The sequence below is a fragment of the Urtica dioica genome, chromosome 4, assembly GCF_054948205.1.
Source record: "Urtica dioica subsp. dioica isolate 48M chromosome 4, U.dioica_male_clone48M_v1_H2, whole genome shotgun sequence".
Lineage (NCBI taxonomy): Eukaryota > Viridiplantae > Streptophyta > Magnoliopsida > Rosales > Urticaceae > Urtica > Urtica dioica.
The window spans coordinates 16,515,878-16,585,487 of NC_142759.1; the positions used below are offsets into that span (position 1 = coordinate 16,515,878).

At 38.6% G+C, this 69,610-nt stretch overlaps 8 protein-coding genes, 1 long non-coding RNA gene and 1 other non-coding gene across 19 annotated transcripts; 8 read left to right on the forward strand and 2 right to left on the reverse strand.

Annotated features, from left to right (window-relative positions):
• Positions 1-8,969: 8,969 nt before the first annotated feature.
• Positions 8,970-9,410, forward strand: LOC149400871 (uncharacterized). The gene has a single exon (XM_089610535.1). The coding sequence runs from the start codon at positions 8,970-8,972 to the stop codon at positions 9,408-9,410; it is 441 nt and encodes a 146-aa protein (XP_089466661.1).
• A 1,436-nt stretch (positions 9,411-10,846) lies between these two features.
• LOC149400872 (F-box protein At5g49610-like) lies at positions 10,847-13,448 on the forward strand. Of its 8 annotated transcripts, none has more exons than XM_089612950.1 (4): positions 10,882-10,941; positions 11,460-11,510; positions 11,608-12,145; positions 12,631-13,448. In XM_089612950.1, the coding sequence occupies exons 3-4, from the start codon at positions 11,622-11,624 to the stop codon at positions 13,250-13,252; spliced, it is 1,146 nt and encodes a 381-aa protein (XP_089469076.1). In that variant the 5' UTR covers positions 10,882-10,941; positions 11,460-11,510; positions 11,608-11,621; the 3' UTR covers positions 13,253-13,448. The 8 variants fall into 8 exon arrangements, with proteins under 8 accessions (XP_089469079.1, XP_089469082.1, XP_089469076.1 ...); XM_089612951.1 differs by lacking the exon at positions 10,882-10,941 and adding an exon at positions 11,061-11,141; XM_089612953.1 differs by lacking the exon at positions 11,460-11,510 and having other exon boundaries at positions 10,847-10,928.
• Positions 13,449-15,549: 2,101 nt separating this feature from the next.
• Positions 15,550-15,630, forward strand: TRNAL-AAG (transfer RNA leucine (anticodon AAG)). The gene has a single exon. It is a non-coding gene; the product is annotated as a tRNA-Leu (tRNA).
• A 42-nt stretch (positions 15,631-15,672) lies between these two features.
• On the forward strand, positions 15,673-18,251 carry UBC37 (ubiquitin-conjugating enzyme 37). The gene is made up of 5 exons (XM_089612399.1): positions 15,673-15,861; positions 15,928-16,103; positions 16,754-16,852; positions 16,950-17,084; positions 17,204-18,251. Exons 1-5 carry the CDS (start codon positions 15,723-15,725, stop codon positions 18,068-18,070), a joined length of 1,416 nt encoding a protein of 471 aa, XP_089468525.1. The 5' UTR covers positions 15,673-15,722; the 3' UTR covers positions 18,071-18,251.
• Positions 18,252-18,512: 261 nt separating this feature from the next.
• LOC149400875 (uncharacterized) lies at positions 18,513-19,197 on the forward strand. Its single transcript, XR_016296321.1, has 2 exons — positions 18,513-18,663; positions 18,815-19,197. It is a non-coding gene; the product is annotated as an uncharacterized LOC149400875 (long non-coding RNA).
• Positions 19,198-23,818: 4,621 nt separating this feature from the next.
• Positions 23,819-24,349, reverse strand: LOC149400876 (uncharacterized). Its single transcript, XM_089610536.1, has 2 exons — positions 24,004-24,349; positions 23,819-23,898 (listed from the first exon to the last, which is right to left on the reverse strand). Exons 1-2 carry the CDS (start codon positions 24,347-24,349, stop codon positions 23,819-23,821), a joined length of 426 nt encoding a protein of 141 aa, XP_089466662.1.
• A 13,608-nt stretch (positions 24,350-37,957) lies between these two features.
• On the forward strand, positions 37,958-39,247 carry LOC149400877 (uncharacterized). Of its 2 annotated transcripts, XM_089613426.1 has the most exons (3): positions 37,958-38,133; positions 38,247-38,697; positions 39,000-39,247. In XM_089613426.1, exons 2-3 carry the CDS (start codon positions 38,265-38,267, stop codon positions 39,032-39,034), a joined length of 468 nt encoding a protein of 155 aa, XP_089469552.1. In that variant the 5' UTR covers positions 37,958-38,133; positions 38,247-38,264; the 3' UTR covers positions 39,035-39,247. The 2 variants fall into 2 exon arrangements, with proteins under 2 accessions (XP_089469552.1, XP_089469551.1); XM_089613425.1 differs by having other exon boundaries at positions 37,958-38,697.
• Positions 39,248-49,641: 10,394 nt separating this feature from the next.
• On the forward strand, positions 49,642-53,211 carry LOC149400878 (Regulator of Vps4 activity in the MVB pathway protein). The gene is made up of 6 exons (XM_089611733.1): positions 49,642-49,935; positions 50,019-50,151; positions 50,351-50,454; positions 51,034-51,178; positions 51,261-51,401; positions 51,573-53,211. The coding sequence occupies exons 1-6, from the start codon at positions 49,892-49,894 to the stop codon at positions 52,866-52,868; spliced, it is 1,863 nt and encodes a 620-aa protein (XP_089467859.1). The 5' UTR covers positions 49,642-49,891; the 3' UTR covers positions 52,869-53,211.
• A 382-nt stretch (positions 53,212-53,593) lies between these two features.
• On the forward strand, positions 53,594-54,674 carry LOC149400879 (uncharacterized). Its single transcript, XM_089611734.1, has one exon. It carries the CDS (start codon positions 53,715-53,717, stop codon positions 54,423-54,425), a length of 711 nt encoding a protein of 236 aa, XP_089467860.1. The 5' UTR covers positions 53,594-53,714; the 3' UTR covers positions 54,426-54,674.
• Positions 54,675-56,806: 2,132 nt separating this feature from the next.
• LOC149400880 (ras-related protein RHN1-like) lies at positions 56,807-59,447 on the reverse strand. 2 transcript variants are annotated; one of them, XM_089612171.1, is made up of 8 exons: positions 59,208-59,447; positions 59,041-59,118; positions 58,779-58,946; positions 58,256-58,304; positions 58,082-58,155; positions 57,911-58,004; positions 57,407-57,545; positions 56,807-56,933 (listed from the first exon to the last, which is right to left on the reverse strand). In XM_089612171.1, the coding sequence occupies exons 1-7, from the start codon at positions 59,244-59,246 to the stop codon at positions 57,442-57,444; spliced, it is 606 nt and encodes a 201-aa protein (XP_089468297.1). In that variant the 5' UTR covers positions 59,247-59,447; the 3' UTR covers positions 56,807-56,933; positions 57,407-57,441. The 2 variants fall into 2 exon arrangements, with proteins under 2 accessions (XP_089468297.1, XP_089468296.1); XM_089612170.1 differs by lacking the exon at positions 56,807-56,933 and having other exon boundaries at positions 57,317-57,545.
• Positions 59,448-69,610: the final 10,163 nt, after the last annotated feature.

Below are 69,610 nucleotides of genomic sequence, written 5' to 3' on the forward strand. Positions count from 1 at the left end.
AAATAAGTTTCTAACTATTTATCAAAATAAAAGAAGTGCTAAAATCTAACTTTAAAATATTTGTTAAAAACTGTCTTCGTACCGTTTTTAAAATAATCAGAAAATATTATGTATTTGATAAAAATATTTTTCGATTAAAGGTTTAGATAGAAAACATTTAAACCTAGCTTTTCCAAAAAGAATCAACGCAAAACCAAATTTGTTGAATCCAAAGTAAGCGTTTAAAGTCTGAAAATCGGGAATAGGTCTCAGGTTTGTGCACTGATTTCAAAATAATCATAAAAGATTCTGTATTTCATAAAAATATTTTTCGATTAAAGATTTAGATAGAAGAAACATAAACCTAACCTTTCCAAAAAGAATCAACGCAAAAACATACTTTTTGAAACTAGGGCAAGCGTTTTAAGAAACCGTTTTCAAGGAATCCGAACCGGATAGAAAAGAAAGCATACCTAATGAGAGCTACGAATTTTCAAACAAAGAGAGGAATATGGGAGGGAGAGTAGAGAAGAAGCGTTAAAAAAATAGGATGCTTATATATGGTTTAATTAAACCCTAAAAGCTCAAACCCTAAAAGCCCAAACCCTAATCCTACTTCTAAAATTAATATATTAAAAATAATTATTATTATACATAACGCATACACACGCTGCTGGCTGATTGTACATGTTATGTTATAATATATAAGACCACCTAATATGCATATATTACTATATATATATATATATATATATATATATATTACTTACTTACTTACCTATAACCTTTAATTTATAACTATAATATATATATATATATATATTTGTGTAACAATATATGTAAAATATATATATTTATACACACATGATTTATTTATAATATATATAACTTATATATATAATATCCATATTTTGTAATCTAAAAAGTATATTAATTTAAAAAAAAAAACCCCTAAAGCATACATAAAAAAAACTTCAAAAACTACCACATAAATAAAAAAAAAATCATTCAATACTACTTTACTAAAAAAACGTCACTCGAACACAAATATTTTAGCCTTTGAATTAAGCTTGAAAATTTAGGATTTCACACTCCTCCCGGGATTTAAATCAGTCCACGCTGTTCTCTCCACGAATGGTACGCCGCACTTACAAATCCCAATCGCCCAATAATTTCTGTTTGTCGTCGCTGAATTGGAACCAGTATTCATGCGCGAAGACGACGACGAACGTTGAGATGCCATTTCGTGATCTACGCTGATGACAAACCAGATGTCGACGAAGAAGAAGACATCAATTTAGGGATTTCATTATTTGGGGATTTCTTATTACAATCAATTGTATTACATTCTCTTTAATAAATAAAAAAACCTGGTTTTAAAACGTCTTTCGCATCTCCTCCTTCCACGTGTCTTTCCATTTCAACTTAACGTCCCGAGTACCCGCAGTGCAAACGTTTGTTAACATGAGGTATTTTCACCGTAAAAAAAAGATTAGGTACTTAAGTGTATCAAAACAAAAACATTAAGTATTTTCGCCGTCATTTCCTCTTTTCATAACTATTAGGTCTGGAAAATGAAATTTCTCAACTAATATTTGAAAAAGAGAGTCAACGATTAAGGAAAAGAACCCCGGAAATAGAATTTTAGTTATCAATTAAAATAAATTATGAGATTTATTCAAAAGAAAAACGAATAAACATTTAATAAGGACAATGACCCCGTTTGGCATAGGTTTGTTTTTTTAAAAAAGTGTTTTTTTCAAGAACTGTCAGGTGTTTGGTAAACTGTTTATAAAACAGTTGTTGCTGATAACGCAAGTTGATTTAGCGTTTGGTAAAATAAATATATTATAGTAAAAAGACTAAAAAAGACATGTTCTTAAAAATAAATAATAACTATTAATATGTTTATTTATATGCATATATATGAAAAATATTTTTTTTCTAAAATAAAATCATAGAGAAAAAAAGATAACGTAACAAGACAAACTACTATTGGACTCCAACGGCCAACGACATTCCAATAAAATGCACAAATCATTTTTGAACAAGTTTCACTCTTAGATAGAAATACTTTATACGAGGATAATACGGTAATTTGTATAGCAAACTTAAAAACACTTTTTTCCAAAAGCTAAGAATCCTAGCTTTTCCATCTTACGTACAAAATCTAAAATCGCTTTTGAAGTTTTTTGTAAAAACAGTTTTGCCAAACACCGGATAAGCAGTTTAGTTTTTTTCTAAAAACAAAAACAGGGCATTTTAATCTCAATCAAACACAGTCAATATCGGTACAAAAAATTGTGATTCAATAGCCACGTCATCAAATTGGCTATTTCTCAAAATAATTGTAAATGTTTATTAATCTCAATGTTTGAATTTGGCTAGTCGTCGAATTATTTTTTTTCTTCAGTAAATAAAAAGTAATGAATTGTCTAAATTAATTGCTTATTCTTTAATTCCAGATTATATTGAAATGAATGCATATACGCATATGGTGTGTTTCCTAGTATAGTCTAATTGGTAATTTTACACGACATCCAAAGTGAAGATCGTGGGTTCAATCAACACTCACAGTAAAGTTGCCTTAAAAAAAAAAAAAAAAAAAAAAAAAAAAAAAAAAAAAAAAAACTGATCAAATTGTGCATAGATATAAAAGAAAAAAAATGCTTAAAAAAGAAAAAGCAAGACTTCGGCTGTTCGGCAGTATTTGTTGCCTCAAATACATTAAAAATTGTAGGTATAAATGATACAATATTGAATTCATTACTAAAGCCATTTATCACATAATAATGGTGATTACAAAATCCAAAACTGCTGTAATTTGCACATAATACTCGTTAACATGTATTAAATTCCAACGGTTATTTTTTTATTTTTAAATAAAATATTAATTTCGGTTGGGTTAACTGATATTTACTCTATTAAAATTAATCGTACAGTTAATTTTAACAAAAAATTTGGTTAAAATTAATCGTATGATTAATTTTAACCGAGTAATTTTAAATAAAAATAAAAATAAATTATTTATTTAGTCGAAATTTCACCATTACTCACCTCTTACCTCAACCTTTGATAACCAAACACGTGTCACTGTCAAATAAAATGTCCTACACTCTTTCATAGTAAGAGCGTCTCCAGTGGAGCGATATGCGTTCTCTAATTTGACGCAAGCGCTCCACTCGAGCGTTATCTCCAACGCTATTATATCGTGGGATGTTATCTTCCAACAGTGCACTGTTAAGTGCAATATATATATATATATATATATATATATATATATATATATATATATATTTATAGTTTTTTATGTTTTAAAATTTGCCCAAATTTTAAATAATTATTTAATATTTACCCCTAAAATTAATTAATTATAAAAAATTTATTATTGTGTATAATTTAAAAGACAACAATATTTTAAAATACAACAATGATATTTGCACATTGCAAGAAAATTATAATATTAATACGGTCATAATAAACTACTACCAAACACAATTACATTAGCAATTTGGAAGAAAACCAACAAGAAAACTCAAAAGACATTAAAAATACAATACAACAAAATAAAATTACAATAGATAAACTAATATTCTGGAAGATTGGTGCCGGATCCTCCGAGACCGGTAAAATATTGAGAATATGAATCAGAAGTCGGAGGTGGTGCATGGGATTGTTGTTGTTCAAGCCTATTTTGCATAATTTTCGCTTGTTCAGCTTGAACATATACACGAAACTGTGGATCTGGCATTGAACGTAAATCCCGGAACAATGTTTTATTTTCTTCCTTGATTTCTTTCAATTCCAAGTGGTGCTGCCTGATTGCACTTGTCTTCTTCAATTGATCAAGAAGTTCTTTATTTCCTTCATCAATACCACTAATTATTGCATCATCCATTTTTTTTTAAATTTGGCTTTCTTCACCCCAATCGGCCGCTCAGGAGGAGATGGAGGTCTAGCAGATTCAGGAGTTGGATTTTCTGACTCTTGTGGGAAAAATGAACCTCGGGATATTTGTCTTGCACTTGAGGCTCTATCTTGGAATTTTTCAAAATTCTTAATAATGTTCCACATGATCAAACTTCCAACTTTTCTTGAATTTTTCATCTTGTGAAAACAATACTTTAGCTTGATCCATCTGAAAGTTGATAAAATAGTGGTTAAGTAAAAATTTAATCGTGAAAAAAAAAAACTATAATACTCACAATATCTTCAGTTGAAGCATCGCTTGGGTGTCTATTCACAAGAAGAGTGGTAGTTTTAACTTATACCATTTGATGTAATAAAGTCTCACGAATACTCTTGCTTGTAACTGCTGAATAAATTAATAAAGAGTTGAAACTTTCATTCATTCTTCCATGTTTGTTTGAAGGTTTATGATAAACCTTAGTCTTTATTCTTTAAACAAACCTAACAACAACTGAAGAGTCAAATATAGATTTGCATGAACAAACTCTTCATGGTTTGCTTAAAACAGTATATTCACAATCTAATGATCAAAGAGCTATTGATCCCAGTATGATTGTTATGAGAACCTATGATGTCTGGTTATGAGACATAGAGAGTTGGAGACTCTATAGTTCTTCCTAGGTATCTTCAGAAGATACTAAATAGAGCAGTGCACTTCTAGAGACAATATAAGAACAAACCATTTAACATCTTCTGTCTCAAAGTCACTATGTATGAATTGCATCATGCTTACCTCAATCCTGATGAAGTACTAAGTTATGAAGATGTCATGAACAACTTTGTGAAGATCTCATAGATTGAACTAGACGAATTTTACGAAAATTGTCTAAATGGTAATTTTGTCCATAAGGACATAAGATGGTATAAATGTCAAAATAAGATTTTAGACATTGTCATATGATGATAATGTAAATTGATCCACACGACCAACATTGGGTTTTGGGCCTTAAAGATTGAATTTCATTTTATGGAATTTAATGTGAAAATTCTACATGGACTTTTCTTGTATTGTCATGAATAAATAAAGAAACATCTAGAAGCTTGTTCTAGAGGAAAAAATTTCGTGGCCTACATCAATAGAAAAGAGGAAATTATTTTGTGCGTTGATGTATGAAGATACTTGCCAAAAGGAAAATATGAAACAAATTTATAGCACCAAGCTATAGTAGTGGACGGCCAACATAGAGAAAAGGGAAACAAATTTTCAACCTTGGTATTATTATGATAGGAATGGGAAATAAAGATTGTGCTCATGAATATGTGATATTCAATAGAAAAGAGAAAACTACCTCTTCCAGGCAATCCCTTCTCCTATAAATACCACACCTTATTCACAATGTTGAATACAAGTTTTTTGATATTGAAAGCTTCTCTCTCTAGCTTGGCCGATCCCCCCCCCCCCCCCCCCCCCCCCCCCCCCCCCCCCCCTTTCTCTCTCTCTCTCTCTCTCTCTCTCTCTCTCTCTCTCTCTCTCTCTCCTTCTTCTTCTTGCTTTTTTGTTTTGGCACCTAGGTCCTCATTAGACCTAACATTTTGTATTAGCTCTTTGGCTCTAAGACTAGTTCTTGAGTCATTGTGTTTAATAGTGCCCACACATTAAATCTTTTCTAAACTCGAAGACTCTAATGGTAGAAACTATCGTGGTTACCACTAGGACAAAATACGTTATCCGGTGCGACGGATGTCGCACCCAATGCCTCCAATGTCGCACCTAAAGGTCTATTAGGTGCGACATTAGGTGCGACAATGTCGCACCTGATAACCCGTCGCAGAAGGTATTCGGTGCGACATGTCGCACCTAATAGGTACCCCATTACGTGCGACACTTCCAGGTGCGACTTATCGCACCTAATGCCCAAGTTATTTTCCTGCCAAATTTTATAGAATTGGCGGGTAAATGCATATCGGGTGCGACATGTCGCACCTGAACGTTTTCGCGCCATGGTATTCGGTGCGACAATGTCGCACCGAATATGTTTGTTTAATTAAAAAAAAATACAAAATTAAAAAAATTAAATTAACAAAATAAAAATGAATTACATAATTCTAAATGAATTAAAAATAAAAATTCAAATAATATTAATTAAACAAAATTCTAAAGGAATTAGAAATAATATTCTGAAAATAGAATTCTTAATTAAAAATACAAATTCTTTCCAAAAAACGAAAAAAAATGAATTCCTATTTTTTTTCTTATAAAACTTATCGATAGTAGAATTTCCTCTACCGAATAAGTTGCCAGAACTTCGAGAACCGCTTCCGCGTCCTCGTCCACCGCTGCCTGACGCGCTGCCGCTCGTTCCGCCGCTTCCGTAAGGACGGTCTCGCAAGTAATCCATAGAACCCGGCGTGGAACCTGGCGTCTGCTGATCCGTCCCACCTGGTTGCGATGCAGGCGGAGGTTGAGAAATACGTTTTATTCTACCGAAAATTCGGCAGAGTTTCCCCTAAAATATTGACTAACCAAAATCTGCAATTAAAAAAAACACATATATAACCAACCAAGACTATCTTATTAACATACTAAATACTAAATACTAAATACCAACCAATCTAAACATATTATTAAATTAATTCAAATTAACATTACTAAAATCAACATAACATTTGTTAATTCAATCCAAACATATCACTTACTAAATCACAAACCTAAGCATTTTATTATACAATCTAAACATGTTATTAAATTAGTTCAAATTAACATTACTAAAATCAACATAACATTTGTTAATTCAATCAAATATATCATTTACTAAATCGCAAACCTAAGCATTTGACTATACAATCTAAACATGTTATTAAATTAATTCAAATTAACATTACTAAAATTAACATAACATTTACAATATATCATTACTAACCAACTAAAATGTGTAAATTAACATTTCAAATTATAATTTACATATAAAACTAACCTAACTAAACTAAACTAGCTATCTAATTAACTTTCTAATTAATTAGACCACATATAAGAATATAAATAAATGAACTAACCTCTTGAAGAGTCGACGAGCAAAGACGGTGGCTTGAGGCTGTGAGCGACGGAGCAACGGACAAAAGCTCGGGGTTGTGTTGAGACGTCCTCGGACGAAGGGACTGTCTCGCAGCGAGAGCCTGTTTTGGGCAGCGAGGCTCGCAGAGACAACGAGAGTGAGATTGAGAGGTACACTGAGAGAGAGAGAAAGAGAGAGAGAGAGAGAGAGATTACCGGCCGGAGCTGGGTCGTGGAGACTGTGACTCGGTCTCGATCTTCAGCCGGAACGCGTGAATGGTGAAGGGTGACGACGACTCGGCTCGTCTCCGGTGAAGCGAGAGAGAGAGAGAGTTAGAGAGAGAAGAGAGAGTTAGAGAGTGAGAGAGTGAGTTGGTCGGGCCTGGTCGGGTGGGTCGGGCCTGGTCGGAGAGAGACAGAGTGAGATTGACGGAAAGAGAGTGAGACAGAGAGAGAGAGAGAGTGTGAGGCGTACCTGGAGGACGGCGCCGGGGAATGGAGGCGGGGCTGGTCGCGCCGGAGACGAGCGTCGGGCTGGAGGCGGGGCTGGTCGCCCGGGGACGAGCGTCGGGCTGGAGGCGGGGCTGGTCGCGCCGGGGACGAGCGTCGGGCGCTGGAGGCGGGGCTAGTCGCGCCGGCGACGAGCGTCGGGCTGGAGGCGGGGCTGGTGGCGCCGGGGACGAGCGTCGGAGAGAGAGAGAGAGAGAGTTAGAGAGAGAAGAGAGAGTTAGAGAGTGAGAGAGTTGGTTTGGGCGAAGAAGAAGAAGCTCGGGTATTTAAAATACCCTAAACCTATTAGGTGCGACACAGTCGCACCTAATAGTCATAAGTGTCGCACCTAATATGACTATTAGGTGCGACACTGTCGCACCCAATGTGAAATTCCAGAACCCAAAATATTCGGGGGGAATTTCTGACCGTTTTAAATTTTTAAACCCATTAGGTGCGACACAAGTCGCACCCAATGGTATTAGGTGCGACATCTGTCACACCCAATAGTATCCGGTGCGACAATTGCATATCAGGTGCGACAAAGTCGCACCGGATAGCCATAATCATCAGCGAAATTTTTAGGCGCTTGGAAGACTATCGGGTGCGACATGTCGCACCTAATATGTTCTTAGGTGCGACATGTCGCACCTAATACCCTTCCGCACCCAATATGTTAATTTGTAGTAGTGTACTCGGATTCAAGAAGACGCAAGGAGACAAGCTAAATGGGAGACGAGCGATTCAACCTTTCCAAAGGCTTCTCAACGCTCAAGCTTCTAACGAGGTTAGTACCGAGTGAAAACTCTTTATAGTTTTTAAATTTTAAATTATATGCTCATGCACTTTGTCTAGGTAGTAACATCGTTTTACATGTTTTAAAGAATTTTTTATATTCCGCCGCTTGCTAGAAACGATAAATTATTCTTAATCATAGATATATTCCAACAGCATGCATCTTCCTTGTAGCTTTCTCAATCACTTGAATATGGCACTGAATTGATCGCGTTGAACGCATCTCTGAATCCGGACTTTTTCCGTTGTTGTAAGCTTCCGCAACACGAGTCCAAAACTGATCAGATGATTAGGTCTTGCGAAATCTCCATGTAAACCCGACAAGGAGTTTGTCTTCATCTTGAGAGTAATTAGAAGCTCTAGACATTTTTTTAGTAAGGTGAGTGATGTGGTGAAATTACAACTTGTGAAGACAATATTTATAGCAAGATTCTCACGTTTTTCAACCCGTTCTGACGCGATTTGAAAACTCGCTTACAAGATTCTCACATTTTTCAACCCGTTCTGACGCGACTTGACAACTCACTTACAAGATTTTCACGTTTTTCAATCCGTTCTGACGCGATTTGACAACTCACTTATAAGATTTTCACGTTTTTCAACCCATTTTGACGCGATTTGACAATTCACTTACACGATTCCCTCTATCATTAACTTTTTCTCTATAACATACCAATTCTATCATGAGTTTTAATACACACACTATTCTGAATATAATAAACATTATCTCATTTTATCTCCCAAAATGAATAATAATAATAATTCGTTATCATCGTCTTCAGGCTCGGATGACGATTTCATTATTAGTTTGGATGAAGAGCTCATCCGTCAACATTCCAACCAAGTAGACGTTGGAGCGAGAGGCTCAGTTCCAGGACGTGCTTTCATCAACCGTGATCGAGTGAGTGCAGACCCTCGACTATTCAATGATTACTTTTCAGAAACCCCAATGTATGATGAAGCCATGTTCTGTAGGAGATATCGGATGTCTCGCTCATTATTCCTCTGCATAAAGGATGTTGTTCAAGGTCATGACAACTACTTCGAGCAACGAGTGGATCGCGACGGCAAACTTGGTTTGTCACCCCTTCAAAAGATAACTGCTGCATTTTGGATGTTGGCATATAGTGTTCCGGCAGATGCCACAGACGATTACGTCAAAATAGGAGAGTCAACGGCTATTTAGCTATATTATGGGCTATTCAGATATATCATATTGCATCTTTACATTTTCAATAAGAACTGTTACTTCTTTATTTATATTAAGATATATCATAGGGATTTGAGGAATAGAAAGAATTTTTATAAACATAATGAGAATTATAAGGTAAATTTTATTTTCTAGATTTAAAAATTAGCAAAATGTTTTGGCTGGCAGTATATTTATGTTCAAAATATCTTAAATTGAATTTTTGACTCATTTTCGGACATATATATTTTTCTACACAAATTTCACACTTCTCTGTCTCTCGAACTCTCTATTTTAACACTTTTGAATATCTCCGATGATTTTCGACGATCTCCGATAATTTTTTATGAAACCCGCGCAAAACTTATTTAACTTTTTGTTTTTTTTCATTTTTTACTATATCATTGAAGAAAATGATGAATTTCACTGCTAACCATCGAGTAAAAAAACTGAAAAAGCATCATCGACTCTTTTATAAAACTGAAAAAAGCAACAACGACTCCTTTTGTAGTTGATGTTGCTCTTATCCAGTTTTTTGCGACGTTTTGTGATGGATAGTAACGATTTTCTATGGTTAGGGATGAAATTAATTATTTTCTTAAATGATATAGTAAAAAATAATAAAATTAATGATTTTTTAAAATTAATTTTGCATGTGTTTTTCGAAAATCATAAGAAATCTTCAAAAGTGTAAAATATAGAATTGGAAAAATAAACAAGTTTGATTTTTTTTTTTGTTTTTTGAGAAATTTGTGTAGAGGAGTGTTTTTTTTTTTTTTTTTTTTTTTTTTGTTAGAAAATAGGCTAAAATTACAATTTGAGATGTTTTGAACTTAAAAAAGTTCATCCAAGATATTTTGCTAATTTTAAGGTTTAGAAAATGAAATTTTTCAAAACGAAAAGTCAGTAATTCCTCAAAAGTATTTTCCGTGCGTTTTTTTTAGTATACGAGTGAATAATTTTTTTATAAGCAAACAATAACAAAATTGTGTGTGCTTTCAAATAGTATATTTATAATAACAAATATGCATACTTTTTTTTTTTTTTTTTTTTTGAGGAACAAATATGCATACTTAAAAGGACATAAATGCAACATGATAACAAGATCAAGGATTAAAATGTCTAAAAGTAAAAGTTCCGGACTCATGTGTCTCACAGTCTCGCTTATGCCACCATCACTATCATTATCAGATTCAAATTCAATTAGACAAAGGGCAAAAAAGTAAATCCAAGGGCTTAATCACTAGTCACTACACTACCGTCGTTTGGTAGTAATAATTGGATAATATTTTACGCAAAAAAAAAATTCAGAAAACCCATTTTAGAAGAGTAAAAAAAAAAGCTGGTTTCATCCACGTGTCCTCTTAACAGTGGTAATATTTTGAGTGTGCGGTAGTGCAAAAAAATTATTTTTGTAAAAATTGAACAAATGACCTGCTAATAAAGTAAAACCCTTCAATTTCCCTTCCGTCTTAGCTCAGCTCCCATTATTCATCTTTGCCCGAAAGAGAGTTTGTAAGAACCAAAAGTAACTCTCTTTTTCTTTTTTCTTCTTTCAGGATCAGAGAGTGATCAACCTTTTTTTTTTTTTTTTTTTGTTGAATACGAATATACGCAGTGGTATATTTCTCTGCTGTTTTTGAGAGTCCATATTCAAATCTTTGGAAGAATTCTGTGCCGTTTCTCACGCCTAGCTTAGAGTTTGTTCTAGCTGGTGAAACTTAAAATGTATTTATGTGTTTTGTTTGTTCTTCTTCTTCTTTCAAGGTCTTCTTGGATTGGAAACTTGTTTTATTTCTTTGTAATAGCAAAAAAAAAAAAACCAACAGAACTTGTTTTAGGTTCAGAAATGCTTTTTTTTTTCGTCTTTTTTTTTTTTTCAGTCGATCAGCCGAAAGAAATAAGAAAAGAAGGAGTCTACTTCCGTTTTAAAACAATTTCCTAAATTTTTCTTCTTCTGTTATTAATCCAGGTTTTAATTTTTTATATTTATCCTTGAATGCAAAATGTGTTGTCTGATGGGTGTCAGCTTTTTATCTTTTACAGAGGAAGAACACCGAATCGTATTATGATCATTAAACATATTAAAAAAGAAGGGTTCGTCTACTCTAATAATGGTTACCCTTTAGTTGCTTGGCGTTCAAGGCATTTGTTCATTACTTACTAACACCTCTCTTTTACATTCATTCTATAGTCAGAAAGGAAACGATGTGCAATAAAAGAGCAATGACGAAGGTATTGGAGGAAGACGTGGTGCTGGACATCCTGTCGCGTCTCCCGGCGGAGAGCCTGTTGGAGCTTCGGCGCGTGTGCAAGGCGTGGGACCGGGCGATCTCGGAGCCGGGGTTCGTGCGCTCGCAGGCGCTGCGCGCGGGCCCCGCGGGCCCCGCGTCGGGGTTCGTGATCCAGGGGAAGGTGCGGGGGGCGGCGGAGACGGACGTGAAGAGGACGTCGTACGTGCGGGTGGGGGAGGCGGCGCGGGTCAACGGGAGGGCGCTGGAGTTCCTGCCGGACGACGCGGTGGCGGTGGCCGGGAGCGGGGGCCTGCTGTGCTGCCGCAGCTGCTTCCCGGTGCCGCTGCGGGAGCCGGAGGTGTTCGTGTGCAGCCCCGCCACCGGGGACTGGCTTTCTCTCCCCGCGCCCGTCCCCGCCGTCTCCCACGCCCACCGCTTCGCCCTCGCCCTCCACTTCGACTCCCCCCCGGCCCCGGCATTCACCATCGTCCGAGCCAGGTATCTTAATATTGTCATATTTACAGTTTCACATTTCTATCTAGCCGACGTTTCGTGAATCTTAGGTAAATAGCAACGTCCATGTATTTACACGCGTAAATTAACGTAAATATCCCACCATTTTATTTCAATAATAGGACAAGCCAAAAATGTTATGTCATGTTTGTAGCTATTTACCTAAAATTTACAAAACATTGACTATAGTCAACTAAAACGTTTGAGATTGCTATATGGCTAACGTTTTGTAAATCTTAGGTAAATAATAGCTACAAACATGACATGACATTCCTGGTTCGTCCTATTATTGAAATAAAATAGTGGGATATTTACCTTAGTTTACGCATATAAATACATGGACGTGGTTATTTACCTAAGATTTACGAAACGTTGGTAACTTAATTTTTTGCTTAATAGAACACCCGTTTTAAATGATGTATGTATAATTGAAAATGGGAAAAAGAAACCTGTGCAAACGATGGTGGCAGGAACGAGGGGGAGGAGCGGTTCGAGTTCGACGTGTACTCGTCTCGGACAGAGACGTGGAGGGCCACGGGCGAGGTGTGCCGCACGCACCACAGCCTGTCGCTGGACAGAGGAGTGGTGCACATCAACGGGACGGCCCACTGGCTCCTCGACTCGGGGGACACCATCCTCGCCTTCACGCTCGGGAGCGAGCTCTCGGTGTTGGCTCCCGTCCCGGAGTTCGACGCGTGCCCCGAGAGGGCATGCATCGGGGAATCCAACGGGAAGCTCCACTACGCCACGCTGTCCGGCCAAGGGGTCGCGGTCTGGCGCCTCGAGGACCTCTTCGGGCCCCAGTGGGAGCTCGAGCACTACGCCTCGTTGGAGTCCCTCGAGATTGACCATCCCCGCGACTTTCTCAGCCTACGCAAGCTCGTGGCTCGGGCCGAGCCCGATTCCCCGTGGGCCGTTCCGCTGGCGTTTCACGGCGGATTCTTGTTGATGGCCGTCGGTGTCTACTTCTTTCTCTACTGCTTCGCCACCGGGAAGCTCACCAAGGTCAGCGACACCGACACGCTTGGCCCGTACTCCAAGTGCTTCCCCACGGTTCTTCCCTACTCCCCGAGTTTGGTTAGACTTGTGTAATTACATTACTACAACTTTTTTTTTTTCCATAGTGATTTATTGCTTTTAGTTAAAGAGTGATGAATTTTCTCCAAGTATTACTAGTTTATGTTTGGTAAAGCATATTGTTATTGCTGGATGATGGGTTGCTAAGGTGGTAAAATATCTGACATGATTGATTGTGGAAGTATACGTGCAAAAAAAAGTTTGTTCCCTATTGTTTGTGTAGTATATTTAAGAAAAATAAATAAATTATCAGTCGAAGTATATAAATACAGTTATGTGGTATAGTGCTTAGGATGTGTGATATAAAAAAAGTAAAATTTCAACCGTAGTTCTTAAACTTTGAGTTGATATTAAGTTCTAAGCTAATCATAACTGTGAGAGATGAGAAGAAAAAAAATGGTGGGTCTCTTGGGTTCGACAAGGTAAGAAAGAGAGACTGAGAGATATGTAAAAAAAGTCAAAAGGGAAATGAACTAAAAGAAAATTAGAAAAGTGAAAAAAAAAAATGAATGAGAGTAAAATAGACTTTGCCCATTAGTAATAGATGTGACAATTTTTATGTTTTGGTTGATTTTTGGTAATTACACACCAAATGATATTATTGGTGTCAACATCTCTAATACCATGCATGATTATGAATTAGAATAATATGAGAATAATGACAACGAGCGATTCAAGTTCGATGTGTACATGTTGGGGATCGGTATGAAGAGGTGTTAGTTAGAGCACCTCCAACAAAGATGTTGGAGGCTGATGTGGCAATTAAATAAGAGAAATTATCCCATTTGCCATTAATTTCATAACATTTTCTCATTTTCCACCAAAAGACTAATTTTTCCCAAAATGCCACCATCCATGTCAACAATGTTGACATTTATTTTTGCTCTTCACTATGAGATGTCAACATTGTTGACATCTCGGTGACATTTTGGGCCAAATTAGTTTTTTTGGTGGAAAATGAGAAAATGTTATAAAATTGGTGGCAAATTGAGCAATTTCTCATTAAATAAAGTGAACCTTTAGTTGCTCACAGCAATGGAACAAAGTTAGGTAACACCATCTTTTGGGCATCGGTGCCCCTACTTGGCACTGATGCTCAGTGCCTCTTTTATATAAAAAATAATCTAAATATTAAATAATAATGTCTAAATAAAATAATAAAATATTAAAGTGGGTAATGGTAAATTACTTTTAAAGTTGTCAACTATTGGTGTGACTTTTAATAAATAAATTGTTATTAGTGATGTGAAATGATTTTTAATAAAAATTAAATTTTTAAAGTGATCTGTTAAAATGGGCACCTCTTAGCATTGAAGTTGATCTTTAGTATCCGAGCTAACTTAAAATGAATGAACCCGTGTGAATAAATTTTTATGATTGAAATTCCAGGAACATCATCTAGGGTTGAGCCATGGGATTTGACGGCGGACTTAAAAAGCCACCTACAGACGCTTTACGCCCAATCATTCCGGATAACGCTTGCATCCTCTGTATTACCGCGGCTGCTGGCACAGAGTTAGCCGATGCTTATTCCCCAGATACCGTCATTGCAATCATTTGATAACCAGAGTCATTCTTTGCTAAATGATCATTGTGAGTCAGACTCAATAAAATTTGATCAATCCTTTTTTCTGTCGTTAAGTAAATATCTAGTTATTTGATGATGCAGATCAATTTAAACATGGGTTTGATTCACACTCCATGTTCTGATAAATATTTACCATCCGAAAAGAGGCTTGTTTGTTCATGATATCAGGTCGTATTTCTCTTCATTGAGTTTTTATTCGTCTTTTTTATCATGATTAAGTGATAAAGAATTGTCCCATTGAGAGTTCGAAATAAAAAAAAATATTGGTTCATAATCATAGGTGATATTGTTTTGTTAGATGTAATATCTATATATTACAATTCTCTGATTATAGTGCACATAAGTTATTATTCCTGGATAGTATCGACTAGGTGGGAATATAAATTATTTATTAATGAATGGTATTATTATTTCTCATAAACTCCTTGATTCTTTGTGCATACTAAAGGTGTAATTTGTGATATATAATAGCTTATATTAGAACTTTTTATTCGGCAAAACTATTTCTTCAAGTACCGAGTTCACATTTATTTTAAAAATTTGTTAAAATTCAATACTTCAGCGTTTTTATCTACATGCTAAACTCCTCCCAAGTTAAAAAAAAAAAAAACATAATATTTGTTATGTATATATGTATATGCCAATGATTCTTGTCGAAAAACTAGCTGAATACCAGTTAAAATTAAAAATACATATCAATTATAAACTTGTAATTTGACATCAAGTTGATATGGCCGAGTTGGTCTAAGGCGCCAGATTAAGGTTCTGGTCCGAAAGGGCGTGGGTTCAAATCCCACTGTCAACATAATTTTTTTTTTTTTTTTCCATGTCGTCTTTATCCTTTTTTTCTTTCGCGCTTCTTTTGAGTTTCAATTCCGATTTTCAATCCCAGCACATATGGCAGCGCAAGCGGCGAGGCTAAGCCTTCGAATGCAAAAGGAGTTGAAGCTTCTCATCGCCGACCCTCCCCACGGCGCGTGCTTCCCACGCCTCTCCTCCGACTACGACCAAGTCTCCTTGTCCTCCATCCACGCGCGTAAGCAAGTTCTCTCTCTCTCTCTGGTTCAGAATTCCATTTAATTGAATTGAATATCGGTTTCAGAGATGAAAGGTCCAGAGGGAAGCGTGTACGAAGATGGCGTGTTCGAGGTCGAGATCCGAATACCGGAGAGGTATCCATTTCAGCCTCCAATCGTCACATTTTCAACACCCATTTACCACCCCAACATCGACACCGGTGGTCGGATCTGCCTCGACATCCTCAATCTCCCCCCAAAGGCAAACCAATCTCTCCTACTCAGATATGCTGTGATTTCTGTGACCGACATTTGTGATTATCCCTTTCTCGATTCGGCCGCTATATTGATTAGGTCACGACTGTCTTTTTAGGTTTTCCTTGCGCCTAAGAACTGTCGAGTTTCTTATAAAACTGAAGTTTGTTGTTAGATTAGGAGGCTAATGATGTGTGCTTTCGTGAATTTCCCCTGCTCGATTTCGCCGCTATACTGATTAGATTACGACTGTGTTATTAGGTATTTTTAACCCCTATGCAATTGATGAGTTTCTTATTAAACTGAGATTTGTTGTTCAATTAAGAGGCTAACGCTCTGTGCTTTCTTGACATTTGGGAATATCCCTTTCTCGATTTCACCGCTATACTGATTAGGCTGATGAGTTTCTTATCAAACTGATGATTGTTGTACGATTAAGAGGCTAACGCTGTGTGCTTTCGTGAATATCCCTTGCTCAATGTCGGCGCTATACTGATTAAGTCATGACTGTGTTTGAGGTGTTCTTTATGCCATGTATTTTTGGGGTTTTATTTTTAATTAAAACTGAGGCTTGTTGTTTAATTAGGTTGTGAAAATAATTTTCATTAGTTTTTCTTGAGTGGATTTGAAGAGGCTAAAGTAGTGTGTTTTGGACAGGGCGCGTGGCAACCATCGCTGAACATTTCGACAGTGATGACGAGCATAGGGTTGTTGCTGAGTGAACCCAATCCCGACGATGGACTAATGTGCGAGGCGGTGAGTGACCATGAATTTTGGTTGCAGATGGTTCCAGTTATCGTCTTGTTTGTGTAGTCGAATTTGTTTTGAGTTGGGTGGTTTGTGAAATTTGCAGAGTAGAGAATATAAGTATAACAAACAAGCTTTCGACCAGAAGGCTCGGTCTATGACTGAGAAATATGCCCGTCCCGGGGCTTCTGGGGACGGTAGCGCAAGTGGGTCATCTCAATGCAACTCGATGCCGAGCATTGTAAGACTTATCAAGAAGTTTTTTTTGTTGATTTTTTCTTTGGCTGAGAGACTTTTTAAGTATTTATAGTTTGGGGTTCGACGATAATCTCAACTCTATTTGTTTACTTGTTATTTTAGATGAAAACTAAACCAACAGAACCTATCGGGAAGTTGACCGTAGAGTCTTCGCGACCATCTTCGGAACTGGTTGATATTAGGGAGAATGGGGCTTATAACAGCCATGAGGTGTCGGATCTGACTCGGGAAAACTTGAAATCAAACAGGCGAAACTTAGCACTCGAAGCCCCTCAATCACGTAAGAGGAATGAAGACAAGAAGGGTATTCTGGATTCAGATTGCCCCGAAAAAAATATTGGTCTCTGCCAAGAAAACAGCTCTGTAGTCGATGGCTGCGTGAACTTAAAGCATAAGAAAATGCGTTGGACTTTGCCAAAGCATCCATTGGGATCTTCAGAAAGATCCGATGTCACAGAGAATAAAACTCTAGCAAAGCCTCGATTATTTCCCTCTGAGACAGATGCTTCGGCGTTTCTAGATCGAAGCTTTATAAATCCACAACCGCAGAAGAAAAACACGGATGGCATTGAAAATGCCTCTTTGGGTACATTCCGTGAAAACGTATCTTTGGGTGGAAAGAAGCTTTCTTTAGGTCTCAAAGGCTTATCAGGGCGGACAAAGAATAAGGAGAACGTAGAGCCGGTCCTCAAGAGCCAAAGTTCGTCCATGAAGAGTCTCTCCAACCCGTCCAAGTCTATTCCCAGGCAACATGAAAACGCCCTTGTCAAGAAATTGGATTCTGATCAAGATAGAATTGAAACAGTTGATGGTAGGATAGGGAAACAGGTAGAAGAAGAATCAATAATACCGGAATCAGTGATTGTGTTGGATAGCGAAGATAGCGAGGAAGAGGATAAGAGCGTGTCATTAAGGTCCAAACCAATGCTAGCACGGAAGCCGCTCGGGAAGTGGAAGCTTAGAGCATGAAGATTGCTGTGCTACAATTTGAATAAGACACCATTCTGAATTCTGAATTTGCTATGTGTAACTTTTTTGTGTAGGATAAATGAAATGTGTCAAAAGTTTTGCGTGATCTCATCTCTCATTTTTTTTTTCTATCGATCGGAATAATAATCTAAGAGATCGTTATCGCCGCCACGGGAATGACCAATCAATGATGGATAATTTTAGGTAGCACGACCCGACTAACGAATTCTCTTTAAACTTGGTAAACAAAGAGATACAGAATATAATTAAGAAAAAAAAATATAAACATTGACTTATCTGCATATTGATGATTGGACACGGTGCAATGAAAATAATAATAATCATAATAATAATGGACAGAACAACGGAAAATTTTTAAGATTAGTTGACATGAATTTGGTATACCTGTTGTTCTTCCAGGTTATACACAAGGGCAGACGGGTAGGTTTGAATTTCAGTTGAAGATTGAAAGTTGCAAAATAACCTTCGATATCAAATTCAATAATGTTGAAATATATAGTAATCCAATCATTCTCTATAGTCATTGTTGTTCCAATCTCTCTCCCCCTTTCATCAGTAATCGCAGACCAATGGTAAGAACAATGAACTACAATTTTTTTTTTCCAGAACTCATACTAATTTTTTTCCCTAGAGGTGTTGCGTGAAACAATAATAATATATATTTTTACATACATATGTAATTTATGTTATGTAGTGCTTATTAGGTTTTTCTTTTTTTGGCAGTCGCTTACACCTTTGATGTTTAGGTCACTAGCGAGGCTATTGACATCTCTAGTGGATGACCCAGCATCTTCAGTCTCAACGTTGCTGTTTTACAGTGAGCTTTTACCCCAAAATACTGTTTTGGAAAGAATGGTCAGACACGAAATGCTTGACCAAGATAATTTTTTTTTCCATTTTCTCATCAATTTCTTGAGATGTTTTTGGTAGGGATACAAATTTAATTCCATGCCCATTCATATTCTTTGATCAGTCTTTAATTGCCATTTTTTAATAACTTGTAATCATATGCATGATGAATGATATGGTTACATTTTTGTTCTGTTTGCTGTAATAACTTATTTGTTGTGACCCATATACTGATTGAACCTACTGAATTAAATTCATTAATTTAGTGAATTTATACACAATAGGTAGCAGTTATTTATATTATTATATTGGTTACTTAATGTGAATTAGATCTCAATTTTGTTGCAGATATTGTAATTTAATTTGGAGACGACAACATTCTCTCAGCTTGTTTTTTTGTTTATATTACATTTTTACCTCTAATACATAAATTTTATATATCAGAGGTAAAAATACTGTATAAACGGCCATACGCAAGGATGTTTGCATTGATGGCTCTCTAGTATTCACTAAAAAGACTGATTATCAATTTGTAATAATCATAACATGCTTTATTACAATACTTCAAGGGCTAAAAAAACTACTTTAGTAAACTTAAACCGCCTTAATTCTAAAAAATTCAAGTTCCTTGTTATAATCCTTTGGGTAAAACTCATCCCAAAAAACTAGCTATTAGAAAGCTATACTTCATATACTTTAGTACGCTGTATCTTGAAGTATTGGTGCATTGTACTTCATGGGTGCAATTGCTAGCTATCAAAGCTATATTGCTTTCGAACAATATTATAGAATCGATGAGCAACTACACCACACTTCACATCCAGTGTACCCAGGGCCGGTTTAACACATGCAAAAGCCTAAAGCAAAATTTAGAATAAGGCCTATTTTAACATTTTTTTTAACAACATACAAAATTAATTCAAACGTGATAATAAATAAAAATGACTTACCAAACACTCATAATTATGTTTTAAATATGTTTATCGATTGTTTTCCTTTTGACCAACTTCAATTCCAAATCAAACCAATTATTTATATTAATGATGCTGTAATCACTTGATATTGAATACATTTTCTTCTCTCTTTTTTTTAATCATACCTAGTTTGATATTTTTAATTTATTAGACATAATTATTCTTTATTTGTATTTTAAAATTAAACTAGACCAAGAAAAATTGGCAATACACAATAATCTTAAACAATCAAAAACACCCACACAATAAAAAAAAATCAAGAAAGATAGAACCTTGAAATTTATAAGGGAGGATCATAAAATGAACATTTGATTTCTATTTTGCTTCTAAAAAATTGAGCAGCACAAGATGATTAGCTATTGTGTAAGCCTAAATTAAGGAGAAAGAAACGTTTGGAATGACTAATTGTGGTCATCCAGACTACATGTTTTCAAATTTCTACACTTTCGTAGTTTCATTAAAAAAAAAAAAAAAAAAGCAAATAAAATGCTTTAATGGGCAAAACAAATGTTTTAGTTGCCTAAAAAGTGAGACGGGACTGAGCGTACTAGAATCACATCGCTAGATTGTGAAATGTTGGTGCAGTTGCTCATCGGAAAACAATATTGATTTAAGGAAATTTATAATAGTATATGGAATTTCCTTCTTTGTGTTTCTGTTATTCCGGTTAGGATTCTAGTTCAATAGTTCAATTTTCAGTTTTTTTTTTTTGTTTTTTTTCGTGCACCTTTTTTTTTTTTTTACTCTTCTGATTATTTAGTTTTTCGTTAAAATTAAATTAATATAGCAAATTTGTCTATATATTTACTGATTTTTATTTAATATTTTCTACTTAGTTATTAGACATATATTCTCATCTTCTTTTAGAATATTTGGATTGAATACGAACATTGGATGAAATCCGGAAATGAAGAGGTTTCATATAGTTGTAACTTTTAAGTTATCATACAACAATTAAATGCCAGATAAGCGATTCCAAGGAGGAAGAAGAAGAAAAAGAAGAAAGTCATTAACACGCAAGTACATTAAAGAGGAGATTTTTCACGTAGTACACGTACATCGAAAGATACACGTGCAAAAACAACACACGGGCTTTGAATGTACAGCTAAATATCATGAAAACGAAATAGCAATGCAAAGTAGAGTAGATGACTACGCTAAATTGATTGAAAACTAATAATGATAATTGAGAACGTGTGATACAATCATACAACTACAAGCACCTTGATTGTTTGAAGAAATAACATACGGTATCTTCTTTCAAGCTTAATTCTCCAAATACTACTCTATTTATTTTTATTTCATAAATATCTATTTGTATGTACATTAATTTGCAATTTATTTGATTATGTTTAAAGCTTCATTAGAATAATGATAAAATTATCCAAAAATATTGTTGGAATAATAGAGAGTTTTGATAATAAAATGTATTTATTATCTAATGGGCTGCTGACTTTAAGTAAAGATTTGAGTGGGGTACACTCAACGGAATTTGATAATTCCTTCGTATTCTTCCTTGTGGAACGGGGTATAATATCGATTATAAGTTTCCCAAAATCGGAGCTATAATGAATGAGAAATTTATGCTCAAAATATGTTTAAAGAACATATTTGTTATGTGTAAATGAAGTGAAGTTCAAGAGTCTCACATGGGTTGGGTAAGTGTGTTGTGTAGTGTAATATACTATCATCTTTCTTTAGTGGATAAGCAAGTACAAGAGATGAGAGTGTGAGTGGGTTAACTCTTAACCCCTCGCGCGCACACACGCACACGGACGCCCCGCTGAGCTGGGCCGGGCTCGGGCTCGGGTTCGGGAATGTCTCGGGCTTGGACTTGGGCTTTGGGCCAATTCTATCTTTTTATTGAAATTTTCACTTCATAAATTTGTTAATTGCACAAATAACTTGTGTTGTTATGGTGGGAATCAACTTTGTACTGTGCATTAATGTTGGACGGTTTTCAAGCATTGATGCTGAGCATTTTTTGAGCTGAGCAAACGTTTGTAACCGTGTCATTAGTGAGAGTTAATAGTGTTTAATTGCTATAATGGCTGGACGATTTTGTGAGGCTCGAGATTGTAACATCTGAGACCTTGGCCTATAAATAGAGGCCTGCTCTACCTGTCGTTCGAAACATACCAATACACACAGTTCTTTCTACTCTTTCATTTCTCTCCAAAATTGCTTTATTTTTCTTTGTAGTCGGTGTTCGGTTCTGCTACATGTTCTAGTTCGGCGGAGGAGTTCGTTTGGTGCAAAGCTCTTCTTGTTTCCGCCGTTGTATCTTGAGAGGTAAATTTCTCGTCGATTCCGGCACCATTGGGAGGACAATATTACTTTTAAGGAAACATTCGAACGGTCCTCGGCGCGCCTTTGGTGTTTTCTGTTGTATTTTCTTTGCTTCTTTTCGTTCATAATATAGTTGATGTTAATTTTATTTTTTCTACTATCAAATTGTCTTTTGTTTCCTGTAAAAAGAAATATTATTTACGTAATATTTTCTAACAAATATATTTATGAAAGATTTGAAAATAGGAGGCATTATTAAAATCACCATCTTTAAAAAGAGATATTTGTATAAACATAAATTCTAATTTTATTTTTTAAATAATATGAAAGATATATTTTGCAATTCACTATCTTCTTTTTAAACTTAATCCACCATATATCTCATTTTTTTTTTAAATAATATGAATTCTCTTTTCTACAGTGTTTTCTTTTTGTTTATAATATTAGCAGAATTCTTTTGGTGCTGTTAACGGTTGTATTTAGTTTTTTTTTTTTTTTTTTCATTTAAATATAGTCAAAATCGTATAAAAATAAAGTGAGATATTCATGTTCAAAATATAAAATATAATATATTATAGGAATGACATGAGCATAATCATGTGGAATATTTGTCGAGTTCTTCTATGATACATTTTCAATTTCGTATATCATGTATATCTATATATCCTCAAATTTGAATCACTTGTTGAAATATCTCGTGCATACATGTTTATTAAAAAAAAAATCAGTGCATTTGACTTAAATTTACCAGCTATTTGAATCATTAATGATTGATATAACCGTTATAATGTCAAATAATAATATTTCACAAACTCCAAGATATATGATGAATATCTTTTGGTATTTGTAAACGGAGCCAGGAATGTAAAATAAAGAGCGTTAAAGTGTTAGAAAAAGTGTAAAGGAGGCGAATTTGCAAATATTTAAAGTAAAATAAAAAGAAATTTTTTTAAAATGGATAAAAAATGTAAAAAAAAAATAATGTTTGAGAGGGGGGACTTCAAACCTTAGGCTCAAGCTGGCTACGTTCAAATTGTAGTACCCCTTTTTCCTCTTTCTCTAAAGCTATCCTCTTTACACTTAGAAAAAAGAAAAAGAAAAAAGAAAAAAAGAAAAACACAATGTTATCAATAAAAGTAACAAGGTCCGAATAATTTATTTCAAGATAAAACATAAACCCGGAAAAATAAGAGGATAAAGGATAACTGGTTAGGGTTCATTCTATGCACTCCTTTTTGCACTAGGGTCAGAACAAATTGAAAAGAAGAACATGTACTAGAATACATGAATAAAAAATATTGGGATACTGGTATTTTATTTTAATTTTATTTTTTTTACTGTTTAGAACTGGAACTAGATTGTAGATTAGGTTTAGGTTAGCTTAATACCTAAACAAAACCATTTTATACTTATGTGGACGAGATCTATTGGCTCCTAATCAAATTAACATGGGTTTCTCAGTTTGTGTTCCCTCAAATATGAAAAAGACAAAAAATTAAATAAATGCACTCCCATCAATAATTGGTTGCATTGGCATATACCGACAGTTATGCAGTCCGAACTATTACGCTATTTTTTTTTTTTTTTTTTTTTTTTGAGGGAAAAGCTGATTTCATTAGCCAACTGAGGAGTTAATATCCTTTAGAATACAAGGTTCCAGCCACGCAGGGCTTGCCAGCCACCACACATCAAACTCTAAGCGTTTAAGACGAGTCTTAGCAATACAATTTGCAGCCTCATTACATGCTCGAGGCGCCCAAAAACTGGTGGTAGTTTGAGTATCTAAACAGTTCAAAATACCATGGATCAAAGGACCTTGGAGGCATCGGGTGTTCCGGTTGTGGATGAGCTGCGTAGCCCGCTGGCAGTCGGACTCCACCACCGCAACATTCCACCCGTAAGCTTGGAAAAAACGCAGTCCCTCCGCTAAAGCCCGGCACTCCGCCGTGAGCGCCGAGTCCACATCTGTCAAAAGGGTGGCCATCACCCCCACCACCGCGCCTCGATGGTCACGAACCAGCCCGCCTGCCGCCGCTCTACCGGTAGCTGCATCCCATGCAGCGTCAACGTTCAACTTCAGGGATCCAACCTCCGGCCGAGCCCACGCTTCCCGGCACGGTTCCCGCCGCGAGGCTCCCACCTCCATCTTCCCCGAATGGGTTTTGAAGCTCGTAAGCCAGCTAGCAACATCGGTCACCCACGCCTCCGGAGGTCGGACTTGGTCCTCAAAAAGACGCTGGTTCCGGTCAGACCAAGCAGCCTAGACCAGCCCGCAGAAAAATTCCAAGTCCGGCCCCGACAATCGCTCCACCGCCCGCCTACAAATTTCCTGGAAAGGTAACGGTCCGGTCTTCTCGGCCCACCTTTGCAGCGACGACGCTCTCCAAATAGCTTGAGCACGATCACAACTCCATACGGCATGGAGGGCGTTCTCCGGAAGCTCACCACAAAAATTACAGAAGGGAAGACAATGCACGCCACGCCTCCGAAGGTTCCCATATGTCGGGAGAGAGTCGAACCAAGCACACCACAAGAGGTGTTTGATCTTCGGGGGGATCGTCAACCCCCATAGTCTCTTCCACCATAAGGAATCAGACGACGATGAGGAGGATGGTTCCTGAAATTCCCCGACCCTCGCGAGCCGATAACCGGAGCGGACCGAGTAGGCTCCATTTTCTTCGTAGTGCCACACTAGGCGATCCCGAGCCATGGCTTCACATAACGGAATCTTCATCACCGCCTCGACATCGTAGGGGACCAAGACCGCTTCTAAGAGCCCACGGTTCCAACCGCCACCTTCCATGAAATCGGCCACCCGCCACGGGAAATCATCCTCCGGCTCCGTCGAGATAGGCGTAAACGCCCCCTCTCTCGGTAACCAAGGATTCGCAAAAGCACGCACATTACCTTCTCCTATTTGCCACCGGATCCCCTTTCGCACAAGCTCCAAGCCCCAACAAAGGCTCTTACAAAGGTACGAGTAATGATCCTTGCTCTCAAGGTTGAGAGCCGACGTGAACGGAAAATACTTCGCCTTGAGCACCCGGGCCATCAAACAATCCGGGTGTTGGATCATCCGCCAAACTTGGCGACCAATAGAGCTCGGTTGAAGTCGCCTAAATCTTTGAAGCCCAATCCCCCATCTTTCTTCGGTCTCGTGAGAAGGTCCCACCGGTTCCAATGGATTTTCCGTTTATCTTCCGAGCCTCCCCACCAAAAACGGGCCACCATCCCGTGGAGGTCATTGATAAGAGTGACGAAGAGCTTAAAGAGGCTCATCGTGTATGTCGGGATCGCTTGGACGACTGCTTTAACCAAAACCTCTCTACCCCCGGCCGAGAACATCCTCGCCCTCCACGCAAGGAGTTGTTTCTTAACCCGACTCGCAATGTTGCTGAAAATCCGGAGTTTTTGTCTCCCGGTCCGAACCGGCATCCCCAAGTACGACTCCATCTCCTCCATGTAAGGAATACCAATCGTCCCGGCTATTCTACCCGCTTCCCTCTCCGTTATGTTCCTCGAGCAACAAAAAGCCGACTTCTCCAAGTTGACAAGTTGACCCGACCCCTTCTCGTAGGTATCCAAGATAGTGCGTAAAACGGCAAAGCACCTCGGATCCGCTCTACAAAAGAGGAGACTATCATCGGCAAAAAGGAGATGCGTAATGACTGGCGCGCCGCGACTACACGAGAATCCCCTCCATAAACCCAATCTCTCTTGGCCGCGAATGAGAGCCGAGAGTCCTTCCGCGCACAAGAGGAAGAGATATGGTGACAACGGGCAACCTTGGCGCAATCCCCGACCCGGCTTGATAACACTCCCTACTTTGCCGTTGATGACGATCGAGAAAACCGGTGTGGAGATGCACTCGAGAACGACCGCCACAAGTTTGGGGCCGAAGCCGACCCGCCTCATCATGGCCACAAGGAACTTCCACTCCACCCGATCGTACGCCTTGCTCATGTCAAGCTTGAGAGCGAGGACCCCGGACTTCCCACTAGTCTTCATCTTGAGCGAGTGTAAAAGTTCATAGGCAATGGCCACATTGTCCGAGATAAGCCGCCCCGGAACAAAAGCACTTTGGGTCTCGGAAACAATCATCGGGAGTACCCCTTTTATTCTATTGGCCACCGCATTCGTCACAATCTTGAGCAAAACATTGCATAGACTAATGGGCCGGTAATCCCCCACCCGCCTCGGATTCTTCACCTTCGGAATAAGGACGATGTTTGTTGCATTCCAACCCTTAACACTCGCCCCTCTGTTCAAGACCTCAAGACACTCCGAGCGGACCGCCGGCCCTACCACCTCCCAATTCTTCTGGAAGAAGAGGGCATGAAACCCATCGGGCCCCGAGGCCTTCCTAGGGCCCATCGCCTTAATGGCCTGATCAATACCCTCGTCCGAAAAATCCTCTTCCAACAACTCCCGAGCCCCTTCCGACAAACACGGCACATCACCTTCAATAATCGATTGGAAGTCCTCCTCGGACGCACCATTAGAAGAGAACACGTTCTCGAAATACGCCTCGAAGACCGCTCTCACTTCAGCTTCCGTACTCACCCAAACCCCCGCGTCATTGAGGATTCCTTTGACTGAGTTCCGACTTTTCCTCCTTGAAGCTCTCCCATGGAAATACGCGGAATTCTTGTCTCCTCCTTTGAGCCAATCGACCCGGGCTCGTTGTTGCCAATAGTGCTCTTGGATGAGGATGAGCGACTCAAGTTCTTTGCCTATTTTCCTTGCCTCCCTGCAATTATAGCTAGAGCGTACCTCGGAGTTGAGATTGTCAAGTCGAGTAGAGAGCTCTCGGATTCTCTGCGTCCGATGGCCAAAGGAAACCCGAGCCCACTCTCGAAGCGCCAACCGGCACCGGTCCAGCCCCTCCGAGCATCGCCTGCCTCCACTCCCCGTCACAGGACCCCACGCCGATCGAATCACCTCCGCGCACTCATCGTTGGTGATCCAGCCCGGCTCAAAGGCCCATCGCTTCTTGGTTGAGGAAAGAGAAGCCACCACCGGTGCCCGGGCTTCTGTGTCGACGATGATCGCGCGATGGTCAGATCCATGGAAGCCGAGGACCTCCACAAAACTGGCCGGAAAGAGCCTCCTCCACTCCGGGTTCGCACAAGCCCGGTCTAGCCTACATTGGACATTCTCGACTCCGCTTTGTTTGTTATCCCAGGTAAGTAGCTCCCCTTGGTATCCCAAATCATGAAGGTCGCACTCCTCAAGCGCTTCCCCAAACCGGGCCATGTCTCTAGCCCTTCTCCTCGTCGTGCTAACGTGCTCAAAGTCAAAGAGGACCTCATTAAAATCCCCGGCGCATAACCACGGTGCCGAGCCGTGCCCATGAAGACGCCTAAGAAGATCCCACGACACATGACGCTTCGACTCGTCCGGCTCGCCGTAAAAACCCGTAAACCTCCACGTTGAGCCGTTATCATCTTCAATCCACGCATCAATATGTCCTTTGTTGTAGCTATGGATATTGACCACAACCCCCTCCGCCCACAGCAAGAACAAGCCACCGCTTCGACCCGAAGCATGCACACCAAACTCCTCTGTATAACCCAACCTTGTCTTCAAACGATCAACCCGTACTCCTCTTAATTTCGTTTCCGAAAGAAAGAGGAGGTCTGGGACCCGCTCGCGGATCAGATTCCGCAAGCGGCCTATCGCCCTCGGGTTTCCCAACCCTCGGGCATTCCAACACAAGATTTTCATTGGTCCCGGTCAGCCCGCCCTTGCCCGGCCGCCGATAAATCTGTGTTTGAAGGCACCCCTTCGCTTTGGCTGATAACCTGTTGGACCTCCACTGACTCGGGAATGAAATTCCGAGCCTGCCCATCTCCTTGGCATTCTCCATCATACTCACGTCGGCGTTTGTTCCTGCGTAGCTTGCCGGGAGTACCTCTACTCTTCGCGCTGGTTGGAGCAGGAGATGGTCCTGTTGACTTCGCATCATCCCTGGGCGAAATACCCACAAGTAGTGGGTCCGGCCTAGCCAAAGGAGTGATAGGTCCAGTAACAGCAACCCCTGAGTTGACCCCTTGGCCTTGGCCCAGCCCATCATCAGCTTGTGTAGAGAAGCCAGCCTCCTCACTTACTAGATTCGGCCCCATAGAAAGGCCCAAAGAATTAGTCCCTTCCTCTTTTGAAGTCAAATGGGCCTGACTAGTCACCCGGCCCAAATCCAGCCCCTTCTCTATGCCAGTACAAATGGATCCCCCCTCCTGACCTAAGTGCTTTAACCGAGCTTGCCGCCTCACTCTCCTCAACGTGTCAGGGGATTTGCTCAGACAAAAGGAATTCCCAGAATGGAGATCCTGAGGTCTTTTTTTCCCCGGGGTCAGGGCCTGATCTTCAGGAGTTTCATGAGAAGGGAAGGGGAAGCTTTTACCAGACCGCTGAATCTCTTCCCCACTCTCCACAGTCTGGCCGTCAGTGTTGTCACTTCCTCGAGCCGCGCGATCCACCTGCCTCGAGCGCTTCTCCGCGCAATTGGGCTCCACGCGACGCGCCCCGTCAGTCCACGCGCCCTCAGCCATCGTCTCCGTCCGTGCCATCTTTCTCTTCTGCAAATTGTGTTCTGCAAACTCGAAGCACGTCGACCACCGGGATTTGGCATCTAGCCATGGTCCAAACAGGGAAACCTCGGGGAAACCTTCTTTCCGAACCACTCTAGCTTCTTTAGCCGAGAACTCCGAGCTCTCGTGCCCCAAACAACCACACTTGAAGCACAACAACCCAAGGTTTTCAAATCTCGCTTGGATCCACACTAGTACAAAAAACAGCATTGGGTGCGACTTTTTTCGCACCTAAAGGTCGAAAGTCGCACCCATTGATACCTTTAGGTGCGACTTTAGGTGCGACAAAGTCGCACACGAAAGTTCGCACCTAAAGGTCATGGGTGCGACTAGTCGCACCCGATGGTCATGATTTTTAGGTGCGACTTTTAGGTGCGGATATTCGCACCCATAAGTCAGAAAAAATGTGCGAAAAAGTCCGCGGGAAGGCCATTGGGTGCGACTAGTCGCACCCAAAATTTGGCGGGTAGACCAACGGGTGCGACTAGTCGCACCCAATGGCCTTCGCGCCAAGTCTTTGGGTGCGACTAGTCGCACCCGTTGGCCTACCCGCCAAATTTATGGGTGCGACTAGTCGCACCCGATAGTTGTTTTTAAGTTTTTATTTATTTATTATTTAATATTTATTAATTAGAAATTCATTAATTATGAATTCTATAATTGTAATCAAATAACTAAATAGTTTATTAATTAGAAAATTCATTAATTAATATTTATAATCATAATAAAAACTAACCATTTGTTGTTCGATTACAATAATTATTATAATGTACGGCAAATAATTAAAATAAATGTTCATTCTTTTCCCTTTCCTTTTCCTCTGTTTGTAAACCAATCCTTGAACATTTTACTCCCTCGTCCGCCAAATCTTCCTCCAGAACTGCTGCTACCTCCTCGTCCACTTCCGCTCGTACGCTCACTGCCGCTCGTATACTCTCGCTGGTAATTTGCTGAACCTGGCGGCGTCGTCTGAGCATCTGCCATTGAAACTGATGGCGGCGTTGTCTGATGCATAGGGTGCATCTGAGGCGACGGCGTCGTCTGAGGCATCTGTGGCATCATGCCGGGCGACATCTGAGGCATCTGTGGCATCGTGCCGGACGACATCTGAGGCAATGGCGAAAACTGCTGCGTGAGCGCGAACATTTGTCGCTGCATCTCCTCCATCTGTTGTTGTTGTGCCGCCATAGCGAGTTGTTGTGCCGCCACCTGAGCTTGGAGCTCGCCAACCACTGGATCTGGAACGCGGCGCCGCGACGAGCCTGAGCCTGACGACGAGCTTTCGTCCTGAGCCTGAGCAATAGCCCAAGATGTTCTCGGGACCGTTGGACCTATTCCAACGTACCAATCTTGACGGTTCCCGAGAATCTCTAGCATCGCGTGCTCCTCTGCGGCGTCCTGGTCAAAGACTATGCCTTGCTCTGCTGCTTGTCGTTGAAGATCCGCCAGTAGAGTAATTATCCGCGCCTTTACACATAAAAAAATTATTAAAAATTAATTATTATGTAAGTAACGTACACTTAATTATCACATATAACTTACATGTGCTCGTCTCGCCCAATCTGTCGTCCATTCACCTTTTCTATTATGGTGTTTTTGCTCCCACGTCGTTAACGCGGAGCCCAAAGTCCCATCATCCTTACTCTGCAATTGTTATGAAAATATAAGTACTGAATTTATTTCAAATTAAGTATTTCAAAATTAGAATAACTTACGTTCAAATGACGATGAGCCAAGAAAGAAAGAGATCCTTGAGTCGACCTCGTCTTCTTCTTCTTCGAATTCTCCTTGTTGCGAGTAGATTTTTTCTGCAAATAATTAATTTTGTCATTATTCAATCTGATAAAGATATTGTGATTTATTACAATCATACATTACGTATCTTCCAATCGTCAGTTGTGAACTCGTCTACCAACGCCTCCCAATCCTCTTTCTTATATCCTGGTGGTGTTTCCGCCTTAGCGTTTTCTGTGCTCCCACAAAACTCCAACCTGAACTTCTCTGATAGCTTGGACTTCTGGTTGCGTCGCCTGACCTTGGCATTCCGAATGATAGTCTGATCAATCGTATTCTGATAGCAATCCGCAGGCAGATCCTCGCCGGTGTCAAGATCCGTGTACACAAATCTGAACTCGGAATGAAGTGCGCTCAAAATAGCAGCCAACATCTGGGGCGTCACTTCACTCCAATCACGAGTCGTAGGCGGGATATGTGCTTTCACCAAAGCACCGAGGCGGTTGTTAAATAGTCCAACCTTTTTATTTTCTTTTCTTACCTCTTGATAGAATGTTTGGTTTATTGGGTCCCACTTGACCACCTTCGCACCCGGTACACACTGTGTTGCTCGCGCCGACGTCGAGCCGGTTGTTGGTCCCCTTGATTTCTTAGGACCTTGGGAATCAGGTTCCTGTGGTGGACCTTGAGAATCCGGTCTCTGTGGCGAATCTCCACCAGAACCCGAAGCGGTCGACATCCTATTGCTAAGTGACGAAGACGAATGAAGTCGATTATATATTAAGAGTTGTTGCTAAGTGAAGAAGACGAATGAAGTCGATTACTTATTGCTACGGGACGAAGATCAATGAATGAAGATGAGATTATGAATTTTATGCTATTCGAAGTCGAATTGAAAAAATTAGGATTTTGAGAATAATACGCTATAAACTCAATCTAAATTTCGGTAGAGTTTCCCCTATAATACTAACAAACCAAAAACCTGCAAACTCATTTAAAAACATATTCAACTAAACCCTAAACAGAACCTAAACATATTATTAAACTAATTACAATTTCAATTTGAAAATTTCAATTAACCTAAACAAATTAAAACTAAACAAGTTAAACATATTATTAAACTAATTATAATTTCAATTTGAAAATTTCAACTAACCTAAACAAATTAAAACTAAACAACTTAAACATATTATTAAACTAATTACAATTTCAATTTGAAAATTTCAATTAACCTAAACAAATTAAAACTAAACAACTTAAACATATTATTAAACTAATTACAATTTCAATTAATTAACCTAAACTAATCAAAACTAAACAACCTAAACATATTATTAAACTAATTACAATTTCAATTTGAAAATTTCAATTAACCTAAACAAATTAAAATTAAACAAGTTAAACATATTATTAAACTAATTACAATTTCAATTTGACAATTTCAATTAACCTAAACAAATTAAAACTAAACAAGTTAAACATATTATTAAACTAATTACAATTTCAATTTGACAATTTTAATTAAGCTAAACTAATCAAAACTAAACAACCTAAACATGTAAGTATTAAACTAAAAAACCTAAAATTAATTAGAACAAATTTCATTTAATAAATTAATTACAAACTAATTAACTAATTCATTACAAATCAATTACAAACTAACTAACTAATTATAAACTAAACTACTAATCAAACTAACTAACTAATTAATTTCAATTACATCGTCCGATACAAACTTCCCGGTCTAAATTTAAGCCAAAACAAAAATATTAACTTTCATATAATGCAGTCTTTATCATCAGTAAGAAAAAAAATAAAGTAAGATAAAATTGATTAAAAGTAAGAATACCTCAGGAATAAGACCAAGAACACCAAAAAGATAAAGAACGTTGTTGACTTTGATAGCCTGAGAATATGGTCCCAATGCAGCCGGAGCTTTCTCTGTCTTCACAGCCTCTTTAATAGCTCATTCTATTCAGTACACAAAATTACCCCCAAAAATTTAGTTCATTCATATCCCTAAATAATCTAACAACGAAAATAAAGAACTGCAAACAAATTGCAGGTTTATTCATATTTCATATCCCTGAGCAATTATTCGTTAATTATTATAACAAATGGAACAAATCTACGAGATGACAGATTTATTCATATTTCATATCACTATGCAATTATTCGTTAATCATATCAGTGGAAATCAATAGCCAAAACCTAAATCATATAAAAACCATTGCAAGCAACGAAAAACAAAGACCTAAAAAACTATTACATAAGAGATTCTCACCTAGTGGTAGTGGTGGCGGTCGGAGTGGTGGCTGCGACGGGGTGGGAGAAAGAGAGGGTCGTGGCGGCGGTCGGAGGAGCGTAGTGGTGGCGGTCGGAGGCTGAGAGAGAGTGGTGGCGGTGGCGGTCAGAGTGGTGGCGGTTGGAAGCTGAGAGAGAGTGGTAGTGGTGGCGGTCGGAGTGGTGGCTGCGACGGGGTGGGAGAGAGAGAGGGTAGTGGCGCGCGGCGGTCCTCGTGACGGAGGCTGAGAGAAAGAGGGTCGTGGCGGCGGTCGGAGGACCGTAGTGGTGGCGGTCGGAGGGGCTGAGAGAGAGTAGTAGCGGTGGCGGTCGGAGTGGTGGCGGCGACGGGGTGGGAGAGCAGGAGAGACTGGGAGACAGAGAGAAATCGCAGAGGATTTAGGTTTTTTTGGGTGTTTAAATGAAAACTCGTCGAGCTGCTGGTTTATAAAGAGTTTTGAATTTGGGTGCGACTTAGTCGCACCCAATGACACCTTTGGGTGCGACAAAGTCGCACCCACTGACTTGTGTCAATGGTTTCGGGTGCGACAAAGTCGCACCCAATGACATTTGTAAAAAAAAAGGGGGAAGTTTTGGCCGCCTAAAATTTTAGGGCATTTAGGTGCGACTTAGTCGCACATAATACTTTGGAGAAAGTATTGGGTGCGACTAAGTCGCATCCAAAAGTGTGTTAAAACTTCTGGGTGCGACTAGTCGCACCCAAATTCAAAAAAATTCGCGAAAATTTTTCAGCGCTTAATTGATTTTTGGGTCCGACTATTCGCACCTGAAAGTCTTTTTGGTGCGACTTTTAGGTGCGAATAGTCGCACCCAAAAGTCATCCGCACCAGAAAACTGTATTTGTAGTAGTGCCACAGGGCGCCTCGGTCTTTCCTGTCGATAAAGAACCCCGCGAACAAATGTATGGTTAAATTCACCTCCACTCTAAGCCTCACAAAAGGTCTAAACCGGTTCAAGTGATTTGGCTTTCCTTCAACAGGGGTCCCAAACAACCCAGCGAACTTCTGAACATTCTGGGCATGGATGGAATCCGGGGGGAGCCCGTAGAGTCTAACCCAGAACGGGGAATTAGAGAAGGAGATCTCCTCAATCGGCAAATGTTCTGGCCAGGTTCGCACCACCATCTGCGCTCCCCTCACTGTCCAGGGTCGCCGAGCAAGCATGGCCTCTTTGTCGGCCACCAGCTCAAATCTCAGTAGAAACACCCCCGGCAAAAGCTCCTTGACTGACCATTTTCCTCTACTCTGCCACACCTTCGACAAAACTGCCACAAAAGTAGATTTCCTAAGGGGCTTCGGAGAGAGAACTTTGGCCAAGAGGATCGCCGCACTTGGCCTAGGTTCCACCTCACTCCGGGCCGCCTCTGTCAGGGACAAGTCTGACTCAGAGAAAGTCAGGGTCTGGTCTTCAGCCATCCCTACTCCCATGGTCTCTGCTGCCTGTGTTGCAGAGGAAAATGTAGCTTTGCTCATTGCAAGACGGAAGCCTGGTTACACCAACCACCCTCCAGGGACCAGAAAGACTATCCCACCACCACACTCCTGCCACAATCGCGTTTTCTATACTATTACGCTATTAGATATATAACTTTTATAAAATACACACCAACACAAATGTTAATTTGATTTATTAATTTTTTAAAGGAATTTATTTTATTAATTTTGCTATTGTAAAATTTGTAAAATATGTTTGCATATTTTATAATTGGTATGAAAAATCATAAAGCGAGGTTTTTATTTATTTATTTATTTTTATTTTTTATATCTCATATTCGCTGTTACAGTAATTTTGACAATGATCTCAATGCACAATTTGGCAGCAAGATGTATCACGTATAAAGTAGGTCATATAGAATTCCGTAGGAGATCATTTTTCATATATTAATATTATATTAGAAATAAGAAAAAATCATAGGATTATTTACAAGAATACACCTTGAACTCTTGGTCGATTAACAATGTGCACCCTCAACTTTGATTTTCCACAAAAATTACTCCGAACTATCGTTTTTCTTGATTTTTACCCCTTCCGTCAAAATGTAGCTGTTACCATCCATAAGATACGCATATTCTACTCACGCGGTACCCTCAACTGAGGGTATAATGGTACTAACCGGAGACGAATATTAAGTTTAAATCCTTTTTCATATTAAGGATCTCTGATTTTGGAGAGTGATGGTCTGGGTTCTTTAGGCAACTTGCTAGAAAGTGAACTGTCATAGAGATCCAAATTGACCAGTCCGGCAAGGTTGCCGAGCCTCCTTGGCACCACAGAGCTCAAGCTGTAGCCGGAGAGATTCAGTGAACAGAGACATGTTGGCTCGAACAAAGACATCGTTGACCGAATCCGATCTCAGCGAACCACAATGAACGCTCAATTTCAATTATCTTTCTACGTGTCTCTCTTCCTCAACTACTGCTAAGAAGATTACTGTAAAAAAAGAGAGAAACAAAGATGTATGGAAAACTGTTGAGCTTCAGGGAAAAAATGGCGTTTGTATTCGAGCAATCATATATGAGACAAGTTTTCTTTGAAAATTGGGGGGTTTATTTAAAAAAGAATAGAGATGGGTGATTTTTGGGGTTTTTTTTTAGTAATAAAAAAAGAAAGATTTTTAACTCAAGGAGCCATGGCTGAGATCAGGTTTTGAATTCGCTTTCACCACTACTCCCTCTCTCTCTCTATCTCTCTCTCTCCATTGAGCCATTAAGAAAAAACTAAAACCTAGTTCTTCACGGAGCAATATTTTTTTTTTCTTTTTCTTTGTTGCTGGATTTGAACATAATCACACCATCAAGATAAATTCACAATCAATTTTTTTTCGTTCTATAAATTGTGTGAAAACGACCAAGCATATGTGAGATACAATCTACAGAGCAACCAAAGAGAGAGAGAGAGAGGGAGAGAGTGAGTTAAGGAGGCCCCGATATTAAAAAAAAAAAGAAGAGAGAGTCTCCTCGAAGGACCACCGAGCCACTGTGACGGACCTCGATAAACCCGTGGAGCCCGGGGTTGTCCCCATCATCATCGGCCAACAACGCGATCTACGACATGTTGTGTCGTCGTCGTCATCTCCGTGAATTACCATCGCGCCCCTGAGAATCGCCACCCGTGCACCTACGAAGATGGCTTCGCCGCCCTCGAGTGGGTCATTTCACGTCTCTGGCTCAAAAGCGAGAAGGACTCCGAGAAGGTCCACGTGTACCTAGCCGGAGATAGCTTTAGCAGGAACATCGCTAAACACGTCACCATCAGAGCGCTCGAGTCCGGGATCGAAGTTTTGGGTAACATTCTTCTGAACCGGATGTTCAACGGAAAAGAACGAATCGAGTCGGAGATTCGTTTGGACGAGAAGTATTTCGTGACCCTCGTCGATCAGGACTGGTATTGGACAAGCTAGGAAGAAGACCCCAAAACAATGAAGAAGAAGAAAGGGTTTCTAGTTCGTGAGTCGTGGCAAGAAAGAGTGATAGATAGATTTTCCTTTTTCTTTAAAATTTTTAATTTATTAAAATATGTAATAATAATAGTAAGTGAGGGTATTTTGATAATTGCACATATTTTAATTTATATGTGACTTCCACATAAGCATAATTTTGACGGAGTGTGATAAACATTGACGGAAGGGGCAACGCTACAACAAAACGAAAATTCAGATACTGATTTTGTGGAAAATTGAAATTGAGGGGTGGTATTTGATTCGACCTTAAGTTTAGGGGGGATTTTTGAAATTTATCCAAAATCATATTCTAAAGAATGATAACGGGATTTTTGTCTTGGTACCATTTAGGATGTAGGACAAATTTCATATCATTTTAATATTGTTAATTAATTTTTTTACTACTTAATAAAAAAATTAAAAGAAAAAAAAATTTGGGACTCCCAATTCCCAAAACTGCAGAATTTCCTCAAAAAAAAAAAAAAAAAAAAAAAAACTGCAGAATATGATACTTCAAAATTCTGGTCCCAAAAAAATGATTTCAGGATTTTCGGGTATAGTCTTTGATGATTCCCGGAGTCCCACTCCCTGCTGTTTTTTTTTTTTTTTTTTAATTTTAGTTGATTGATGTAATTAGGTTAACCTAGGTCGATTAAACCCTTAATGTCTGGGTAAGAATATGATGTTGTATTACCACACAAAACTAGCTATCTTAGATACCAGATAAAGTATTTTGTTGGACGTTGTCAAACGTCCATATGCAAGTTTTTAGCTATATTAGTTTAGTTTTTATGTAATTAATATTTATTATAGATAATACCAGTCTGTTACATATTAATTAGGATAGTTTGTTTGTTTCACAAAGTCAGCCCTGTTTGTTAAGTATTTTCAGCGATATTTACTTGTACTCAGCCTATAAAAGGCAACACATATCAGCAATAAAATCATTCAATTACTTCTCTCCATATCACGCTTATCAGCTTTTATTATGGTATCAGAGCAGTAATCTCTTCTTCCTACGATTTTATTCTAAAACGTTATCAAAATTGTAGGCCTTTTTTATCGTCATCTTAATTATCAGTTTATTGTCTCCTCTTATAATCGCTGCTTTTTCTATTAGCAGCAATTTTTTTATTTATTTTGTCTGTTGCTTTTCTATTAGCAGCAATTCCATATCAGACTATTGCTTTAGCAATTTTCTTTCCTTCTCAACAATTATACGGTCATCACAGCCTGTATTTTCTTTCCATATTAGACTATTGCTTTAGCAATTCTATATATGTATACTGTCTTCTTATTTACTCATATATAATTGCTGCTAATTAAAGCAATCCTAATATAACAATCTCTAGCATCACAGACTACTTAATTCCATATATATCAATATTGTTTTTTTAATATCAATCGTTCAAATTGTTTCACTATCAACAAAGATTCATAAGTCTATTATCATTCTCACGTATTTTTTTTCTCTTTCTCAGGATACACAAGCAATGTCTCTGTACTCTATCCACCATTCTGACAGCCCTTCCACGGTGCTTGTGACTCCTCTGCTGACGGGAGATAACTATGGATCATGGAGCCGCGCTATCACAATTGCGCTTCGTGCCAAAAACAAACTCGGTTTTGTGGATGGCTGTATTTCAGCTCCAACGGAGGAAGAAGACCTTGCTAATTAGCGCCGATGTAACGATCTAGTTAGTAGCTGGATCCTCAATTCTGTGATGCCGGAGATCCGCCCGAGCATTCTATATGCTGAAACTGCAGCACAAATCTGGAACGATCTCAAAGATCGTTTTAATCAGTCCAACGCTCCAAAAATTTATCAATTGAAGCAATTGATCTCTGCTCATAAGCAAGAAGGTATGTCCGTATCTTCTTATTATACCCAACTGAAGTCCTTTTGGGATGAGCTCGGTTCTATCATTCCTCTACCTGCTTGTATTTGTGGGAATGCAAAATCTATCATTGAGCAGCAACATCAAGACCAAGCGATGGAATTTCTCCAAGGTCTCCATGACAACTTCACGGCTATTCGAAGCCAGATTCTCTTGATGGAGCCCTTTCCTTCTACCCAGCGCATCTACAATCTCGTGCGTCAAGAAGAGAAGCAACAAGAAATCAATATGCGTTCAACGCCATCAATTGATTCTGCAGCCTTAGTTGCTCCAAAAAATATGTCCCGTCCCTCAGCAAAAAGGCCACGTCCGTATTGTGAGCACTGCAACAAGCACGGACACACACTAGCAACCTGTTTCCAGATCCACGGCTTCCCCGACAAAAGGACCACGAAACAAGCTTCCGCTCACTACGCTGGAGAATCTGCCTCAACTCATTCCGCTGGAAATTTGACTACCGAGCAATACAACAAACTTCTAGCCCTCCTTGCAACTGAGAATTCTACCGAGCCATCGATTCATCTCACAGGTAATGTACTCTCTTATTCTCCACCTATTTGGATTATAGATTATGGTGCGTCTAACCACATAAGTTCATCAATATCGTATTTCTCTTCTTATGTTGCTATTAATACCAAAATATCTGTTCAATTACCCGATGGATCTTATGTATATGTCACTCATATTGGGACAGTCATTCATTCCCCAAATCTGATTCTCACGAATGTCTTTTACATTCCTTCGTTCAAATTTAATTTGTTATCTGTCTCACAATTATCAAAATCGTCTAATTGTGAGATTATTTTCTCTTCTTCTGGTTGTCTATTTCAGGACCGAGCAACGAAGACGACGATTGGTTGGGGTAGAACTCACAATGGACTTTATCATTTCGATGCTCGTTTTATTTCAAATTCTGCTTTTCATTCCCAAATTTGTAATAAGTTCGATTTATGGCATTCACGCCTCGGACACCCTTCTAATTCTCGTTTTCAATTTCTAGTTAAAAATAATGCAAGTATTGTTGCTAATAAGAATTTTCTTTGTGATGTATGTCCTCGTGCAAAACAATCACGTCTCTCATTTCCTAATAGTACATATGTTTCTTCTCATTGTTTTGAATTAATTCATGTTGATATTTGGGGCCCTTTTTCAATACCATCCAATAATGGCTCAAGATATTTTTTAACAATTGTCGACGACTTCTCAAGATGTACATGGATATACTTAATGAAAAATAAATCTGAAACATTTTATATGTTAACCCATTTTTTTAATCAAATCAATCGGTCTTTCAATAGAAGGATTATGAAAATCAATCATGGTAATGGTGGTATGTTCTTACCACAACTTCAAACAATCAGATCCGATAATGGAACCGAATTTCTTTCCAAACAAATTCAATCTTGGTTTCATGATAATGGAATCATTCATCAACGTAGCTGTGTCGCGACACCACAACAAAATGGCATAGTCGAACGTAAACATCGTCACTTACTCGATGTCGCTCGTTCTTTACGCTTTCAAGCAAATTTACCTCTCTCTTTTTGGGGTGAATGTATCTTGACAGCTGCTTATCTAATTAATAAAAGCTTAATAAGCGTGATATGGAGAGAAGTAATTGAATGATTTTATTGCTGATATGTGTTGCCTTTTATAGGCTGAGTACAAGTAAATATCGCTGAAAATACTTAACAAACAGGGCTGACTTTGTGAAACAAACAAACTATCCTAATTAATATGTAACAGACTGGTATTATCTATAATAAATATTAATTACATAAAAACTAAACTAATATAGCTAAAAACTTGCATATGGACGTTTGACAACTCCATTGCTCAAATATCAATCACCTCATCAAATCCTTATCGGACACGCTCCATCATATTCATCTCTTCGTGTTTTTGGATGCTTATGTTTCGCTAAAAATATGCATCCGCAACATAAGTTTGATTCTCGTGCCAAAGCCGGAATTTTTGTTGGGTACCCTTTTGGCCAAAAAGGATACCGAATATACGATCCATCAACAAAACATATTTATGTTTCACGAGATGTAATTTTCCATGAACATGTTTTTCCCTTCCAAGACGTAGCATCCAAATCGTCTGATAACACCTCGTCACCTAAGTGATTACGTTTGCACTAATGTATCAACAGTGACAAAATTTCCTTTAGCAAATTATTTCTCTTTGTCACGATATTCTCCCTCTCATCGAGTGTTTCTTTCCAAAATCATCGATCACTCAGAACCACAGTCTTATTCACATGCCATGAAATCTAATGATTGGCGCGATGCTATGGCCAAAGAAATAAAGGCACTTGAATCGAATAACACGTGGTCTATATGCTCTCTTCCACCTGATAAAAATGCAATTGGGTGTAAATGGGTTTACAAAATCAAATACCGTGCTGATGGTAATATTGAACGATATAAGGCACCTTTGGTAGCTAAAGGCTACACTCAAATCGAAGGTGTGGACTTTCATGATACTTTTGCTCCAGTAGCCAAACTTGTCACTGTTCGTCTTTTACTTTCTATTGCATCCATTAAGAATTGGTCTCTTCACCAACTCGACGTGAACAACGCTTTTCTCCAAGGAGATCTTGATGAGGAAGTGTACATGAAACTCCCTCCTGGTTTTTCAAAGTTCAACAAAGACAAAGTTTGTAAGCTAAATAAATCGATTTATGGCTTAAAACAAGCTTCTCGTCAATGGTTCTCCAAATTTTCCTCTACTCTCATTCAACGTGGTTTTATCCAATCCATTTATGACTATAGTCTATTCACTTACAATCGTGATGACATTTAAGTTTTTATTCTCGTTTATGTTGATGATATCATTATTACCGGCAACAATGACAATATGATATCTAAAATGAAAACATTCCTTGCCAATTCATTTTCAATCAAAGACCTTGGACCTCTCCGATATTTTCTTGGAATTGAAGTCTCTCGGTCTAAACAAGGTATATTTCTTTGCCAACGAAAATATACACTTGATATCCTCTCTGATTCCGGACAGATTGGTTCTCGTCCATCCCCTTTTCCTATGGAACAAAATCTTAAATTACGGCCAACTGATGGAACACCTTTGTCTGATCCTACAGTTTATCGCCGCCTCGTAGGACGTCTTCTATATCTTACCGTTACACGCCCTGATATTCAATATTCTGTCAACACACTAAGTCAATTCATGCAAAATCCTCACTCTACCCATCTTGATGCAGCACATCGTGTTCTGCGCTACTTAAAAGGATCTGTTGGTACTGGACTCTTCCTTTCTGCTACCAGCTCCCTTTCTTTATCCGGCTATGCTGACTCCAATTGGGCTGGTTGTCCGACAACACGTCGTTCGACCACTGGTTATTTTACCATGTTAGGCTCTAGTCCGATCTCGTGGAAAACTAAGAAACAATCAACTGTCTCACGCTCTTCTGCTGAAGCGGAATATCGCTCGCTTTCATCCCTCACTTCAGAATTACTTTGGCTGCGGTATCTTCTTCGGGATCTTGGTATTTGTCATGACCATCCAATTCCTATATATTGCGACAATCAAGCGGCTATTCATATTGCTCAGAATCCTGTCTTTCACGAACGAACTAAACATATCGAAATTGACTGTCATTTTGTTCGTGAAAAAATTCAGAAAGGTATCATCTGTACCGCCTACCTACGTTCTTGCGACCAATTAGCAGACATCTTCACCAAACCGCTCGGCGCCGATAATTTTCGTAGACTACTTTGCAAGTTGGGTGTTCTTGACATCTCAATCCCAGCTCCAACTTGACGGGGGGTGTTGGACGTTGTCAAACGTCCATATGCAAGTTTTTAGCTATATTAGTTTATTTTTTATGTAATTAATATTTATTATAGATAATACCAGTCTGTTACATATTAATTAGGATAGTTTGTTTGTTTCACAAAGTCAGCCCTGTTTGTTAAGTATTTTCAGCGATATTTACTTGTACTCAGCCTATAAAAGACAACACATATCAGCAATAAAATCATTCAATTACTTCTCTCCATATCACGCTTATCAGCTTTTATTATATTTAATTCTTATTTTTAAAGAAATCACGGTAATTTGTTGACTTGCAAGAATATTGTTTTGTTAATATGAATGATAAAGTCACTGCAGATACTGTAGATATTACATGAGTTTATCTACTAGTAATGTTGATTGATTCAATCTCTTTGAAATGTAATGGGTGAAAATAAAATTTATCTCTGAGGTTACTTTCCAACATCCATCTTGATAGCAAGTAATTTGACTTTAAATTAAAAGCAAGTTTGGTATGGGGGCAAACGTTTTGTTGTTGAGCTGATTTCAACACTAGCATTGAAAAACAATATTAAAATGGTTTCATAGTTGGGTTCGGTTATCTCAAAATTGATAATCCTACTCTCATATAACTGCTCTTTCAATGCTAATAATACAGAGATACAAAAAAAAAAAAAAAAAAAAAAAAAAAGAGTAAATGAAAAATAAGCCTTGCTGAGTTGTAACTTGTAAGAAGTGACTAGATACATTTAAGAGCATGCTAATTTACGACATTGTTGCTATGCAAGTGTGCATAAGTTTGGCGAGTAATCATATTTAGTCAATCGTTTACCTTTTTTTTTTTGTGTGGATAAAATATAGTCAATTCTTACGAGATAAGCATGCACTCTACTTTTTGGTAGTGTTTTGCCATCAGCTCAGCTTTATAATATTTTAACGAACTCTCTTTGTTTTTTCAGAGGGTAATGTTAGTTATATGGATAAACATGAAGTTCTTCTTTCTTTCTTTTTTCTGGTGCGACATGAAAGGCGGGTTTTTATTCCTATGCCGATGTGGAAGAGAAGTGCTTTCATTCTCTTTTTTTTTTTTTTTTTTTTTTTGAGGGATGGTGCTTTCATTCTCACCTCACGTGTTATCTGAAAAGGAAAAAGAAAATGGGTAATTAAGCTAAATAACCTCCTGAAAATAGCCAATTTATTTTTAGTCAACATTCTGTAAATAAGTGGTAAACAGCCAGGAGGATTTATTTACAACAAAAATTGGCCGAGACTACCCTTCCATTTTCCCGCCCACTAGCTATCTTCCGGGTCATTAATACGTGATCAGCTCTAATATTGGGATATTAATGCACGCGAAAATCGAGGAGTAATTATAACCGTCAGCTGCGTTCACATTAACACGCAACCCCTCGAATTTATTGTTTTAAAAAAAAAAAGCCCAGAAAAAACGCGAACAAGCAACTGCTCAAATTTGAACCGAGACCGAGCATCACCCGCGCGCCATCATTCCTCTCATCGTCATCGTCTCCTTCATCTCCTTCTCCCATCTTCTTTTTCATTCCTTGCGCGCCATCAATGGCCGAGACCGAGCACCACCCGCGCGTGTTCCAGCCGAGAAAACGAGGACAGCCACGAGCCGCCGAGGATGCCGGACCGAGAGGCAGCACCTCCTTCAGGCCACCGCCACCACTAATAATCACGACCACCACTAATAATCACGACCACCACCACGTCACCACCGCCGTCAAAGCGTCACTTCATCCTCCTCTCCGCGATCTGCGTCCAAGGTCCCGATCTGCAACACCGCGAAGAACAGTTTTTTTTTTTTTTTGTTCATAGAAAACATATTTACAGTATATTCGTGTAAATAAGAAGCATATTTACAGTATATTCATTGTAAATACAAAACATATTAACAGTACATTCATTGTAAACAAGAAGCATATTTACAGTATATTCGTGTAAATAAAAACTGGAAATTTTTTTTTGGACGTTCTAAAATATTTTGGCGGCCAACTGAGATCATGAATATCGTAATTGTAATATTTGAATTGTTTTCCAGAATAAAGTCAATAAATGAGGAATATTTTGCAGATTTAATATTATATTTTGCCACAAAAATAGAAATTGATTGCCTAAGGTCAACCGGTACCTATAACTACTTTCCTAATCGGTCCTTAAAAAAAAATTTAATAAAAACTGCCTTATTTATTTAATTCGAAATTTGAAAAAAAAAATGCCTAATTAATTCAATCTGCCGAATTAAATAAGGGAAAAAATGTAAACCTAATTTATTTAATAAGCTGCTACGTAAGCAATATGGCTATTTACAGGAAATTAACGAAATGTTGACTAAAAATAAATTGCTACACATTCCGTGGCTTAAGCAGCCAATTATTTGAAAGAAAATTGATGGGTTTTTCCTAGGTTTTATTCAAGATTGAGATGCTGAGGTAATTTAATTTTGGTAAATTTTTTCCCCGTGATTACGGATAAATGATACAACTATAATATACGTAGGGATTATCCATCAGTATATAGTATAGTCATATTAGATATGTTGTGATGTTGATGTTTAAGATATATATATATATATATATATATATATATATATATATATAATATGAAAACTAGTTTTTGTATTGAAAAACAGCATATATGTTACATAAAAAGTTTTTGTCTTTTTATAGATAAAAAGTTATCCGTGTGATAAGAAAATTACCCAAAATTCGAAGATTGTGAACTTGAATTTGTCTTCGAGTAGTACTCCCTAGGCCATAAATTTGAAGAAAAAAAAAGGGAATTGACATTAACAATATCATCTCCATGTCACTTATCAGATATAGCCCAAAACTAAAAAATTGACAAAACTAGTACTACAATTAGGTGAGAGAATTTATTTTTTCCTCAACTACCCCTCAAGAAACATTAATGAAGACCAACTCATTTCCTTTGCGTTTTTATTCTTCAGAACCCAGCCTTCAGCCTTGTGAAAAAACCGTGTGAAAAAAAACACTTTCGTTGCTTGTGGGTTTCTTCACGAGGGTCACCGGAGTGTTGGTCGCCGGAATCTTGCTCGCCGAAATCCAAATGATGGTTTTTTTTCCTGCAAATCCAAGGTTTGAATCCTAAACCCATTTTAAACCCATTTTGTAATAATCTTAAACCATTTTTTTTCCTTCAAATCCAAATGACGGTTTGTTTATGCAAATCCAAGGTTCTTCTTCTTCTTCTTCTTCTTGTGTTGAGGAGGTTTCCTGCAAATCCTAGATCCAAAACTTCTTCAAACATATTTTGGTAAGTTCTTCCTATTTTTAACATATAATAACATGTTTAATTGTTTTGATTCATGTTGAAATTGGTTCCACTGTGTTTGGGTGTGATTTGTTTGTCAAAAATGGCGTTTTTTGTTGTTTCCCGATTTTTCCAGGGTGTCACGAAGTGGATTCACTTCGTGACACTAGTGTCACGAAGTGAATCCATTTCGTGACATAATTAGTGGATTCACTTTGTGACACTTTAACAACCACTTTTGATTTTATTACATTGAGAGGTGTTCGGTTACGGCTCCCGAATCAGATAAATGTGTCGAGAATAACGATATTGAGGTGTTGGACATTTTATCTCCGGTAAGTGTAAAAAAAAAGATTATATGCAAACAAAGCGGCGTTGTTGAAGCATTTGCGGATGGATGCAATCAATAATCATTATCGGGCAGTGAAGCTAAAGAACACGGATTGTTTTGAAATTAGAAAGTAAAATTTCACGACCTAAAAACTGATTTTATTTGAAATTTCCTAACTTCTCTTCATAGATGAATCAGTCCGTGACATATCTGTCACGAAGTGAATCCAGTTCGTGACACGAGTGGATGTACTTCGTGACAAATCTGTGACGAAATGAATTGTTGAGATTAATCTGTCCATGACCCATTTCGGTATTGTTGAGATTAATTAATTTGTTGGTGGATTAATTTTTTTCCGGATTAATTAATTTGTATGTGTTTATTTGTGTGTGAGATTAATTAATTTGTATTGCTGGTTTTTTGCACTGTAGGTTTTGTTTGAAATTGTTGAGTTGAAATTTGGTCTTGATGTTGTTGAAATTTGGTGACTTGATTTGTTTTAGGTTTTATCTTAACTTAGTCTATAATGACGAAGTCGAAATCGACCAAGGCCGATGAGGAGGCCTTAAAAAGTGTCCGAAAAAGTCCTAGGACGGCTTCGAAAAGGAAAATTATTTCGCCGTCCAAGAGTTTCGACGATGACGACACGTTCATGGTCGCAACACCAAAGATAAAGAAGGTATAGAATAAAAATTAAGTAGCTTATTTAGAGCAATATATGATGATTTGGTTTTGTTTTGTGTTTGATATAGACAAAAAACAAGGCTGAGTCCTCGGGCGTTGCGGCCGCCTCAGAGAGTCCTACCACTGTTATTTTCCGAAAGGTGAGTGTCACAAACCCATTTTGATCCTGGTACGTGACAGATGTGGCACGCACTGACCCAGTCCGTGACACATTTGTCACAGACTGACCCAGTCCGTGACACATTTGTCACGAACTGACCCAGTCTGTGACACATATGTCACGAAGTGGGTGAGTCTGTGACACATCTGTCACGAACTCAAGCATAATGGTTTCACTAATAATGTCATTTACTCATATGTATAGGAGTGGAGACGGTGTATACCGGAGGCCAACGTTGAAGGTTTTTCCTTTAACTTCCACGGGGGATTGGAAAATTTCCTCGCTCTGAGGTTCACGAATGCTCCCGACGTGCTTCCTGATGAACTGCCGCTGTCGGAGGTAACCAAACGACCGGACCAGGATGACGTTGACGTCATGAAGTTGTGGATCCAAGTCGGCTTGAAGAGGGGGGCCACAAGAACATATCTCAGGGCAAACCAAAATATAAGCCGGAGAAAGAAACCATAGCGCCTTCAATGGAACTTGGACAGATGGCTATAAACCAGAAGACCTTCTTCTACAACATGTGGCACGCGGACGGTTGGTTGTTTGGAAATACAAATCTGTCACGGAGCGAATTTATTCCGTGACAGATGTGTCACGGAGTGAATTCACTCCGTGACATATCTGTCACGAAGTGAACTGAGTCTGTGACACATCTGTCATGAAATGGACTTATTTTATCACAAATTTCTCAAATTTATAAATTCCAAGAAATAATTTATCTTGTTGTGCAGCATGTTGACGTCGCGATGTATTACCTTCGAAAGAAGAAAAAGGCGGGTTTGTTGCGTCACTCCTTCACCGTGACACATGAGGCTACTTAAAATTATGTGATTATGACTGTATACATATGTTTATGATTGTACGTATGTGTTTATAACTGTATATGTGTGTGTCTGATTGTACGTATGTGTTTCGAACTTTATGTATTGTCTTGAAATCAATTAATTAGTTTAGAATGTTATGTATTATTTCGCAATCAATTTTTGTGTCACAAAGTGATCACATTTCATGACAGATGTGTCACGGACTGAGATCACTTCGTGACACGTGTGTCACGGACTGAGATCACTTCGTGACACATGAGGTTGTTTTATAAACCATTCTTAACAATAAACCCAATACATATAAAGTTCAAAACATTCAAAATGTAATACATACTAAGGAAGTTCTAGACATTCAAGGATAAAACGTGTCGAATTACAAACCAAACCAATGACCGGTTCGGTTCGTTCTTCCTCAAGTACAAATAACATTGCAAACTTTCGTTGTCATCTAAGGTTGGCGGTATGACCCTGTCATCTTCATGTTTGACGTTGATTGAATGCGTTACAGGGGTCACGTTCAACCGATAGTATAATGTTTGTTGTTTGCATCAAACTTGAGTAATTCATATTGGAAGGAAGTAAAAGCGTAACAGTACCACCCTCTTGATATATGCCTGATTTTATCCACTTCCCGATATTCTTAGCATATAAACATATTTTCGCCATAGCTGTATACGTTCGGTCATATTAGATATGAGTATTAAAAAACAATTATTAACATCGAAAAACATCCAGATCGTGACACTAGTGTCACGAAGTGTATCCAAATCGTGACACTAGTGTCATGAAGTGTATCCACTTCGTGACACTAGTGTCATAAAGTGAATCCACTAATTATGTCACGAAGTGGATTCACTTCGTGACACCCTGGAAAAATCGGGAAACAAAAAAAAAACGCCATTTTTGACAAAACAAATCACACCAAAACACAATGGAACCTATTTCAACATGAATCAAAACAATTAAACATGTTATTATATGTTAAAAATATGAAGAACTTACCAAAATATGTTTGAAGAAGTTTTAGATCTAGGATTTGCAGGAAACCTCCTCAACACAAGAAGAAGAAGAAGAACCTTGGATTTGCATAAACAAACCGTCATTTGGATTTGAAGGAAAAAATGGGTTTAAGATTATTACAAAATGGGTTTAAAATGGGTTTAGGATTCAAACATTGGATTTGCAGGAAAAAAAACCATCATTTGGATTTCGGTGAGCAAGATTCCGTCGACCAACACTCCGGTGACCCTCGGGAAGAAACCTCCGGCGACCCACAAGCAAAGAAAGTGTTTTTTTTCACACGGTTTTTTCACAAGGCTGAAGGCTGGGTTCTGAAGAATAAAAACGCAAGGAAATGAGTTGGTCTTCATTAATGTGTCTTGAGGGGTAGTTGAGAAAAAAATTAAATTCTCTCACCTACTTGTAGTACTAGTTTTGTCAATTTTCGAGTTTTGGGCTATATCTGGTAAGTGACATGGGGATGGTATTATTAATGTTAATTCCAAAAAAAAAAAACTGTGCTTAAGAAATAATCATAAATTTATTTCTTATCTGTCATTGGATATATATATATATATATATATATATATATATATATATATATATATATATATATATATATATATATATATATATGCGCGCGCGGCGTGTACATTTTCTGACAAATTTAATATGGTTAAACTGACAACGTCATCTCTATCAACTACAAAATAATTTCAAGCCAAAATCATTTCTGGCTAATCTAGAACCAAAACAGTTCAATAGTAAATTATTTAATGACAAAAGAAATGCTCAGTATAGAGTTATAGACATTAGTATAATTTTGTAACAGATGAAAATCATCAGATTGCTATAAACAAAGAGAAAAATTGGAAACAAGACTAAAACTTTGAAAGAAAAAGAAAATAGTATACTTTATTATACACGTCCTTGTTTCCAATCCTTGTCTTTATTTATGTTTATTAGATTCCCATTAAATCCATAATAATGTATTTTGTCAAGACGTATTGGTTTGGGTGTTGTTTTGCTTCATACTTCATTTTTGTGCTAAATAGATTATATGTTAGCATTACATGGAGACATAGTGTAGGTTATCCCAATGTTATATGATAATCTTTGATCTACATAGATAAATGAGAAAATAAAAAGTAGTTGGTCTTCATAATAGTGTAGACCCAAGTAATTGATGTTTTTATAGCCACTTTGCGCTCCAGCTCAGCACACAAACCATCTAATTCACTCTTATCGCCCACCTTTGACTCAACAAAACAACCCACTCCACAAAGTAATCTCATCCGACGACTCTGATCGTAGCGAAGCAAAAACCAACGCTTTTACAGAACTACCCTTCGTAACGTTTAAATCCGCGGCTGCGTTGTCAGTCTCGTCACGCAGCGAAGAGAAGAAACGTGCCGAAGGACATAGTAGTCAAAGAAAAAATCCCCACTCTTTCCTTTTTCTCTACCGAGTTTGATGCGATTAGTGGACAAAGTTACAGAAAAGTTTCTTATTCTTCTTCTTCGTCCTGGTCGTCTTGTCGTTGAAGGCAGCTCTGAAACTCTGAGCTTTGCTAATGGTTGCTCTCGCATTTTGAGTCGAATCTCTGAGAAGTGACGGTCATCGGAGAGGCTTGCGAGGATCGGAGATGTTGGACGGACTTCTCGGCCGAGGAGGTTATTCCTCGAAATGGTTCGCGATTCGATCTCTCGCTCGATTTCTATATTCATATATGTGTAGGTATGTACGTGATTTCATTTTTTTTATTGCTGCAGCAAGTCGTTGATGAAGCTGACGAAGACACGGATCGATGTGATAAGAAGGAAGAGAAACGCGACGCAGAGATTTCTCAGGAAAGACGTAGCTGATCTGCTCTCCAATGGACTTGACGTTAATGCTTATGGCAGGGTATATTGCTTGTTTTCTTCTTCATTTTATTTTGCATTGTGATTCGCCTGGTTTGTGGTTTGGTGCGAATTGTGTTTTACTGATTTTTTTTTTTGGCTCCGAGATAATCAAAGGAAGGAAATTATTGCACTGAATATTTCGTTAATTAGGCTCGTGAATGAAACATCTAAACAAGGTTGTCGTTGATTTTCTGAAACAGGCAGAGGGACTTCTGGTCGAGGTGATCACTTCGTCCTGTTATGACTTCGTAGAGCGTTGCTGCGATTTGGTGTTGCAAAGTCTATCCATTATGCAGAAACAGAGGTGCGAATTATTGTTATTGCTAAGCAGTTTTTATTTTTTATTTTTTTATTTTTTTATTTTTTTATTTTTTTATTTTTGGCCATCACCAGGAGCGTTCTTAATTAAGTTGTTCCGAGTAGTTTGTATATTGTCCAAGATGAGTTGTCTTATTGAGGTTTAGATTGAAAGAAGCTGTAATCAGTGACATTGAAACTCTTAATCCTAATAGATGACAATGTCGAACATATCAGCATTGAGAATTAAACTGTTACATAGTTCTGTTAGGATTGGATGTTTTAGGCTATTAAGAGTTTCCTTGTCTTGTGTTAGGTTGCCTAAAAAACAATTATTAAGGACAAGGATTGTCATAGATTGAATCTTATACCAAGCTTATAGAATTTCCAACTCAACTCAATAAAGCAGATTGGGGCTTTGTCCACGAAACCCATTAATTAAAAGAATTTAAGATGTTCATACTGATTTTAGGCATTTATACCTTTTTTTTTCCTCCTAGAACCATTACCCATTGGCTTGTTTAGATATTGCATTTATGTGTTGAACTGTCCCTAATTTAGAGTTATGGGTTTCGTTATTATATAGTGAATGCCCGGATGAATGCAAGGCAGCTGTGGCGTCCTTGATGCTTGCTGCTGCAAGGTTTTCAGATTTGCCAGAGTTACGAGACCTTAGGCAAATGTTTTACGAGAGATATGGAGATTCCCTTTCCCATTTTGAAGATGAAGTTGTACGTTACATATAGATTCTCTCTAATATAAATAAATTAACATATTTCTTGTGTTTATACTGAATTACTTTCTCATTCATAGTTTAAGGAGAACCTGGCATCGACACCTTCCACATTGGAGAAAAAAGTTCGGCTAATGAGAGAGATAGCTTCAGAATTTTCGATACAGTGGGATTACAAAGCCTTTGAACAAAGGATGAATAAACCACCCGTGCCTCCCCAGGTATGCTTTCATTGAGTTGTTTGTCGTCTTGTTCTCTTTAGTTTATTAATACTACTATGCGGACATCCTAGATCAAATAATTATATAAGTAAATCGCGATGTCTTGATAATGCGTCCACTTAACTGAGATGTCGGATCAAACTCACATTTGTATTTTTGTGAAATTTGCAGGATCCTCGTAAAGCTCACAGAGATTTTCATCTTGGTCCCGACAAAAGCAAATCATCTCATGGTAAAGATAAGGTTGTCAATGGAGATGGACCTGGTAATCTTTTAAGAGAAAGGTTTGGCCGGCCACGGAATGAAAATGATGGTTCTGTCTTGAAAGTAGACGCGACCAGGCACGGGGTATTTTCTAATGGACATGATAAATCGGTCAAAGTTTGGGATGAACCACCAGTCAAGAAAAAAGACACCTACGAAAACTCTATCCACGGGCGGCAGGATTTTTATCCCGACAGACAGGCTCAGGAAGCACCGAAGTTGAAGGATGATGCTACGCCGAGAAGCGTCAGATCAGGCGGCTCATCCCATCAGAAAATAGAACCCGTTGATGTTGGAGCCAAGGTGCTTTATGGCCGAGAGAACAACGCTCCCATTATAGATAGCCGAGATGCTTTACCTTATCCAAAAGTTCCCATTATAGATGGCAGAGATGCTTTGCCTTCTGCGAACCCAGAAATAGCCACTTCACATGCGAAGCGCAATGGCAAAGAAAAACTTCCAGTCAAGGATGAAGCGGTGCCCAAGCCAAAGTCCTACAAGAACATGGTAATACCACCTCCGTACGTAAAACACTTCGACAAAGCCAAAGTTCGGAAACACGATGCCCATTTGGTGGGATCAGATGGCGGTTCCGACCGAAATGGCGTCCCAAAGGATCATCGTGGATCCGATCACCTCGCCGAACCTGAAAGAGCAGATATTCACCAGGACGAGACCGCGAATCCCGTACCGAAACCAAGATCGTCTAGGCGTAGGCACTCGAGATCACGCTCGTTTCACAACGAAGCTGCAAACTTCGAAGAGCCTGCGCCGGCGTTGCCCAGAAAATCGAGGAGCAAGAGGAAGGAAGACCCGCGACGAGGCCTTCAAGTCCTGTTCGACGACGAGCATCATCAGAAGGACGACGAGGAAAGGATAATCGATAAACTGCTCATGCATTACAGTAAAAAGCCAACTTCGGGTGTCCCAGATCCTCTGAGAGTGAGAAGGAGATCGAAGAACCGACACGAGCCTCACGACCAGAACGGAAGCAAGGACGGGTCCGACAAAGAGCCATCGCCGCAAACTTCCCGATCGTTTTCGCTCCCACGCGAACATTCCGGCCCATCAACGGCCACGAAAGTGTTATCTCGGGCTGCCACGTTCCAGCTGGACCGATCGGATGGTGCTCGCCACGTGCATCCGAAGCTGCCCGACTACGACGATTTGGCTGCTCGATTCGCTGCCCTCAGGGGAAGGTAACAAAAAGAAAGAAAAACGGGACAGATTAGCAAATCAGAACTTACACACAATTGTTCTTGCATTTGTTTCTCTTGGTTTGTCTTTATGTGTTTTGACAACCATAGCAGGGGAGAATCTATTATAGTTTTTACTTGCTACTAGTACCACCATATTAAAGTGGCTCCACGAAGTTCTTGATCTTATATTCAACTTGGCAATAGGGTTGTTCAATGTAGCAGCTATATAGCACGGTATATCATCATCGACTTTGATACCCCATTTCTATCAATTGATCATTACGTTGTAATAGTTATTAACAGTGTGTAGTTTGCCTAAAGTCAATACAGAAATGAGTTTGTGCTTTCGAGATGCGTTTCACTTTCACCGAATAATTTTAGTCTTAAAAGGAACAAAGGAATGGTAGTTTATGATTTCAGTATAAGCATTATTCTTTTACTTTTTTGCTCAATAGTACTCTTGCAGCTGTAATAGTAATAATAGGACATCGCCAGTTGTAAATGACCAACATACCCTTCTCAGCTGTCAGTAAAATTCCCGCGGCCAGCTATTACCTAAGCCAACTACTGAGTACTGAGAGAAGAGGTTAAAAAATAGAGATAAAAAAAAGGAAAAAGCCTTCACATTCCCCAGGCCTTTTCTGCCCTTTCAAGATGCGCTGACCCTGACTGCTTTCCCCACATCAACTTTCCCTGTCCTTGAAAAAAAGAAAAAAAAAAGCCATTTTCCCGCCAAAAAAAAACACTTGTTATAACGACTTCTTACCCTCCTCTTCTTCTCATAAATTACCGCAGCCTTTCACCGCCTCGCGCTTCATCTTTCTACTTGTCTAGAGAGAGCCGTAGAGAGATGAAGGGGACGTCAAAGGTGATAATGGGTGCAACGCTGGTATTGGCGGTGAGCCTTGCCATGGTGTTGGTCCTAATCCTTGTGCTTCTCGCCGAGCTCTACTGCTCTCTCTTACTCCGCCGCCGTCGCCTCCGAACCACCGCCACCGCCATTCCCACCGCCGCCACGTCAGACCGGCCATCACCAGACGGCCATGACAACCATCGCCGTGATGTTATTCCTCCGGCCACCAGTAGTAGTCCTCACAGCAGCTTCTACGCTCCCGGAGTTCTTCAGGCTCCGAGAAGCCTCCTCTTCCCGGTGGTCTCGTCCGCAGAGAAGCAAAACCTCTCGGAGCTTCACCCCCACCAACACGCCATCGACATCCCAAAGCCCGCCCAAGAGCTAGAAGAGGCCACGTACGACAACGACAAGCGTTTTGTGTACATCTCGAATCCCATTTACGAGAACGCGGAGGAGGGGAGGCTCAGCACCGGGCCACACACCCCTTTCGAGACGCCGGACTCGTCTCCTTCGAGGTTGGAGGACATGAGCGCCTCTGGCTCGTCCTCGCCGTTGACTCCGCCGTTGACTCCCATGAAGAAGCTTCCGGCGGAGGCCAGCTCCGTCTCTCTTGGAGACGGAAGGTCTTTGGGCACCGAGTCCGATACCAACAATGGTCTCTCTAACTCCTCATCCTCTGCCACTCCTTGCACTTCTCCTTCGTGGTGATGATTCATCACTCTTTACTTCTTTTTTATTTTTTATTTTTATGGCGTGCCTTGTTTTTGTTGGGATCGATGTGGGCTTTTTTTGTGTGAATATAATCTTTGGAAGAGGAAAAGAAAAGACAATTTGCCTGGTGGCGTGGCTCCTTCATCCATGTCACGCGTGGGACAACCTTAGTTTATTAGTTACTCTCTCTCTCTCTCTCATTTGATTTCTTTTGTTTGTGCATGTTATCTTGGAAAGATAGTAGAGAACAAGCTTGAAAACTATTTCTATCATTTTTTTTTTCTTATGAGAAACGAGAATGCATGTGATGCGAGACAAGAAAGAACCAATGATATGAAAGTCATGAAACATAAATTAAGAAAAAAAAAACTAAAAAAATGGATTTCTTGTCCCTGGATGCCAAAATCAATACATTTTAGAGCCAAAAAAAAGAACAAAAGAGCTGTCAACATTGAGCTGTTTGTCCGCTTTGTTAACAATGAGTCTCGCGTGGTTTTTCATATGGTTTTTCTAGTTCTACAAGGTCGAGAAGAAGCTTTACTTTCTGAAATGAGCAAATAAGTTTACGCTCGCTATGACCATTTCATTGATTTGCATTTTTTTTATGGTTTTTATTTAGTTATCTGGATTTATTTTATTTTGAATGATGTGAAAATTATGTCGTCAATCGATCATAGGATGAGAACCCTACTACAATAGTAAGGCCCACGATAAAAGCTGGACAAAAGGACTCTTCCAGGCAATTATGCTGCAAGTACTATTTTATATACTTTTTCTTTGTCATTTGGAGAGTTCAAAATTATGCCTTACACTCACAAAAATATTACATGGACAAAATAAACTAAGGCTGCTTTTATTTTTTTGTCCTAAAATATCACGATCGACAATTGCATATAAATATCTCCTCTATGAGTGACCGTGACAGAATTGCATATAATTGCTAATAAACCACATAAAAGATTGTACATTAAAATGGTATTCGCTTAACTTCCTTTTTCAGAATTTTATGTGTGAATAAGAAACACATGCCTATATATTATATGGTGGTAGTCTAAATTAATACAATAATGCATAATATTTAAATGAAGTATCCCGTTGGATTTTGCTGTGGAAACGACAGTACATTCTGCCATATTGCCCATCTATATTAATTCATATCTTAACTCGGGAGAGAGAATCCAAGACTAAATTTATTATAAGATAATTCTTGGCAACTTCTTGTTATTTTATCCAAGACAAAACCCTATTATGGTTTACCACCACCACAACAACAGTTAAAAAAAAAATTAATATTAAACACGTTTGTATGACAAAAAGTACGGAGTTTTTCCATTTTTGTTTTGCAAGTTCATTATTCTTAGATTTTAACTTGATAAAGAAAATTGGCCTGATCGAGGTTTTTTTTTTTTTTTTTTTTGCATAGTGTTACTCACATAATCGAAATGGTCGAGAAGGCTGCTCGGAGTCCCGAGAACCGAGAGCATTCAACACAGAGTTCGGGTCAAATAGACCCGAGAACTCACGAAAGATAAAGAACGACTCGTTCATAAGTCAAGAACGGCCCTTACCGAACAGAACTTCGAAGAGAAGAGAAACTGATAGGTCAAAGACTGGTCAAAACAAAACAAACACGTGTACATATTCAGAATAAAAGATAAAAACGCTCACATCAACGGTTACTACCGAGATGCCACGAACTCGGAGCAGTTACATGATAACCGTTCTGATCACCCCACATACCCGACTCGAGATGCCTATAAATAAAAGAGGAGCTCGAAGGAACGGCACTTCACTTTTTTCAAGCACGCAAGCCATAGTCTTCATCTTTCGAAACCCTCATTTACTATCTTCTTTTTACGAGATTAGTCTGTAAATTGAAAAAATCTTACCTAAACACTTAGAATACTCGGAACTGCGTTCTCGGTACCTAGTGTCTTTCGTGAGATATTATTGTACTAATTTTTCAGGTCAACACATAGTTTATTTTCTAGAGCGTAACTTATATATGGCCTTGCTATCAAAAATATGAAAGGGCAATAAAGATGGAAAAATCATCCAAAAAAACATGAGTATATTTGATATTTCTGGATTTCAAAAGTTAGTTGGAATTTTCGGCATTCCGAGTTTCATAATCGATAATCATATCATTATCTATATATGTAGCTCAATTATTGACTTTTCGAATTTATTATGGTCGATCATTTCTCGAGTCAAATTGAATGATATCTTCATCAATATTTGACGCGTTGAATGGATGATCGTTACTAGTAAGGCAATAAATAACTAGTTACATTAAAATGCAATGCAATGTTTTAAGCTCCCACCATTTTCAAACACGAGTTAAAAGTTAAAACTGCAATATTTATACAATCGAGGTAAAACAATTATAAGAACATGAAAATGGAATTTTCTCAGCCTTTATTAAATGGGAGCTCTTCGTCTTTGAGGTGCCAAAGTATCCCATAATTATATTTGGAGTAATGCCCTGAATTTCTTGAAGAAAACCTATTGCAACGTAGCATATGCCCAAAAAGAGGAAGAAAAAAAAATTAGCAAGAGAGAATTTATAATGAAATGCTAGATTGGCAACATTTCTCTTTGACTTATTCCCAATAATAAAAACTAAATTCCCAGAAAACAACACAGAGGATTATGGCAGTGATAACAAAAATTTATTTTCTTCATCAAAATTGTAGCCTTATAAGCATGCCTTAATATTTTATAATTGTATTTGGACCAAAACTTAATGTTCCAAGACATTGGACGAAACATTGCCTTAAGCTCTCTGACTACGAGCATTGTTGACCAATGAGGCCTTTTTTCTATCACATGGTTTTTAGGTCCAGGTTTTGTATTGATACGATAAAGGATAGTGAAAATGTGTAGTTAATTTATTGGACCAAATTAATTCATTATGTTCACAGTGAAAGAAAATTTAACACAGATTCCATATAGGAAAAAAGAAAATAAATACCAACATTGAATAGCAATAGCAATAGAACAACACATCAGATCAGATAGAGCAGCAAAACAGTCCTCTTCCACTTTCTCTTCTTGACCCTCTGTTCAATTTAATTCCACTTTGACGAGAAGGGATTGTCTTTGCCAATCTCTTTGCTGTAGAAACAGTAAAATTAAATAAATAAAAATTGCAAAATATTTAAGTAACACCAAGAATTGTTCCTCATCACATATGCTAATGAATGAATAAATAAATAGTAACTGTTGACCAGGTTGACTAGCAATCACGGTCGTTCTATCTATCTGACCATCAATTTCCATCCTTAAAGAAGTTGTTAGAAAAAGAAAGAAAGAAAGAACCCATGCATGTGTAATACTAAATTACTAATAATGCAAGAGAGATCTTTGTCTCTTTGTGTGTCTCACATATCAGACTTAGAGTTTCATGCTTATTGGGCTGAATCAGAAAATAATTAATGCAAATTTAGCTCATTCATTATAGCAAAAAAAAAAAAAAATACCTATTTCATAAAAGAGCTCATTCACATTTTGCGCACTTTTAGCAGAGGTTTCAAGAAAAATTAGCCCATTTTCTTTAGCATATTGTTCACCTTCCTGAAAAAAAAAAAAAAAAAAATTCTCTGCACTCAACTAAAGATAAGAGAGAGATTGGCTTGGGTTCCATTAATTACCTCAGCTCCCACTTCTCTTTTCTCTTCTAAGTCTGCCTTATTGCCCGCCAAGAACGTGATCAAATTTGGATTCCCTGATAAAACAAAAGTCAAAACATTCATTAAAATCTGAATAATAAAATTCCATTTAAGTCATGCGCCAGAAGTTAAGGGAACGTTAATAAAAACATATACCTTGTCTTTGCAATTCGAGGACCCATTTTTTGGCTCTTAGAAATGAATCCTGTGGTTCAAAAACATACCACAAACAAGCAGTCGCATTGGCTTCAAATTATAAAACAAAAGTATCACCGACATCATATTGAGTTTTATGAAATGCTTCATTTATATGCTGTACTTTAAAGTCAGCCACAATCCTCTTGTCAGTTTGGAATTATTGTTAATAAATTTTTATATTTTGTTAATTGTTAAACTAATATAGCTCTTAATCAAAATTTTCGTTGATTTTCCCTTGCTAAAATTCAGGACAACTGTAATTTAAAAAAAAAAAAAATTGACACGCAAAAATTCAACCAAAATAATATTGATTGATCGATACTTTGTGACAAATAATAGAAAGAAACCTTTAATTAAAGATTGTGATCCATTTAAGAGGCAAGGGTATGATTAAAAATTTCAATTAAACAGAGGGAATATGAATATGAACGAATACGTTTTCGAAATCCAAAACCCGAGATTCTAATGGTAAATCAATTACCATGGAAGTGATGTCATAAACCACGACGGAGGCGGCGGCTCCGCGATAGTACATGGGAGCTAAGCTGTGGTAGCGCTCCTGCCCCGCCGTGTCCCAAATGTCAAACTTTATCGTCGCTTCGTTCAACGACAACACTTGCGTGAAGAACGCTGCCCCGATTGTCGATTCCTTGATTTAAAGAAAAGAAGAAAGGGATATATTTTATTGGATGACTTGTGGATCAAGCGATCAAGAGGAGCACTGGGATGGAATTAGAAAGTACCTGGTATTCGTGGAAATGTCCCTTGACAAATCTCAGCACCAAACTTGTTTTCCCTGTTCCCATGTCTCCTAGAAGAACCTGCCAATTTTTAAGGTTTTCGAAAACATAATTAGTAACGATGTATGTCTATGTGTATGTGTTGTAGAATTGTATTAAGACATACCCACCAGCTTGGCTTGTATGTTCTTGTTCCCTGTTCTTGCCATGACTGATTTTGGTGCGGAGACAAAGAACAAAGCTTCTGGAGATCGAATGCAGTTTTTTTTTAGTTAAGCTTTTGAAGAAGTAAAAACTAATTAATTCGTACGTATAATACGCGTATGAAGTTGCTAATGGCAGGAGGGTTAGGACGTTTTTTTGCTTTTTGCACGCAAACTAGTTCATGTTTGAGAAGCTATGTGTGTAGAATAGTCCAAGATCGGAGGTGGAAATGGTGAATTGTGGAGTGGAAATGGCTGTTTTGGTAATTGACCGGTAGTTTTGAAATCTGATTGTTGAATGGTTGACTGTTAAGTTGGTTGATTTCTAAGCATCCCCAACAAGAATTTCCCTTTCCTGTTTTCTTTAATGCATATCTTACCACATTGATGGTTTTTAGAAACTACGGCCACCTTTGTTTAAAATATTGATGTCATTTCCTAGCTTGACCTTTGATAAAATGGAAAAGGGGCACATTATGTGTGTGTGTGTGTGTGTGTGTGTGTTTTAAATGACATTAATTACTCATATTTTTCTTATATTGAGAAGGATAAGCATTTATGTAATTTTCATATTTTTTTTAGAACACCCCATAATTGTATATAGTTTTTACACTAAAAATACAGTAATTTGAAAACAAATTTAGAAAGGACATGAATGTCTATCGACAAGAAAGAAAAAAAAGGGGAAAAAAAAAAGAAGGGACAACTATGTTCCATTTCTCTTGTTTTTTGTCCCATGAATTTGTGTACCTAATCAAACAGTTATAAAGCCCTATCCGGCACTTGTTCAACATATTACCGAATATTTTCATATCCCAAACTACTTGGTTTCGCCGGAGAGTGCTATGACGATCTTGCGGTCAATATCGTCGTTCTCTTTGACATTGGCCACGCTTCATCATTCGGCGCCATCTCTTACAGAAAAATAATATGAGAGTAGTGATCGGTCAAAATGGTAAAAGTCAATTTGATCAATTTTTTAGCGGTTAATTACTGTTTGGTAAAAAAATGACGATTTTTTTGCCAGCTTTAACCGAAGGATCCGTTTTTTCACTTACCTGAGAAAAATAGTATTATCTTTTTTAAACTATAGAATGAAAAAACAGGATAAGATTGACCTTAACCAATTTAGAAAAATTAAGGTTAATAGTAAGTCCATCAATAGGTTCATACATTGTCGTCTCTATGCTCTGCTCATTAAAGGACAACTTTATCTCCTTGACCAATGTTGCTCGGTGATGCGATAAAATTACACACGCAAATTAACGCACGTGTCGCCCAAATAATATACTATATGGAAGTACGAGTATCGATCTCACAGACTAGTAATTTCAATGATCAAATTAGCTTGACACGAATTGATTACAAAGTATGTTGAGTGAATTTTACGATAAACTAAAAATAAATAGAAGACAAGAAAGCAATTAATCAAACGAGTTTAACTAACGAAAAAAAAGCAGGGTCACGACGTCACCACGAACCGACTGTTAAATTCCATCTTAAAACCAATTGGTGTCAAGCGGAGAGGTCCAACCGATATATAAACACATGTCCATTCACACACAACCAATGTGGGACTATCCCGATTCAATAGTCCCCCTCACGCGTAGTGTGACCAGGCCGAGTAATCATCCTCCTCACGCTTCGCGTAGGCCGGGCCAAATTCAAGTTCACTACTACAAAAAGGCCTTTAGAAGCGACAAGACCAAAAAATCACTTCTAAATGACCTTTGTCGCTTCTAAAAGTCCACTTCTAAAGGTCAGTCGCTTCTAAAAATTAGAAACGACACTTTTAGAAGCGACATTTCGCCTCTAAAGTCGCTTCTAAAACAAAAATTTGGTGCCGGAAAAACCTCCTGCGAAATGGCGGGAAGGATTTAGAAGCGACTTTAGAAGCGTATTGTCGCTTCTAAATCTTTCCCGCCATATCGCATGTGATATTTAGAAGCGACTTTAGAAGCTGATTGTCGCTTCTAAAAGTGCTGGTTTTTATTTAATTTAATTTAATTTAATTTTTATAAACATAAAATTAAAAGTTTCATCTATACCAAAATACGTAGTAATAAAACCATTAAAGTTTTAGAAAAATAAAAACGAAACACTATGTGTCTGTACATAATAAAATGTCTAAATAAGAATAATTATGCTCAACTTCGTCCTCCTGAGGCGCGTCTTCCACTTGGTCCATATTTGGGCTCATTAGGGTTGGGGCCACGACTTGCTCGAGCCGATGACGATGGAGGATCCTCATGTGTTCCTCGACGTCGTGCCTCTGGGGTGCGTTCAGATGTATCCGGGGAGCTCGATGTCGGTGACCCGTAACGGCTCGCAAGCTGGCTCAACCTCGACGCAATCTCTGGGTCAAACGCTCCTCTAGACATTGCGTTGTATGCAATGGCTAAGTCTCTCACTGCTTTCCGGAGCTTAGACATCTCTTCTCCTTGGACTTGAGTTGCTGAAGGTTTTACCTCGATATCGTGAGCCTAGGCTTCTAGCAGATCCAAACGAGGGATCAATGGATCTATCCCCGTAGCCCAATCACGTCTCGTGCCGAGAGCAATAGCCATGGCAGCCTCCTCTAAAGCATCTTCGCTCGGGGATTCCCCTCGCGCCTCAGCTTGTCGTCGTATATCAGCTACCAAAATAACTACCTAAAAAATTTATTTTCTAAACTAACTACTAACCAAACTTAATTACCATAAATAACCACTAACTAATTACGTACCTCCACCGACGGGGCTGCGAGGCACAAGGTGGAGCGGGTCTGCGATGAGGCTATCCACGGAGCTGCGACGAGGCTGCGAAGGGCTGCGACGAGGCTGTGAGGTAGACGACGGGGATGCGGAGCTTGATGCGGCTGCGGAGCTCGACACGGCCGAGGGATGGCTGGCTGCGTGGGCGACGGGGTGGTGGGCCGCGCAGAGGTCGGGTCAAGCATGGCCGGCATGGTAGAAGCTTCTCGTGGAGCGGCGGAGGAGTACAATGACGGGCTGGGCGGTGTCGGGCGGAGCCGGGTTGGGGTCGGAGAAGGGTGTCGGGTGTCAGGCATCAGCGGTCGGAGGAGGCGTCGGGCGGCGAGCTCTCGGGGTGGTCGGGTTGGGTCGCGGTGATCGGAGAAAAGACGGGTGGCCGGTCTTGTACGGTGGTGGCGTGGTAGTGGAGGCCGGCGTGGTGGTCGCGTGCGGTGGAGGTGGCGTCGGAGAACAGAAAGAGAACTGGTAAAGAGAGAGAATCAGAGAGATGAGAAAGAGGGTGAGAATGAAATGAGGAAGAAGAAGGGGTCGCGCAAATTTAATCTGTGTGACCTACGTTAGAAGTGACACTAGAAGCGACTCGCTTCTAATGCATAGGTCACACTAAACGTCGTCGTTTTGTGAAAAACTTAATAAATTTGGCGGAGAAAACAACAAACCAAAAATTTCGGTCGATTAAAAGCGACTTTAGAAGCGACAAGTCGCTTCTAAATGCCAAAACGTCATCGTTTTTGTTGACATCTTAAAATTTTGGCGGAGACAACAAGAAAATTAAAATTTTGACAGCTTAGAAGGGACTAGTCGCTTCTAATGTCGCTTCTAATCGGTGGAAAATATTTAGAAGCAACTTGTCTCTTCTAAGCTCAAACAGTATGATTTCTTCATTGCAAAATGTTCATATATCCGTGGAATAGGTTAGAAGCGACAAGTCGTTTCTAAAGGTAAACACTACTACAAATTTGGTTTTCTGATGCGCATGACTATCGGGTGCGACAAGTCGCATCTAACTGACTTTCAGATGCGACTAGTCGCACCTGATTGTCGGCCGAGAAACAAACAAAAATTCGCTGAAATTGAGTTTGATTTTGACTATCCGGTGCGACTTGTCACACCGGATAGTTCAATTTTTTTCCGAAATTTAAATCTCCCCCTCATTTTTTCGTCCAGTTATATGACATGGCATTCTGATTTAATTTATTTTCAAATATCATCAGGTGCGACTAGTCGCACCCAATGCTTTATTGGGTGCGACATGTCGCATCTAAAAGAGTCATCAGGTGCGACGATGTCGCACCGGTTTTCTAGGTTTTTATATAAAAACAAATCGCCTGCACTTCGTCTTCTTCATCACCAGCGCCGATTTTCTCCAAAAAAAAACTTCTCCCGCTCATTTTTACTCTGCTCCGACCTCTCCACCATCACAAACCACCACAACCACCTCCACGAACCTCCACAACCACCAACTCCTCCACAGCCACCACAGCCACCTCAAAATCTCTGCCTCACACTCTCTTCGGTCGGCCGCTCACTCTCTCCGACCTCTCACTCTCCGGCTCACTCTCACTCTCCGGCTCTCTCTCTGCCTCACTCTCACTCTCTCCGTCAGGTCATCGTTAGCTCTTCCGGCGTCTCTGCCCCGACATCCCCGCTGCCTCGACGCGTGCTCAGCCTCGACGTCGCTGCAATCCCGGTAAGCTCTCTCTCTCTCTCTCTCTCTCTCTCTCTCTCTCTCTCTTATTTTCCCTTTGACTGAACTGATGCGCTGTCCCGTGCTCAGCCTCGTCAAGCTGTTGTCCCGAGCTGCCTCGTCCCTGTTGTTTCGACGAGTCCCTGTCCTCGGCGAGTCTCTCTCCCCGCTGCACCGAACCGTCGTTGCCTCGATCCCTCCTTCGCCGTTTCACCGAGCCGCTTTTCCGCTGCACCGAGTCTCTATTCCAAGTAAGTCTAGCTTTTTAAAAAAAAAATTATTGTTTCTTATATAAGCTGGCTGTTAGTTTAGTTAGTTTAGTTAATTAGGCTAGTTGATATAAAACGTTAGTTAGTTAATTAGTATGTAAATGTTAGTTAATTAAATAGATATAAAATGAAGTTTAGGTTAAAATTAAGTTAATGAATTGGTGATTAGTTTCATTTGATTTAACATGAAATGAAATTGTAAGTTTAAATAAGAAAAATAGTTTGTGAAATGTTTTGATAGTTTGTGATATTTTGTTTATTTGGCTTTTTCATTTATAAAATGTTGTGACCGAACCACGGAGGTTCGGTTTAGGGCTGAGCTAATTTGTAGGATAGTTCTGGATGGTTTGTATATGTTTTTAAATAATTTTGTAGGTTTTTGGTTTGTCAGTATAATAGGGGAAACTCTGCCGAAATTTCGGTAGAGTTTCGAATCAATTAGTCTAAAAACTCCGAACTTATTCAATCCAAGTTCAAAATAACGTACAATTCATAATCTCTCTTTTATTTTGTTCTCCGTCGTCCTTTATCAATAACTCTTCAAAACTTTCATTTCTCGCTCTCATTCAGCGAAATGTCCAATCCAAGTAGAGATTGGATCACGGAGAATAATCGGGTGACATTGCAGTACATAACCGTTCAGGAGCAGGTGGAGATGAGTCTCCGCTAGAGACACCGGGTTCCCAAGGTCCTAAGAAAACAAGGGGACCAACAATCGGCTCTAAGCAGCGCTTGGGGTACCCGATGCGAAAGTTGTTAGGTATGACCCAATCAACCAAACCTTCTACCAAGACGTAAGGAAAATAATAAAAAAAGGTAGGAGTATTCAACAACCGTGTCGGCGCTTTGGTGAAAGTCCATATCCCGGTCATAGTTCGTGATTGAAACGAAGTGACGCCCCAGATGTTGGGCAATATTCTGAGCGCACTTCATTCCGAGTTCACTTTCGTGTACAAGGATGATGAGACCGAGGAGCTGCTTCCGGCGTATTGCTTTCGTCATCAGATTGACCAGACTATCATTCGCGATGCAAAGCGAATGAGGCGCAACCAAAAGTCTAGATTATCAGGGAGTTTCTTAGGCAAATGTTGCGGGCAAATAAATGTCGCCAAGAAAGAAATCCCAAAAGGATATCAAAAAGACGATTAGGAGAATGTGATAGAGGAGTTCGCAACTGACGATAGGAAGGTAATGTATAATTCAAAAAAAATATGTTATCTTCTATTAAATCAAATTATAACGCAATTTAATATGTGCAGAAAAAATCTAATCGCAACCGGGACAATTCAAAGAACAAGAAAACGAAGTCCACACAAGGGTCGATTTCTTTCTTGGCTCATCGACATTTGAACGTAAATTTATTCTAATTTCGTAATATTTTTTTTGCAATAAATACATTACTCATATTTTCATAAGAACTGCAGAGTAGGGAAGATGGGACTTTGGCCTCGGCGTTAAACACGTGGGAGAAAAAACATCAAGATGATCAAGGCAATTGGACGACAGATTGGGCGCAACAAGAATTTGTAAGTTACTTGTGTTAATTACTTAATAATCAATATTCGATAATCTTAATAATTTTTTTAACATATGTTTGAAGGCGCGAATTATGACTCAAGTCGAGGATATTCAGCGACAAGCAGCGCAGTCAGGCCAAACGTTTGACATAGACCAGGCGGAGCAGTACGCGATGGATACTGTTCTCGGGCAACGTCGAGATTGGTATATCGGGATAGGTCCCTCGATCCCGAGATCCTCGTATCTCTTGGCTCAGGCTCAGGACGACAGCTCGTCATCAGGTTCTTCATTGAGGCGCGTTCCAGATCTAGTGGTTAGCGAGCTACAAGCAGCATTGGCCGCACAACAGGGCGCAATGGAAGAGATGAGGCGTGAGCAACGAGCTCAGATGGAGGCGTTTCAGCGACAATTCTTTGCCTACACACAACAGCATCCGTCTCCCATGCAGACATCCCCCGCGATGATGCACTCTGGGACGACGCCGCCATCAGCTTCAATGCCGAATGTTCAGACGCCGTCATTCGCTTCAATGCCGAATGCTCAGACGCCGCCACCAGCTTCAATGCCGAATGCTAAGACGCCAGATTCGGTAGAATTTCAGCGACATCGTTCGAGCGGCAGCGAACCAATACGCCAAGGCGCACGAGGAGGATCTGACGGAAGAGGAGGCCGTGCATTCAAGAATTGGACGACTTCGAGTGAAAAAGGGAAACAAAAGGAATATATTGTAATTTTTTTTAATTTATTGAACGTAAATTATCAAATTTTATGAATTTAATATTATAATTTCTATTAAATTATTTATATAATTATTCTAATTAATATTATATAATTATTATTATTAAAATTATTTAATTAATTTAACAAGAAAATATTGATTCTAATTGAATTTTTTATATGCTGATTCTATTAGAATCAACATTTAAAAAAAAAAACTACATATAATCAGATGCGACTAGTCGCATCTGATACTTTAGCGGGAAAAGTATAAGATGCGACTAGTCGCATCTGATTGTACTGTAACCCGCCAAAATATTAGGCGGGGAATGAGTATCAGATGCAACTAGTCGCATCTGATACTTTCGCATGAAAAGTATCAGATGCGACTAGCCGCATCTGATAGTATATATCCCGCTTTAATATATTATTTTAGAGTATATTTAGGTGCGACTTTTGGTGCGAGAAGTCGCACCTAAAATGTCGCACCTGATAGTGATGACTTTCAGGTGCGACAAGTCGCACCTAAAATCATCAGGTGCGGACTTTCAGATGCGACTGTGTCGCATCTAAAGTCGCACCTGATGACACTTTCAGGTGCGACTTGATGCTACATTTTTTACTAGTGAAAATGTCGCTTCTAAAAATGTGTGTCGCTTCTAAAAATGTGTGTCGCTTCTAAAAGTCATTTTTGTAGTAGTGGTTGTGTGAATATACAAGGCTCTGATACCATTTTAAATTCCATCTTAAAATCAATTGGTGTTAAGTTGAGAGGTCCAATACATAAACACATGTTCATTCACACACACAACTAATGTGGGACTATCTCACTTCAATACCGACTACATTGACTATCCCGATTTTGTATATGGTTGTCTCATTCGTATGTTACCAACCTCACTCTTTCTAAAATGTTCACTATTCTCTCGCGAGTGCTCTAGCAAACCTATGCAATTGACGGCGTATTATCCTCTCGGCTTCTAATTATATTAAAATAATTGCACGCATAAAGAACAAGAATTCAAACGATTGCACTCTAGCCTTGAGTTTTCTACTAAACTAGGTCAACAATGATGATTGTAGCAAAAGCACGATAATTTACTCTCTCTCGAAAAATAAACGATCCTAGAAAAAAATTTAAATGTAGCTAATCAATGAACAAAACAATATCCATGGCTAATAATCAAGCAAGCATAACGAGAAATAGATAAAATTAGAATATCATCAACGCATTAGTATCGGCATGGGCTACATCACAGCTCCTTAAAAATCTAGCATCTAAACGAATTCATAATAAAAACTAGGGCCGTACAAAACCGAACCGAAAATCGGATAAAACCTGTGAAACCCCAGAAAAAAAATGTTTTCACCTTATTAAAAGATTCCTAATTTATGTTATGAATTTTTAGATCCTAAGAGTATGATTTTTTTTATATGATATATATTTATTTTTTGGTATATATAATCATAAGTACGTAATACTTTTATATTTATTACTTTGAAATATACTCACGGTGTATATGATAGTGGTGTAGCTATCTTACGGTGTATGTATTACCATGAAATATATTTTTTGTATTTATTGTTTGAATATTTTATCTATTTTTTTATTTCTTTAGTCGGTGGGTTACGAGGATCAAAGGCAGTTGTATATATACGTATATATGTATAGAAAGATTCTTTATAAGTATGAGGAAAAAGGGGGAATACGACTCGGTCCATTATATGCGGCTATATACGTAAAGAGATAGGGAGCAAGTCTGTTAGGGTTTTATTTTATTTTTACTTTAGAAGTCTATAAATATCACACATTACGTTAGATATTTTTTTCTTCTTTTTCTTCTGATCACGCTCAATTCTCTCAGCTCTCTCCCTCACGATATCTCTTCCCTTTTCCTCTCTATCCCTCTCTTCTTTTCCAAAAATAAAAATAAAAACCCTAATCACCAAATAGTCACCTTAATCTCTAAGTTTTGGTTCAAGAAGTGTTAGTGAGTTTTTCCAATCTCTTTTAAGGTATATTTTTCTTTATGCTCAGTTCATACTATTCCTAAATTTTTTTTTATTATGTTTTTATTTCGTTTTTCATAAGAAAAATTAGGTTTAATATTTTCTGTTTGGAAATCAGTTTTAAGCAGTGTCAAAATTGCACGTTTTAAAATAGCTAAAAACGGTTTTTGAATATAATTTTTTTACAGAATATACTTTCACATGTTATTTAATTGTGGTTTAAATTTTAGAATTTTTCGAGTTATCAATATTATTTTATGAATTAATTCCGATCAGTGCGCGTACCAGTTTTACAGTTTTGATCAAATTTTAGAAATCGTTTTTCAGACGCTTAGTGTGAATTGCCCGTTAATTATTTTTATTCGAAAGTTTTTGCAATGGTTAGTACTATGTGTCATTTTTCTAAATATGTAATTTATTTTAAGTTTCAATAAAAAAGTTTTACGGTATAAGAATTTTGGAAACGATGCGCAGATTGGTTTTTTACAAGCTCTTTTTTTTAGTCAAATTGTTGCATCTTATTTTATTTTTAATAAATAGTTAAAAATTTATTTTGGCCATGATGCCTTTACAAAAAGAGCTCAAAATTATATTTTATACGCACTGGATTTTTTTACAAAAGTTTTTCCAGAGTTTTAGTTTTCCCCGAAACCCTAATAGCCAAGGGTATTTTAGTAATTTCACGTCGGATCTCGTTTCTGAAAATTTCCAGAAACTAAGTCATGTATTAAATCCTTTTCTTACCTGATAAGTAATAGTCAACCTTTTCCGTTTAGGTTCCGAGTCATTAAGAGCATCATTTTCCTTCGACGGTCTTCGATCGTAATTCCGATACCCAGGTGAGATTAATCTCACTGCAACACGGATTAGTTCAAAAAAAAATATTTCGTATTATGGGGTCTGAAGTATTTATGTGTTGTGTGAAATTTTGTGTGTGATTGTTCGGGATGTGCTTGATATGATATGATATGACGATATGCGACTTTATGTTATCTTATGTTGTGTTTTAGAATATCTATAACACGTCATTTTTTCTAGCTATGTTATCATGTATGTTTTATCTTATGGCTCTCATGCATTTAATGTAATAAACACGATTAATAAGTTAAGTAAGCAAGAGAGTCGTACCGCCTCGAACTACGGAGGTAACTAGAGGAATTTTTCGAGCCGAACTACGGGCTCACATAGAGAGTTCCTCATATGTTTATGTATGTGACGGGGCGTTCTATGGGAGGTCGCAGCCCCATGGTTCGTTACCAAAGTGTACACTGAAATCGGTACCGGCTACTCTAGGGGACCCCCGAACTAAAATACGATAGACTTTTAATAGGGTATCTCATGTCAAGTACTAATAACCGGTTCATGCATTTTATTTTATTGCTTACGTTTTGTGAGTTATAGTTATTCTCGCTGAGC

What these genes read in the sequence shown, in the direction of transcription:
- LOC149400871 (XM_089610535.1), top strand. Translation starts at nt 8,970, where the DNA reads ATGAATAATAATAATAATTCGTTATCATCGTCTTCAGGCTCGGATGAC.
- LOC149400878 (XM_089611733.1), top strand. Translation starts at nt 49,892, where the DNA reads ATGTTGGACGGACTTCTCGGCCGAGGAGGTTATTCCTCGAAATG. An exon ending in TCCATTATGCAGAAACAGAG is followed by an intron (nt 50,455 to 51,033) that starts GTGCGAATTATT and finishes GTTATTATATAG; the next exon opens with TGAATGCCCGGATGAATGCA. An exon ending in CCCATTTTGAAGATGAAGTT is followed by an intron (nt 51,179 to 51,260) that starts GTACGTTACATA and finishes TCTCATTCATAG; the next exon opens with TTTAAGGAGAACCTGGCATC.
- LOC149400872 (XM_089612953.1), top strand. Translation starts at nt 11,622, where the DNA reads ATGTGCAATAAAAGAGCAATGACGAAGGTATTGGAGGAAGACGTGGTG. An exon ending in TTCACCATCGTCCGAGCCAG is followed by an intron (nt 12,146 to 12,630) that starts GTATCTTAATAT and finishes CGATGGTGGCAG; the next exon opens with GAACGAGGGGGAGGAGCGGT.
- LOC149400879 (XM_089611734.1), top strand. Translation starts at nt 53,715, where the DNA reads ATGAAGGGGACGTCAAAGGTGATAATGGGTGCAACGCTGGTATTGGCG.
- LOC149400880 (XM_089612171.1), bottom strand. Translation starts at nt 59,246, where the DNA reads ATGGCAAGAACAGGGAACAAGAACATACAAGCCAAGCTG. An exon ending in AGAACATACAAGCCAAGCTG is followed by an intron (nt 59,119 to 59,207) that starts GTGGGTATGTCT and finishes AAAAATTGGCAG; the next exon opens with GTTCTTCTAGGAGACATGGG. An exon ending in AAAGAGAAGTGGGAGCTGAG is followed by an intron (nt 58,005 to 58,081) that starts GTAATTAATGGA and finishes TTTTTTTTTCAG; the next exon opens with GAAGGTGAACAATATGCTAA.
- UBC37 (XM_089612399.1), top strand. Translation starts at nt 15,723, where the DNA reads ATGGCAGCGCAAGCGGCGAGGCTAAGCCTTCGAATGCAAAAGGAGTTG. An exon ending in CTTGTCCTCCATCCACGCGC is followed by an intron (nt 15,862 to 15,927) that starts GTAAGCAAGTTC and finishes TATCGGTTTCAG; the next exon opens with AGATGAAAGGTCCAGAGGGA. An exon ending in GCAACTCGATGCCGAGCATT is followed by an intron (nt 17,085 to 17,203) that starts GTAAGACTTATC and finishes TTGTTATTTTAG; the next exon opens with ATGAAAACTAAACCAACAGA.
- LOC149400877 (XM_089613425.1), top strand. Translation starts at nt 37,995, where the DNA reads ATGCCGGAGATCCGCCCGAGCATTCTATATGCTGAAACTGCAGCACAA. An exon ending in GCCATCGATTCATCTCACAG is followed by an intron (nt 38,698 to 38,999) that starts GTAATGTACTCT and finishes TGTCTATTTCAG; the next exon opens with GACCGAGCAACGAAGACGAC.
- LOC149400876 (XM_089610536.1), bottom strand. Translation starts at nt 24,349, where the DNA reads ATGGAGGTGGGAGCCTCGCGGCGGGAACCGTGCCGGGAAGCGTGGGCT. An exon ending in CCAAGGTCCTTTGATCCATG is followed by an intron (nt 23,899 to 24,003) that starts GTATTTTGAACT and finishes TTAAACGCTTAG; the next exon opens with AGTTTGATGTGTGGTGGCTG.